Source organism: Balearica regulorum, chromosome 5 (genome assembly GCF_011004875.1).
Source record: "Balearica regulorum gibbericeps isolate bBalReg1 chromosome 5, bBalReg1.pri, whole genome shotgun sequence".
NCBI classification, from domain to species: Eukaryota; Metazoa; Chordata; class Aves; order Gruiformes; family Gruidae; genus Balearica; species Balearica regulorum.
In genome coordinates this window covers 10,428,129-10,499,756 of record NC_046188.1, presented here as the reverse complement: position 1 = coordinate 10,499,756, position 71,628 = coordinate 10,428,129, and the positions used below count along the sequence as shown (strand labels likewise).

The 71,628-nt window shown below is 43.4% G+C and overlaps 2 protein-coding genes and 1 long non-coding RNA gene across 4 annotated transcripts; 2 read left to right on the top strand and 1 right to left on the bottom strand.

Moving 5' to 3' along the window:
* Window positions 1-28,339: 28,339 nt before the first annotated feature.
* LOC142601980 (uncharacterized) lies at window positions 28,340-37,618 on the top strand. The gene is made up of 3 exons (XR_012835555.1): window positions 28,340-28,518; window positions 36,596-36,696; window positions 37,511-37,618. It is a non-coding gene; the product is annotated as an uncharacterized LOC142601980 (long non-coding RNA).
* A 1,152-nt stretch (window positions 37,619-38,770) lies between these two features.
* C5H14orf180 (chromosome 5 C14orf180 homolog) lies at window positions 38,771-48,675 on the top strand. Of its 2 annotated transcripts, none has more exons than XM_010312764.2 (4): window positions 38,771-39,024; window positions 41,386-41,512; window positions 43,384-43,410; window positions 46,171-48,675. In XM_010312764.2, exons 1-4 carry the CDS (start codon window positions 38,938-38,940, stop codon window positions 46,371-46,373), a joined length of 444 nt encoding a protein of 147 aa, XP_010311066.1. In that variant the 5' UTR covers window positions 38,771-38,937; the 3' UTR covers window positions 46,374-48,675. The 2 variants fall into 2 exon arrangements, with proteins under 2 accessions (XP_010311066.1, XP_075609551.1); XM_075753436.1 differs by having other exon boundaries at window positions 38,808-39,024; window positions 46,174-48,675.
* A 2,596-nt stretch (window positions 48,676-51,271) lies between these two features.
* Window positions 51,272-70,497, bottom strand: TMEM179 (transmembrane protein 179). Its single transcript, XM_010312763.2, has 4 exons — window positions 70,084-70,497; window positions 65,738-65,875; window positions 64,131-64,209; window positions 51,272-61,270 (listed from the first exon to the last, which is right to left on the bottom strand). The coding sequence occupies exons 1-4, from the start codon at window positions 70,383-70,385 to the stop codon at window positions 61,091-61,093; spliced, it is 699 nt and encodes a 232-aa protein (XP_010311065.1). The 5' UTR covers window positions 70,386-70,497; the 3' UTR covers window positions 51,272-61,090.
* Window positions 70,498-71,628: the final 1,131 nt, after the last annotated feature.

Here is a 71,628-nt window from a genome sequence, read left to right as displayed (position 1 = left end):
ATGTCTTCAGTCAGGTGGCTAAAAAGCCACCTGAGGGATCTGGCCACTGAGCAGCCAAGAATGGGAGAGTTCTTGGCAGCTGGGTCCAGTAAGATGCAGCCTGTGTCCTTGTGTTGCAAACCCAATACAGTCTTGTTGGAAGTTTATCCAAATTGAAGCGCTGCTGATGAGCTTTAACAAATGTGTGAACACCAGCAAATAAAGTTTATTCCAGCTCTTTCTGACAATGTATATACAGTACAGCTCTGTGTTCCCGGTATTTCATTGGGGTATACTGGGAGGACAGAGAGAATATTGCTATTACCTGATGCAGTTGCACAAAATCTTTGCTAAAATATTCACACAACCAGAAGAAGGTCCTTGAATTCAGTGTGTTTCAACCTTCGCCATTATTTTGACCTGAGTTTTGAAGTTTCTGTGTTTCACCTCTTTTTGTATCCCCACCTATACACCTACGCAGAGAAGCTAAGCACCTTTTCGCTCTCTCACACAACACAGCAATGCCAACCAACTGGTACATCCCTGCAAAATGAGCAGTTGCTGTAGGCATGATACCTGCATGTAACTATTGTCCAGGAACAGTCTTTATACATCTCTTCTTATGCGACCTTGATAAATGTGGCCTGCTTAATATGGCTAAGATGAATGAGCCAATAATTTCTGGACAAGACACCAGACAGGCAGACTGTTTTGATTTACAAGGCTATGTTAATAAATACCAGTGGTATGTTTTGTTCTTCAGGTTGCTGTATGTGTCTCTTGCTTCTGGGCTGTTGTCAATGCAAGGCTGTGAATCCACCTGCTGTTGCTGAGTTATGAGCGGGGAGGTACTGTAGGGCTGGAAGGAAAACATGGCGAGAGAGCAGTTACTGAGCCATGCTACAGATGTTATTTTTGTCATAGGATGCAGGCGCTACATAACCCCGCAACTGGTAGTGCTCACGTATCAGAAAGTGACGGGGACCTCCCTGTGTAAAACATAAAAATACTGTGTCTCAGCAGTGCAACATCTCTCCACTTCTGCTTGCTGTTTTTTTCTCTTTTCTAAGGGGGAGTTCATGTTGGTGTGGGCATTGCTGGATTTTGGAAGAGTTGCGTTCATCAGAGGTCGAGTTCCCCATGAATTCTACCCACCAGTGGTAAGTACCGGGCGCAGTGACTCCCCAAGGGCTTGTGACTCCTCAAAGGGTGCTGTGTCTGGCACAGCCACCGGAACCAAATGAGGAGCTGGTCTTAGGTCAATAAGGGACACCCTCGAACAGGAGAAAAACTCTGCACCTAAATTAGCTAACTATGTTAGGTGCCAAAAGTAGAGTGACATTAGCATCTATCCTCTTCCACGAATGAGAATTTGGTTCCCAAGTCCCCAAGGAGGTGTTTTTGTAACCCAAATCCTAACAGTTACTCAAGTTTTCTTCTTCCTTCAGCCAGCTTTTAGTGCTCGAAGGCCTCCAGTAGGGCTTATCACTCAATGCTACTGTAAGTGCATAAAACATAAACAAATTAATATTGGGCCAGACAAGACATAGTGGAAATGTTGTATGTAAGGAGGAATACAACCAGATACCAATCTTGGCAAATTTTGGAGAAAGATCCCAGCTAGCAGAATTTAAAAAGAAAAAAGAAATAAAATAGAAGCATAATTATCTCATTGAGTCGTCACTATTTTTATTCCCTGAACTTTTACGTCATAAGCCAGTCATAAACTTTCAACTTTGAAGCTGTGTGATAAAACTGCATTTTGGGGGTGCTGGGAGGGAATAACATGAGAAAACAGGCAGTGACAGTGACTCTTCCCCTACCCTTTTCTCCCTGTGCATGGTGTCAGCAAAATATTGCTATACAAGTGCTGATAAGAGCTTACAGAGACAAAATGACAGGAAGAGGAAAAACCACCTGAAAGGCGGAGGCACATCAGAGTTCTTGCAGCATCATTGTACCAGTTCATAATTCATAGAGAAAAATACAGGCTGAGTTTTATTTCTGTGCTCTCTCTCTAGCTGCGCTTTGCCCTTTTTGTTTTTTAAGCTACAGTCTTATTTCCTTTCATCCCTCCAAAATTTCTTCATGGCCTCCACCTCTGTATCACTGATATGCCATGGGTATTAGGGCCATTTGTTGGCAACATCGACCTTTTGCTTCTTCTTCAGTAAAGCTAACGGGGAACAGGAGACTATGAATCTTCTTTTGGTCATAAAAAGAAGTTAAAGAGGGTGCTGACCAATAAGGGAGACTCTGGTAGCCTGGCATTTGCAGTTTTCGGCTCACCTTGCTTCTCTCCCATGGCTGGAAATAGAGGATATTGTTTACAGTGCTGCCTTTGACATGCCAGGTGTGGATTTCTCTTGAAACAAAAACGTTAATAGTTCATCCAAGTGGCTCCTCCTAGCAGGGAATTACACACCTCTACCACTCTGCCTGTGGATGGCAGCTTGTCCCAGATATTTACCTTGCCTCTGGCTTTAGCTGAGTCTCAGAGGAAGATGATAATATTCCCATCACTCTGCTCTTGGACCTGACGTATGGAGCATTTCAACTTTTGCATTTCTAAAGGCATTGGATGTAAACTGAGTTTGTAGAGCTTAAGGCTGGAAGGTTGTCAAAACCTGTCACACTGTCCCCTGCCTCATCCCATCTTATTTTCACCAGATGTTAGACACACAGACACAGGGATTTACCCACAGCTCTTCAGCAATGGGTCACTGCAATAGCATTTTGTCTACCTATGGCATTGACCTCTGGGTTTGCTTCAGGTGGGTTCCTACCCATTGAACAGCGCTGATGTGGGTTGCTCTGGTTCTGTGACACTATTTTCCTTGTGTCCATGAAATTATATATGTTTTAAGAATTGTTGAGGCTATAAGCTTGCTTATACTTCTTCAGGGTCTCCAGAGACCCATCAGCACAGGAGAGACATCCCTTGGTCTTTGTTATGATCACTGCTTCCCCTCGTGTGAATGGACATTACCAGGTAGACATCCCAGCCTGGCGTTTTCTGACTCTCTGGCTTGCATGGCTCAGCAAAGCAAAGCAGTCATCCAGGTCAGACAGTAAGGAAATTCCTTCAGGAATTGTTACCCATTAATAGAAGCAATTGGAACAAGTGCCAGAGCAATCTGCCTGTTACCTGAAGTGACAGAGGAGATTTCCTGGACAGGAGCATTGGCTGAGAGAGGCAGAGCCGTCCTGCCCCAGCACCTCACTGCAGGCACAGGGGTATAGAGGAAGCAAAACATATTTACTGTTATGCTGGCCTCTACTCATCCTGATATGGAGAAGGTGATGTTCCTGTTACAGCAATCTTTAATTTGTTTGACTTCACTGGGAAGTTCTCCAATTTATTTAATTTTGTTCAGAAGCAGAGTAATCAGAAGTGTCTTGCTAGAATTATCTCCAAATAGCGAGACTTAGCTCTCCAACTTGCTTAGCTTCTAATACTAGCAGTGCTGGGAATTCAAGCCTTGTGCCTGGATTTGAAGACTGTTTATTTTGCTTTTTTCTTTTTCTTTTTTTTTTTTTTTTCTGAATACCCAGCTTCAGGCTAATGACTGCAGAATTTCCACCATCATTTTAGAATGAGTATGTTAATTCTCAACCTTTGCAACTGAATCGAATGTATGATATATACCAGGAATTTTAATTATTTTTGCATCCTGAAAAATAATTCGTAGTTTAAGTCCAGACAAAGTTTCTGTCACCACACAGTCAGACACTTGCTCACAGGCAGAACCTCAGCTGAACCCCACTGACATGGAACTTACTGGGAATTCTCTTCTGCTCCCACCCTGCAGGGCAGATATTGACCAAATTCTGGCAAAAGTACATGTTCCTAAGGTAATAGATGGGCCTTAAACTCCCACCAAAAGCAATTTAATTCCATTTAAGGGTTAAAATTCTCTGTGGTCTTTGGGAGTCAGAAGTGTTATGAGCATGTACGGGATCAATGTTGGCACACCTTCACGTCCGCAGGCAGGAGTGACAGTAACTCAGTGACAGCGAAGGACAGTCAGTCAGTGAGGCGGGGATGGTGGAACGGCTAACGCCATGGCAGGAGCAGTGTGGCAAAGGGGCCTGTTTACTTCAGCTTGCCAGGCACAATTTGTCAAGGCAATTGCTAGTCCCAACCCCAAAACTGAGCAAAGCAATCAAGACTCTGATACCCATGTTTCTCCATGAAAACATGCCAGAGGCCAAAAGCCTCTCTCCCCTCTCTCTCCTTTCCTCCTTCTTCCTCCCTCTTGTCTCCTTCTCTGCCCTTTGCACTCTGCTTACTCAGGTATGTAATGAAGTTAGGGCATCCTAACAAGCTCCTGTGCGCCAGCAGATCCGCAGCAACGCTCTGTATGCAAACCTCTAGCGACAGCAAGCGCAAAGTAATTCAGCTTAGCGTAGCCCACACTGTAAATCCCACCATCTGTATTTGCCCTGGGCTAACAGCGTGGACTAGCTCATGCATCATAATTTCTCAAAGCAAGGAAAACTGTGAGCCTGAGCCCTCCTCAAGGTGAGAGGACACATGGAGGGAGGGAGATGGAGTGCTGCAGATAGAGGTCTCTGGGCCCATTCCCAGTCAGGAGCTGGAGTGTCGAGGCTCGATGCAGTCCATCAGTGTTTACATGTATACGGTTGTACCGGTAAGGACTGGAGGCTGGCTGGTCTCAATCCCGTCTCTGACCTCTGATACCAGAATACAAGGGCAGAAGGTTTCTACAGCACACTCTCAGCAGCCAGCACTCAGGCACTTCTTAGCAAGGAATGGGATGGATAGACTATTCATCTGTGAATTCATGCAGTCAGAGTCTGTAGCCCTGTAAACTTTCAGCATCTACAGCATATTGCGAAAAGGAGTTTCTCAGCTTAAACACACACTGGCAATGAAGTTTTTCTTTTGTTTTTCTTTCAAACCTGTCAGCTGCACCGCTCCTCCCCAGCTCCTCAGCTGGAAGAAGCAGAGAGCAGTCACTCCCTGTTTGCCCTCTGCATACCATTCCTCGGTTTGTAATCTCTAATTATATCCTACCCAGACCAAATCTTTTCTGAACTGAAGCATCCTAGTCTGTGTAGCTATTCCTTCTGTGAGAGCCACCACATGTCTGGGTATCTGTGCTGGCTTTTTCCAGCCTTCCTCTCTCCTTTTAGAGATGAGCAGAGCCAAGCTGCACACAGTACTGAGCATGTGGCTGCATAACGTTTTGTTCTGTTTCCTTCCTAATAATTTCTAACTGGTAATTTGCTTATTTGACTCAGATGATTTGACCCCAGCATTTGCAGAAAGCTTAGCTGTTAGGGGAAAGGGTGCAGAGAAAGCAAATTGGCATCGTTATCAGGCATGGGAACCCTGGCACTGATGGGAGCAGGCATGAAATTATTCTGTTATACTAGGGGAGCTAAACTGATTTTCAGTCAGAATGTAGTTAGCAAAGAAGTCATCAGACAGGATAACGGAATGACCAGGGCTTAACTGGAATATGGGATCAAGCTGCAACAAGAAATTGGTAGGGAGTTGCAAACCTATCAGAAGAAAGGAAAGAATTCTTCAAAGCTAAGAACAAAGCAGCGTCTGTCAGGAGCACAGCGATGAGCTAATTGAAGCGTCTCTCTTCGTTCTTCTCCTCTTTGGCTACAGGAGCACCTGCTATCACTTAAAGGCAGCTCTCACTGTCACTTTCTCCTTTGGTTCACGTGCACTTGTTCATCCTTTGAGCTTTAATCTTTTGCTATTGATTTCCACCCTGTTAGCTGAAATATTGTCCTGCTCTTTGAGAAAGGCAATCGCCCAGACCACACTATTGCAAATAATATGTACTTTGGAAAACAATGATTGAATTCCCATATTATCTGCTGAAGCAAAAAAACTCTACCCTGCCAAAGAGAAAATGCTCTGCAGAGATAAGATCATAGAAATTCATCAAACTGGCTTCAGGGGTTTTGTGTGTGTGCATGTGTTGGGGTTTTTTTTGGGGGGGGGGTTGTTTGGTTTGTTGTTTGTTTTTTATTGTGTGGTTTGTTTGGTGTTTTTTTTTAATTTGCACCACCCCAGAGAGATGCAGAGATTAAAATGTATTATCCTTAGGTATGGGGGCTAACCAACCCAGTGAGTCCTGCTACTCAGAATTCAAACTATAATTCATACTCTGGAAATTGCAGATCCACCCTGAGATAAATTTCAGCTAAAGTGCAAAAGAGCCAGCTACAGTTTTACATGCATATTTAGTTTGTATCCGTGTATATACAAATCTGATAAACTGCCATAAATCTGCTACCATATGTTTCAATGATCCAAAGGAGAACTGTGTGAACATAAGGGGTTTTATTCCTCCCTCACAATGTCACATGAAAAATAAAATTTATCCATGCCTTATCTGGGTGATCTGTGGAACTTTTAAGACCATAGATTCATTTTATTATTATTATTTCACTAAAACATGGCACATTTGATAGCAGAAGCTACTGTTAAATATGAGTGCCTCTGATTAGGTATCTAAATCCACAGCTAAAGGTACCTCAGTAAACAGCTCCAGCTTTTCAGATGACTGCTCCCTTTTTTTGGTATGTCTGTACGGTCAGATTAGTGTTCTCCAGATGTTCGAGGTGGGACGCACGGGGCTCCCCTCCTCAGACTTATACCAACTGGTTTCCCCGGTGAGGATACCCCAGCATAACCTTGGATGCTACTGTTAAAGGTAATAGAAATTCAGCTTGAATGAGCAGATCAAGCTCCAGGGAGGAAGAAGAGCCACCCAAAGAGCTTCCAAGGAGGGCATATGCAACAGGAGATTAGTAGCAGTAGAAGTGAAATAAGTGAGCCCAGTCCCTTCCCCAAGCCCCCTTTTTGCCAGGCAAGAAGCAGTTTTTGCATTTACACATTGTGCTCTGAAGGCACAATCACCAGGAAATCAGAGTCTAGATGGGCATTTATTTTTAGGCAATCATTTCTCCATCTTACTCTTCTGAATTTCATTTGAAGAACTGAGAAGATAGAAGGATGTCCAGCCCAAGCTCTGGTGACATCTGTCTCTTGTGTTTCCTCTGTGAGATATTTCTCCTCAGTTGCAGGTTATCAGACTATTTGCTCTTGTCTTTATCACAAACAGTTCCTATTTTTTTAGCATTTCCTCTTCCTCATGTCATTTCCTGGCTTTTCTTTTGTAATTATGTAGTAGTAATGGGTCTTAAAACTTCCTACAAGGGTATTACATCCATTACAACAGCAATTCCATTTTAGTAGCAATTCACGTATAATGGCAAGAGATATTAAATTGGAGGTGATGTTACAATAAAAATCATACCATTATAAAAACAATATAGCATTTAAACCAGTATTATAACAGAAATATTTTAATAAAGGCACTAAATAAACACAACAAAAGAAAATCAGGGATGAAACAGGGACAATAAGAGTTTTTTACTGCCACACTGATTTTGCTTTGTTTTAGTGTACTGATGGAATATTTCATTGCAACAGCTCCATAATTTTATCATAAATGTAAGCCATAAAGCATGTTTCTTGCAGGCAGTGTAATTATTTCATTTCCTTTCCAACGATAGGAAAGGGCATGTGCAGTACATGGAAACAGCAGAGTGAATTACGGACTGGATGGAAATCCTTTCCTGTTTCGCAGGAGGCTGTTTTTCCTGCATTTCCTCTGCCAGAGGAGCCGGAGCAGGAGCAGGGAGAGCCGGTCCACGAGGACCCAGATGGGAGAGTGTGTGGCATGAAGGAAAGTGATGACAGCACTGAGAGGATTCCCCGCAGTACACAATCTACAGCATGTATTGCAAAAACCCCCAATAAATAGGTCTGAGTACAGAGATGCCTTCTAGACAGAGGCAAATGATTGGTAAAAACTCTGCTTGGTTCCGCAAAGACAGAGCAATAAAATCGGTATTGCATTAAACAGCTGCATCTTTAGCTTTTTCTTTGGGATTGAAGGTCCTCTCCCCTTGGCGCAGAAAAACGTGGAGAAAACTCTGATTTGAGATTCGCGTGTGTAGTTTCTACCCAGAATGAAGATGTGCTCAGTGTAAGAGAGGCGGGGGCTGGAGGGGAGAGGGAAGAGTTTTTTAATTGCTTTCAAAATCATCCCAACATTTTATTCTGAAATTCTGTAAATGCAATTGAGCCAGAGAGCTCAAGTGTTGGGATTTCTACTTCAGTTTTGTGTCCCTGTTCCTGGGAATCCCAGCTAAGGTGGGGCTCTGGGAATTTGAGCTTGAAGGAAGCGTTTGTGGCTCCCTGATTGCCTGTACAGTGCTGGGAGCCCAAACTCCCACATCCCTGCCTGGACTCTTATTGGCCTTATCAACTTCTTTACCCTTTTTCACATAACCTCCAGGGACTTCATTACCTCACTGCTAACTAAGTTGGGGTGAATGAAGACTTCAGGACATGTAAAATCATATAAGTAAGCTGTTCACATATAGTGTTTTTCAGCTCTTAGTAATGACTTCTTCTTTACTTATTTAATAAACAATGGAAATATAAGCAATCACCAATGAATTTAACTGTGGGGATGGCAGTCTTTGTGATAAGCTTTATTTTTAATGAACTTCATTCCACCTCCAGCCCCTAAATTATTTTCTTCAGAATATTTTATGGGAAATACTAGTCCTTTAAAAGCCTGGAAAGCCTAAGAAGCCACTGAAATCCGTAATTGAAATGCAAATGGAAAGCCCTTGGCACATCAAATCAATTTTGCTCTTAATAAGAAACGGAAATAGAATGCGACACGGAAAAGTCCTGATGCCCTACATAAAGGTAGGGCTTTTTAAGTGGTCTGGTGCAAAACAGAAATTCCTGTTTGCTGTACTCACACTTTTAAATCGCGCCATTATCAAGTGATAATATGATACAATTAACAGGGTGCTGTTCGGTTACAGAAGTCATTTTCTTCAAGGTGCAAATCTCCCTTAAGACCTTAAAACAAGCATTTCCAAGCTCATGTCTGCAGTCTCTGGCTTCACTGTATTTACAACCGCTCCAAACAAGTTCACTGCAGGGTAAGTGTCAGCTCGGTGTCTCCTTGCCCTGGTTTTACCCTGGTATTAGGATAGCTGGGCCGGAGAGAACCTCGCTGTGTCCGGATTCATTACCAATGCCTGACTCTTCATGATCATGTTTCGGTGTTTGATCCAAAGATCATGGAAGTTAATGGAAAGGTTCACCTTAACTTCCATCCATAATTAGGGTGGAGGAGAGCAGAGAGGATTGACTTTTTAGGAGCTGAATGATTCATGTAATCAACAAATAGATTACAAACAAAAATCCTAACAAATAGTTAGGATAGTCAAACAAGGTATTCTCCTGAAAAGTTTTAGAGGGAACTTAACCTTCTATCCTAAACTTCCCTGGATAGAATGGTTTGAACAAAACACAGTTTTTAATATGTTTTATTTGTTTTTCAAGAACCATTCTATCCAATTTTATTTGAACTAACCTGACTTAAACTGATCTACTATAATTTCATCCAGAGCACAAACACAAAGCTAGACAGTGACATAGATTTTCTGATACTTCCAATCAGAGTATAGATGATTCAATTCCTAAAAAATAAGAAAACAACCTTATAACAAACCAAGAAATATATTTTTATTACAAAAATGCCTTCTGCTGGATTGATGTGAGAACCAGGAGGTTGCGAGGGTGAGAGTCCTGGCAATAAGGACCACGTGTGGTCAGAGCAGGGTCAGTGGAGCCATCATGGTCTTTGGAAGCAGTCATGGGGTCAGCCCAGCAAAGTCTTCTCAATTTCTGTCCCCTGCCCCTAATTCTGCTCAGGTCAGAATTGATGCTCTTCCTCCGTGTGCCCTGATGGCCCCTCAGCCTGAGGTGCAGAGCATCTTCTCTCAGCTCTCGATCAAAAAACACCTTGAGTGGCAGGAGGGAGACCGTGATGTGATGTGCTTCACATGTATTTATGTCTGGAAAAGAATAAAATCTCCTTACAGTGCCATTTAAGATGCTGAGAGCTGGCTGGCATGTGTGACCTTGGTGCACAAAACGCCATCTTCACTTTTCCATTTTCTTCTCTTAGCAGAGAATAATCACATTAGTGGGAGATTTCTGTCCAAGAGCAACCTGCTCCACTGACGTGAACAGAAATATTCTGGTGATTTCAGTGGCTTTTGGATCACACTTGGGAGTCCTAATTCTGCATGATGCTGAGTACCCTCCACTGTGGTTAACTCAGATGACACTTCCCGTGAGGAGTCTGGGAAGCTCTACAGCTTCGAGGACGTTGGTCTCAGAAAGGGTTGCGAGGTGTTGCAGAGGAAGGTACGACTGCAATGCTGCTGGCCACATGCCTGACTGACTCAAGAAAACACACTGGCACAGATTTTCAGATTTCTGTACACACCACTGATGTGTACTCAGTTGATCAGTGTAAGCTGAAATCCTGGCTGTTAGCCTGGATCCAGCGAGATGGGGCAAAGCTAACACAGCTGCATTTATCCACGTGTGATTGTGACTTTCCTCACTGCACAGGCACTTTTTAACTCTGTCATTTGCTTCTGGGGCGTTCCCCAAACAGCACAGAAACAATCTTTAGTTACTTGTTGTCATGGTTTAACCCCAGCCAGCAACTAAGCCCCATGCAGCCACTCGCTCACTCCCTCCTTGTGGAATAGGGGAGAGAATCAGATGAGTAAAAGTGGGAAAATTCATGGATTGAGATAAAGACAGTTTAATAAGTAAAGCACAAGCCACGCACGCAAGCAAAGTAAAACCAGGAATTCATTCCCCACTTCCCATCAGCAGGCAGGTGTTCAACCACCTCCAGGAAAGCAGGGCTCCATCACGTGGAATGGTGACTTGGGAAGACAAACGCCGTCACTCCAAATGTCTTCCTCTTCCTCCTTCTTCCTCCCAGCTTTATATGCTGAGCATGATGCCATACGATATGGAATATCCCTTTAGTCAGTTGGGGTCAGCTGTCCCGGCTGTCTCCCCTCCCAACTCCTTGTGCACCCCCAGCCTACTCACTGGTGGGGTGGGGTGAGAGGCAGCAAAGGCCTTGGCTCTGTGTAAGCACTGCTCAGCAGTAACGAAAACATCCCTGTGTTATCAACACTGTTTCAGCACAAATCCAAAACAGAGCCCCATACCAGCTACTATGAAAAAAATTAACTCCATCCCAGCCAAAACCAGCACACTTGTCCTGATGAAGTGGTAATTCATCCTGATTTGTTAACTATAGTTTTTCTGGTATATCAGGTTTATTTGTATAAATTTCATAAAAGGATTATGCAGCAGAAAAGGAGAAAGAAAAGACTGAAAATGCCATTGTTTCAATCCTGCTGTATTTCCAATATGAGCAGTATTTTACCTGGTAAATGACTGTCTATTATGAACTGTGCTGCATACGTTTGTCCCCTCTTAATACCCATTCAACAAACTAAATATCTTGCTGTGGGTTAAATGCAATATGTCAGATCATGCTGTCTCTCAAGAGAAATGTACAAGTGGGTGGTTATTTCACTGGAAAAAATGATGCACATTCCTAGGCCATTAGGGAAATACCAGCAAAAGTTATATGGTATAAAAAATATAGGAGCTGGGTTTGCAAGCCAGTGTTCGATCACTTTAGCCTTGAATAGCAGGTTAAAGTCAGAAAGGGCAGTAAATCCAGCCATGGCTCTTTAACCAGTAGAGCCAGAAGCATGGATCTTGTGCCAAGAAATAATTTAAAGGTGAGGAAATTCATTTCCAAAGCTTATTCAAAGACAAATAGGGAAAAACCTACTACATGTGGAGGTTCCAACCCTCACATGTTGACAGCTCTGGATGTGGCTCTGAACAGGCTGTGGGATCTGTGTGAAAGGGGACCGGTGCTCTGTGCTGAGCATGCTGGCCATCATTCAGCACAGCATCCCAGCACGGCTTTGACTTCACACACCTTCATGATCCTGGGTAGACAGTCCATGAGAGAGAGATTTTTGGAAAGGGTAAATCTCTCCCATTCCCGAAACAACCCTTAGCTGAAGTATGTGGGAACAAGCAAGGTGAAGGCTTCTCCCCCTGTGAATAAAACCTCTAAACTGAGTAAAAGAGAATCACAGGGAAAAGAAGAATAAAGCAAAATTTAGGCCATCAGAACAGCTGACCCACACATATTCCTGAGTGTACTGTCCTTTGCTGGAGAGAAAGCTTTGAGTTGTATCTTCCTCTATGTTTTTGGGGGAGGACTTGCACCTTCCTGCCCTAGACAGCACAACACTGCTGAATTTTGTTTAAAAAGAGCATTAATCCTGGCTAATCCTTAGCTTCAGAACAAAAGTCCACCCTTGGTCCCACTCACATCTCACTTACTCCTGCAAGCTTGAGATGCAGGTGATGTATAGCTTGAGGATCAATACAGTAGGGCAATAAAAGTCTATTTGCCCATAAAGAACAAACTTAAAAACAAACACAGAAGTAAAGGACCTGGAGACCTGCTTCTCTGTCGCTGGGTTATGTATTTACCCCACAGAACCACAGAATGGTTCAGGCTGGCAGACACCTCTGAAGACCGTCTTGTCCAAGTGCCCTGCTCAAAGCACAGTCAGTGAGACCAGGTTGCTCAGGGCCATCTCTGGTCGGATTTTGAATATCTCCAAGGATGGAGACTCTACAATCTCTCTGTTCCAATGTTTGAGCACCCTCTTAGGAACACAGGCCTGAAAATTACCTACTGAGTCATCACATCTGGTTCCCACATCATGTAAGATCCTTCATCAGCTGGTACAAACCCATTTTGGCATTGTACAGATCTATTTTTTATTACCAAGCTGTTCCACTTTTTCTGATGGCAAGAAATCTTCTTGCTATTTCCAAGTTGAGCATATTCATAGAACACTTGCTCTTGCGCCAGCACTGCTGCTAGTTTAGGTAGCTCATCTTACTCTCTGGTGCTTAACTCCACGATGCTGCAGACAGCTGCCATGTCCTTCCTCCCTATCCTTACGTCTGACATGCCATGCTGCCGCCAGGCCCAGGAGACTGCTGGCCTTAGAGCAGTTTAGAGTGAGCTCCAGGTTGGTCCATACATCCTGGCACACAGCCTCGGACCTGGGGGCTCTTGTTCACAGGAACAGAAAATTGTCTCCTCGAGATCAGTGTGTGTGGCTTCAGACTTGATTCTCCCCTCACACTCCCTCCTGCCTCCCTGGTTAGGATCGTAACTTGTACAATCCTTGACTGCAAAGGCTAAGGCCTTTGTATGTAATTAAATCAGCATTTTTACAAGTCTACTTTGGTACAAGTGTTTTTTAAGATTTTCTTTCTTTTAATGAGATATATCCCTTTTGCTCCCAGCAACTATGGATATGCAGGAGCCACTTAGAACATCCCTTTGCTGTAACTCTGAATATTGGTGTTAGGTATGAAGGTGTTTCAGAAAAGAAAAAATCCATTTATTTAGCTAAACCTCATCAAAAGAATTAAGCTCAGTTCTATCTTCATAACCATGCACACAGAAAGCGCAATTATTTCACTGGCAATACTTAGCAATACTTGGAAATACTTGGCAATACTACAACTGAAATGCAGTGCAAAATCTGACCACAGAAAACAAAGACGAAGCTGCAATAACCACCAAACACCAGCAAGGGGAGATGAGGCTACTCCAAATCATTTTCATACCGCTTTCCAACCACTGACAAGGTCAGGTTTTGTTTGCTTGCTTTCCTCTGCAAAACCAAAACCTATGCATTGCAAAAAGACTCCCTCTTGCACAGGCATTTGACAGAAGTTTAATTGTAGCTAATAAGCAATGAGAGTAAGTTTTGTCTGCCGTATTTCTGGGATCCTGGTTCTCTCTCTGAGTGGAAAGAGAGCTTGTCAGGTCTCATGTTTGGAGGGTGACACTAGGGCAATGTCTCCCCATACATCCCCACCACCCCATGAATCTATGGATGAGAGCTGTTGTTCCTCCTGCATGCTGGAAACACTCCTAGTGTACACAGTGGGACAGTGGGTCCTATGTTTGCAACTCTCCAAACGATACAGGGTGTTGGTGCATGTGTACAGCCACATACAACAGTGCAGGGGTGTACCACCAAGACGCTGTCCCTCCATGGGGAGCAGCCCTGTTGGACACTCATAGACATGGCCTTGGTCCCTGACCCCACACCTCTGCAGCCTGGCCAGGAGCACAGAAGAGATTTGGCAGGTCCACAATCCCTTCCCTCATTAGTGCAAATCACAGTCCCTGCCTGAGCATCTGCATGAGATAAGCACAATAAGGCAAAGAACTACCCAACGAAACCTTTCTAACCTGTCGTGGGCTCCTCTGGGTCAAGCAACACCACAGTTGTGACTGGGTTGTGGGTCAGCCATCACTGCACACTGCTGGGTGAACCAGGTGTAAGAAGACATCACCTGCTAGTGACACATCTTCTCTTTAACTCTGAATGACACTGAGAACAACCACATAGGCCAAAACTTCATCTGAGTTCAGCCTAGTCACAACTCATACTGCTCTGTGTCATCCAGCTCTGATACCACAAAATAAGCATTAACAAAACAGCTATAGATAGGATTGTGACCCCTCCATAGAGTTTATTCTGCAATAGTTGACTAAGGCCTTCAGTATTTTCTCCCTCACTGATCACTTATGAGATCTTGCAGGCACAGAGAGGCCTGAATGACTTAATCACAGCCATGCAGGTCTTGAACATAACACCTCAACATTTATGTGCTAATCAAAGGATCCAGCTTTGGATCAATCCCTCATATCAGAATTGCACTGTAAAAACATCTAATTCTGTGGCAGATTCCACAATCTTCCTTATTTGATCGGCGCTGATTGTGTACATTATTGCAAGACAAAAAAGGCAATCAGTCAAAGCTATATCTTTGTTCTCTTGCTCACACTAGTATCACTTCATCTCTCTCTCTCAGTGCTTTCATGACCCTCATAACAATACCATGTGAGCATCTCATAATCTTTAATGTACATGTCTTACAACAGTCCAGCGAGGTGTGACAATATTATTATTCCCATTAGAAGACTAAGCACCAAGCAACGAAGCTTTATATTCACCAAAACTGTTTAAAGCCTTACCCCCAATAGCTAATTCCCAGGGATAACAAATAAAACACCATCAGCAAAGTGATATCAGTGGGACTTACTTTCTCAAGCAGAAGACAGGTGCCTGAATACACTTGCAGTTATAGGTGGACACGACTTCACCAGGCCTCAGCATGAGGTCTCTGTGGGACCCAACACTCAGCCCAGTGCCACATTCCAGGTCAATGTCTTCCCCACCAAACCATAGTTGGAGAGCAGGGTTAGCCAAGTGCTCCAGCGTGAGGGGGAGGAGAAGGGATGTGGGACTTGGTATGCTTCTGGTGACACTCAGGGCTGGAGTAGCATGAATATTGCCAGTGACTTTAGTTAAAGACTGATGATCTCTTTTTGCCCAGCTAGCCTTCCCACTTGTGTGAAATCTTTGGGGAACAGAGGAAATTTCAGTATTACCAGCAATTGTAACCATTATTTTAAAAAGCCTCCTCCTGCTCTTCCCAGAGTCATGCATCGCCCTGCTGCACTTGCAATGTTGCCACCTGGCTACCTCACTCTTCTGAGACCATTTGGTTTCAGATGTGAAGCAATTATCCAGACTCAGCATCAGGGGGAGGGAGGCACAGGGGACAGGGAGCAGGTTCAGCAAGTCAGACCTGAAACAGGAGTACAGCTCCTCATTCCTATAAATGAAAGGCAGCAGGGTATCCATCTAATGGGACACTAGAGCTACCTAAACCCCCAGCTCAGCACTGCTGTCATGGTTTGCATAAAGCATCACGGCAGAGTAGCCTGGTGTCTGTCTCAATTATTTGTATGTCATCCATGGTAATAGTAACTGAGAAGCCTCATGATCTTTCATGTATTTGTCCATATAGCAGCCAGGTAACGCGGTTTTATTATGCCCCTTTTTATGGGAAGGAATACTGAGGATAAAGGAGATTGAGAATAGGTCCCCAGGATTCAATACACAGGCAAGTTTGTATTTGCTAAATCAGACACTTATAACTATAATTTCAGGGGTGGGGGGCTTTACTTACTGAAAACCTACCCAGTGCTCCAAGTGGAAAATACATTAAGATTTATGCTTGGATGTAATGCCAGTAATGCGAGAAGCATGGAGATACCTTAATTGGATAGATATTGGAAGAGTCTCCTTTCAAGCAGGCATGCTATTAGTAGAGCCTGTACTGCTACAGCCACCCAAAACAGATTAAATCTATTTACACAACTCTAATCCACCTCTGACTGAATGGAGACCGTAGCTTGCCCAGGACAGAAGTAAAACTTTCAATAAATTCCCAAGACTTCCAAAATACCCAGACACCTACTGCATCTCACCAGAACCAGACAAATTCCCATTCATTTGCAGTTGGAGATAAAAAGTCCAAATGCGATGCATCAGGTGTTTTGAATTCTCCTTGCTGAATGAAGACAGATTTTTTGTTATTAAATATTTACTAGATATCTAGGCCAGATCACACATCTGGCCTGAACATTTCCCTTGAAGCTAACCTTGAATATCGTAAAAATACTTACGTGTCCTTGATTGAGCTATATTGTTTAAGGTGATAAAATGTGAGCAAAAGATGTAATTAATGGGCTGGTTGGTTACATGAATATTCCTCCCTGAAGTATTATGGTGACATTTCTTCTCTTAATGCCTGAGTGATTTTGTTGAAGTAGTTGACTATTGTCTTATGCATTAAATTGAGGCTTGAGGGGGGGGAAAGAAATGTTAAAAAATGAAATCGATTTTCCATTCAGACCCCCAAAGCTTTCTGCAGCAACCTTACCTAGTCTCTGAGGACTCTACAATATGCTGAGAAAAAAACATTTTGCGGGAGTCTCTGGTTCAAATACAGGCATCACTCCACTGAGTTTTTAAAAGATCTTATGAGGAACAAAATGGATTATAAATAAGGACAGCAAAATTCTGGATGAATGTTCCAGGACTGTAGCTAATCAATTCTGCACACATAAGATATAAGCAGCTCACCAAGATGGTGCATGTATAGAATCCAACCCTAATTAACTGTGTGTGTGAATTTTGGATTACTGAAAAAACATATTTTGTTAACTTAATAAATCTTCATTAATGTTGCAGGTAGCAGTGACCACCACAAGAACCATTACAAACTGACCCTTTTCAAATCCTCATAATCCTGCACTGGAGAGATATACCTAATTGGGCTCATTAAAAGTAAACATTGATTGACAGAACCACTGGGATACTTGAAAGGGTTGTGTGGTCAAAAAGAATCACTGCTTTCCTGATCTCCGGAGCAGCAGCTGGTTGTTTGTTGCTTCAGCCATGGTCCACAAAACCAGCAGGAAAACTGCTGACGGCAGATAATGCATAAGGTGGCAAGGAAGGGTCTGGGGTTACATTTGCAGGTAAAAGGCCTTAAGTATGGAATATTTCCACAGTCAGGTCACATTCACTTCCATGTGGCTGGTGGGGAATGTACACGGTAAATAAATATGGAGATAAGGGAATTAAGGACCTTTGAACTGTGATTTACTCTTGTGAAGACTTTGGGGCTGTTTCTCCAATGTTTTATGTTTTGTAAGTCATTAGCACCTGTGCAAAATGAGTGTAGGGAAACACGGGCAAATCAATAGTGTATTACATAGGCATCGGTAATTACTTAGCAGTGGGGAATCGGGCCTTGGGACTTTTCAATTATTTTCTGTTGCAAATGATGTTCAGACACCATCTGGGAAATCATGTTTCAGTCAAACACTACGTATTTTGATTAGTGTGGGTCAGTGTTATGGAGGTAATCAAATAATATAGATCTTTCTAGGCTTAAAAAAATCTATCACTCTCTAAATCTCCATTTCTGAGTCCAAGCCAAAAAAATTTTATTGGCTTATTACATAGCTTGAACGTCATCTGGCTGGAACACCCGTGTCACTGTGAATGCTCAGACATTGCCCTGGACGTATAATTCAATGCACACATTTCAGTGTGTAGTTCTCCTGCTTTTAAAGTCAGTCTCCAACATTTTCTTCCATAGAATGTGTAAACTTATTTAATCTTTCTGTGTTCCAGAACTACATTGATACATGAGCACTTCAATGATATCTAAAAACCCTACTGCACATCGAGGGAGTTTGGGTAACAGCCTACATAAGTGTTCCTAATGTGCAAAAAAATGGGTAATAAAGTGACCTAGTGTAGAACTCTCAGAGCAGCGTCAGATAAGCCGAATTATCTCTCAGCTGCCATGATCAGTGAGAGCACACATGAGTGGTTACTCTCGACCTGCCAATGTGCAGTCACTTGCTCAACTGCCAGAGTTCCATGGCTTGTCTGAGCCCCTTGCTTCACCTATTGCCTTTAGTTCTCCTGCACCAAAAAAAATCTCTGGGGCAACTAGGAGCCACAAGAGGTTGTCCCAGTTTGTCCCCCCTGCCACTGCTTGCTCTGGTTTCTCACGTATGTGTGAAGCCCAGATGCAGAGACATTCCCATGCAAGGATACAGCAGCTCTGCCTCCTCCAGGACAGGGGTCAAACACTTCTGAATGGGTTGCAGTGGAAGCCTGGGAGGCACTTCATGTTTCATTGCAGCTTGAATGTGGTAAAGAAGTGGAAGTGTCAAAAAAGATTAGTGTGTCAGTGGTTAAAATGATTGTGGCATGAAGGGACTGAGGGCTGCCTAAACCAAAATAACAAGAAAATGTCTCTGAAGGCACTCCTGACGCATCATTTTGACAGATGTGCAGCTCCTTGTTAACTGTAAGTAACGGGGGAGAGAGGGCTCCTCTGCAACAACCTGGCCTGGGACTGGGAGTAGATTTGGGATGGACTGAGCAGCAATTGTATTCAAACACAGCTGCCTTTGTCAGATCAGAGAAGTTTCTGGCAGTCTGCTGCTGCTTCAGGGCAAGCAAAAGGGATGAGGCTGAACATGCAAATAACATGTCTTTTGCAGCTTTAGACCTTAGCAGGACCCAGGGAGTTGGATATTGGTGACCCTGTGGCCCTCAGCATGGGAATCCTCCCCTCCAACCCACTGTCTGAGCCCTCACTGGAAAATACCTGGACATTCCCAGATTGCAAGTTTGGAGACTCTTGCCAGGAGCTCACAGAGACCCACTGCAGGCACCCGCTAGAGGCCAATATTCCTTGGCTCCCTGTGCTGATGATGGAGGAGGAGAGATTTATTCTGAAGACAGTTCAGTTCGCCCTCTGAATTCAACTCTTTCCTCCCATACTTGCATGAGGAGCACCAGGAGAAGAAATTTCCACCTTGAGCATGCAGAAATGCTCCTCCATTCTTGTTTTCTTCCATCCACAGCCCTCCCAAGGATTCCGTTTACAGCCAGCATCCCCTTTGGCCCAGACTTACCTCTCTTTACTGCTGAATCTAAGAGCTGTTGGACTGTGAGCTATGTTTGACAGGGGCACCTCTGTATTTCTGCTGCACCTCTGATGTGTGCTGTACGTCCTTCTCCTGTTTCCATACCTCTGTCTGCTTGGAGGGTGAGTTACAGACCATTCCCAAGAACACAATATCCTTGAATGGCAGCTGGGATAACTTACACTGCTCAGACAAGGGCTTTGTGGGAATCTGAAAAGGAAATAATGAAAAAAATCAAAACCAAAAAGGTAAACAGCTTGTTATTATTGTCACTTGTGTTTTTGCCTGATTTCTTTGGAGTTGGTTTCCTGACAAAATAGAATGAAACCGCTATGTTAGATGTGCAGCATAGCCTGTGCAGTGCCTGGACTGCTTGCTGCTTCATATTTATTAATTGAGAAATCCTTGGGCAAATTGCCACTCAAGCCACAACATTGTTGATAAATTCAGCAGTTGCTGGTACTCCAGCAGCATGCAAAGAAGCTGAACGAGACTGATTACACTGTGCAGCAATATCTGCAGAAGGTTGATTGTATGGTTTGCTTCCTAATTAAACATCTAAACATCCATTTACTGAGGAAAGTGAAATTGAGGAATCACATTTACAGCAGCCTTGTGTAGAATAAGAGAGCCAATGTGAAAATTCCTGGACCACAAAGACACTGCACTGGCCAAGCCCTCTCCAAAAATCTGGTTGGAGCTCATATGCAGTTTGACATAACAAACATATCCTAAACTTTGTCACTCTTTCATGAGCAAGGGTGAAATGAAATCAGATGTGGAAGAAGCAGTAAAATCGGCTTCTGTCTCAGTTGCTGGTATGGCCTGGGACAGAGCTGTGATCACGAGCAGGAGATGACACAGCATTGTGTTTGCTGGCATCGTCACAGGGACTGCTCGGAAAGCAGCAGAGTGACTTTCTGAAATGATGCCTCAGTTGGAATGAAAATCGCCATTCCAGTAATTACTCCAGTCACTCCTGAAGGACTGAGCTCAAGAAGCTCACCACTTAGAGGAGGAGAGGGAGAATTTCTTTTATAATGTCTTTTTTTCGTATTCCCTCACTACCTTGTCTCTCCCTGATGCTGAATCAGACATTTGCAAGTATACCCAAAGACAGAAATTACCATATGGGCTCAGCAGGATATCTCAGAATGATTTTCCCCATCACAGCTACACATTAGGTCTCATCCTGATCTTTAGCATTTAACAGCATTACTTCTGATGTGAATAATTAAAAATCAAAGTAAAATGGTACTGCAGTTTCCTCTGTGGAGGAGCTATGGAAGATAAAGGATGTTGCCATGAGAATAAATTACTAAAAACTAGCCATCAATAACTTTAAACATGATGTTTAGAAGAAGAGAAAGTCTGGAAAAGGTTTCTGATGGATGCTGAGGGCTGAGAGTTACTACACTGTTGTTTGTGTGAAGGCTGGTGCATTTATAAATGAAACTGTATGATGTGATTGCCTGTAACAGCGGACTGGATTTAATGCCTAGTGCATCCTTTTGCTTCTAGGTCACCATTCAGCAGATTTCCAAATTCATTTCTTCATCTTTGATTTTAAGGACTGTCATTCCAAGGCAACAAATCTCCATGAATGATGTTAATATCCTGTCTGATCAGAAGATGCTAGGGAAAAAAGTCACTAAAAAGTTCAAAACCAAGAGCCGAAACAACCATTTATTTAATTTTTATTTCACTTGGGTTGACTCCTACCTATCATTATTGTTGTTGTTGTTGTTGTTATTGTTATTATTATTATTATTCAGCTCAGCTAAGTCACTTGCACAAGCATGGTACAGTTGATGGAAATGGTTGAGTGAAGGGTTAATGGAAAGAAAGGCTGAGCAGGATCAACATCACTGATGGTGATCCCAGGAATGAAGGTAGACATATTAAGGAAGTTTGGGGTTCAAGGAAGGACTGGACGAAGGAGGCAGGTCCTGAAGGTGAAGGTGGCAGATACATTTACGGTGAAAAACTGCTTCTGCTGTGCTTCCATACCATTGGTTCCCGAATATATCATAAAAGTCCTGAACCACTTAAATATATAAATACAGAAAAGACCCAGAACACACCCCACAAAACCTCAAAGCACTTGATAACTTTCTTCTTGGGTAACAGCTGGTCTGTTTGTGCCCATGGCAAACAGAGAAAGGGTGCCTTAGCTGTCTGCTCCAGCAGACTGTCATCCTCCTCACCGGCCATCAGAGGTCAGCTACTCATGCTATTCATGTCCACAGTTTAGCTGCGTCTTTTAAAGCCAGTTTTCCACCTAGTCTTTCTGAGATCATATTTATTCCAGCCTGGACTAGAAATGGAAACTTTTCACGAGCCACTTTAAGAATAGGTTAGTATCCTCTAACAGACAATGCCTTCTTTAACTACAAAGAAGGAAAATTAACTTTCCTGTTACACTTTTTTGAGTTGTGTGATTATTCTGCTTTATGATCATACTCAAGTTCATGTTTGGGCAAGCTGGTCTAAATTAGCACCTTTCATTGCATTGAACAGAGCTACGTCCATTTGTAGCCGAGGCCAGATGAGGATCTACTCAATTGCTTCTCAAAAGTCCACCTCTTACTTAAAACATACAATCTAACCTCCATTTTCCATGTAGCTCTCTGTTAGAAAAAAGGCTACTGTATAAACAGCCCATCATTACAGTGTCTGTGGTACAACAGATGGTATTTGCAAAATTAAGAGGACGATATGAGCACCAAATGATTAGGACAAGGCACAATCAATTCATGGGAAATGTATACAGTTTAGCTCCGAATTTAGTGGTGAGAAGAATCTGTTGCGTATCACAGATGAAAAGAAATGACAAAAATAATGAAACAAATTGCATAGTACTGGATTGTTAAATATTATTACCCTACCAGGAGCTCAAAGTAAGTAATATTAAGAGCTGGATATATGTGGTTTTCTGTAAATGACAAGCATATGGTTTAAAGGAAACCATAGTCACTTAAAGTTATCAAGTTCATGTAAATAAAGAAAACAGATACAATAGAGTCTTAAGAGCAAGTTTCTCTAAGAGTAAAGCAGGCCACAAATGGCTCAGTAATTCCCAAGGAGCTGGTTGGGGCTGATTGTGCTATTTAAGCAATGTGGCTCATAGGTTACTAATGTGAGCAACAGTCTGTCTGCTGCATTTTAAATTACCAGCCACTGCCAGCCCATTGTTTTATGTGATTCCCCCTCTGAATAGATATATTTATTCATAAATAGCTGGCTGTTCAGTAAGTCTCCCTCCGCTTTGTGGAAATCACTAAAGAGCATTTTTCTTTAGCCAACTCACACCAAACGTGCCCTGTACAAGCTTCTGTGAGCTTCATTCAGACCTACCAACAGTGGGTCACTATTGACCTGTGAAGACTGAAAGATGGTCAAAAATCAGTCGCTGAATGTTGCAGCTGGTCACCAGACCTCTGTCAAGAGCAGAAGGGCTACAGGGGTGTTTGAAGAAGTGGGAGGGATAGCACTCCAGCTTGAGACAGGCTCCTCTCCAGGTTGAGGGCTCTGGTTAAAAGCTGCCCTTGGGGACATGGCTTGGTTTGTCACAGGCTAGTGTCACAGCAATGGCCCCAGCACAGTCCAAAACTGACAGCATGCTGTAAAATGCTGTTATCTGAGGTAATTTCCTGCACTACAGGTCTCCCTGACTTCATAAAAAAAAAAGGGAGATTTTCAGCAAATGAAGACCCCCAGTGAAGGAACAGATGCGCCACAGAGGTGATCTGGTAGCTCTCCAAAAATGCCACCAGAGCTGAGCACATTTAAGCCAGCAACAAGTGATCTGCATGGTATTAGTCTTGTAGGCAGCAGTGGAATCAGTGAAGAAGAGACATTGGGGAGGGGGATTTGACCACGGTGTCCCTCTGTGCAAGGACAATGAGCACCATGCTGAGCCCATGGACCGGGAGCAATGCCAGGGCGCCTGAGAGTGAGAGGCCACCTCCATTGCATAACCCACCAGACAAGGAGATAAAGGAGGATCCATCCCTCTTTCAATAATGAGCATTATAGTTATTCTTAGGATTGGAATGTGATGAAACAATCATAGCAGTGATGGGATGCTGTCAGCTGATGTTTGCAACGCAGTGACACTGCATCCAAATCTGAAAATTTCATCATGCAACACCACCATCAGCCATGGGATCACACCAGGAGAAAAAGTTCAGATGAAGAACCTCACAGCCTGCACTGAAAGAAAGGGATATCACAGGGCTGGTAAGACTAAGGATTAATGCCTTGTTTTTCTCTCTTTCACGTGTGTCCTGCATTTGAACAAGAGTTGAAGGCTGTGTAAGATGAAGATTTCAGCATACAGTGAATTTCTGAGCAGAGTTATTACCTCTGGTGCCTGGAGCAAAAGCACCCCTTGGGATGTTTGACAGGATAAAATGTCTGAGTTGATGATGGAAACAAAAGAAGTCCTCTCCATGGCAGATTTAGTCTTCTGAATTTACTGGTAATGCACTCTCCTCCAATAAATCAAGATTCCACTTCACCCACTCAGATGAGTGTACACTGTTCTGTACACTGCTGACATACATGGAAATCCAAACCTCCCATAAAAGTAAAAGAAAATGTAAATTATGTTCTGATAAACAGAGAGAGACTTCAGAAGAGCAGAAAGAGCCTTGGTTTACATTTAAAATGAACTCTCTGAAACACAGTTACAGAGAGTGAGAAAGACATAAGGAGGTGCTGATGCAGGGTAGTTCTGTGCCAGGACTTTGGTACGGGGGTTAGTTTGCACTCTGGTAAATCCTCCTTGTCTTTCCCCTTACAGCCCAACAAACTAACAGTAGAGAACTTGCACGCAGTGCAAGGCCGCCCTGAAGAGTTCTCCCCCTCCCATGCCTCCCAGCAATACGTATTAAAATGTCATTCTGGCCTTCAGGAAAAAAAAAGAAAAAAAATCTCTGCCAAAGCATAGGGTAGGTGTGATCCAGCTGGCTGGGTGGAGGCATCTGTGTCAGAGCTAGTCCTTCATGCTAAGAGGGGAGGACAGGCACCTACAGGACAGGACTCATCTGCTGCTGATGTAGATTTTAGATTAGGGTGGATGAATTGCCCCCAAAAGCATGTGTTTGTCTCCCTTGTCTATGGTGGGAGGCTGGGGTGATGTACTGAGGTGGGGGTATCTGCAGGGCAGCAAACGTCAGAGCAGCTGAATCCCAGCTTCACAGCTAGTGAGAGAAACTCTGCTCTTGGGGGAAAAATCCTGCACAGGGTGAAAGCACTCATGCTTTTACTCCATCCAGATGAGCGTGGATTTACTGCCAATACTTGCCAATGAAGAGGAGTTGAAATGAAGCTGGACCTTTTACAACATTTCCAGTTAGGTTGGTGAGCATGGGAAGGAGCAGGAGAAGGAGGGGATGTTGCATTTACAGCACGATAGCCTATGTGTGCTAAGGGTGGTGGGAAATTAAACAGAAGCCCTGGTCCCTGAGCAGTTCCCCGTGTGGCAGAGCACTTGAACCCCTGCAGCCTGGGGTTCCCAAGGCTGCCAAATCTGACGTGCACCCAGCAGTGACACCACCGACACTGGGTCTTTACACTAACCCAGTCCCACTCAGAGGGAGACCCAGTCCATATGCCTTCCCAGCTGCATAAAACTCAGATATCTGATCTACGGTAACCTCCATGGCTCGCTGGAGAAAGCCTGTCAGGGGACTATTAGCTCATCTGTTTTAGAGCTCTTAGGATGGGATAACTGCTCTCTGGGACTGCCCACACCCCTTCTGGCTGCTTATTCACCCCATTTACTGAGGAGGATAAATTCTTCTAAATGAAACTCAGCAAAATACTGAGAGCAGGTTGAATCCCCCTAACTCTTCAAAGCAGACTGAGGGCAAATTTAACCCATTGACCCAAAACATGGCAATCCTTGCTTGGCAGGGAAACCTTCTGTTCCTTCCTCTCATCCGAGAGTCGATTTAGATTAGATATTAGAAAGAAATTCTTTACTGTGAGGCTGGTGAGGCACTGGAACAGGTTGCCCAGAGGGGTTGTGGATGCCCCATCCCTGGAAGTGTTTAAGACCAGGTTGGATGGGGCTTTGGGCAACCTGGTCTAGAGGAAGGTGTCCCTGCCTGCAGCAGGGGGGTTGGAACTAGATGATCTTTGAGGTCCCTTCCAACCCTAAAAAAAAAAAAAAAAAAAAAAAAAAAAAAATCCCAGCCCTTGCAGGGAGCCCAGGAGGTGACAGTGAGGGGTTTCTGGAGCTGGAAACCCAAGCAAACAGCACAGATTGAAGGAAACCAGACTGCGTTAATTTATCCTGGGGTCTCGGCTCTCCCTAAATCAGCAGTCTGTACAGTCAGCCACAGCCTGCCTGCACGTTCGTATAAATCAAACCCAAATGAAATTTTGACAGAAGAGCCGAGTTTCATGCACTAATTCAAGAAGCAGACTGGGTGAAGGGATGTCAAATTAAAGTCCCTTCTTCCTCCACCTCCCCATTTCACCCAGCTCCCCCCCATTCTAGCAGCAAACTGGAGCACAGCCAGCCTCCCACAACACAGGGCAGGGTGCGCAGCCCCAGGCTGCAGGCCAGGCACGCACAGCCGAAATGCAAAACCCCTGTCCCCTCTGTGCGCTTGCTTTGCGTGGGTGAGGAGCTGTCATGCGTGACAGATGAGAGCAGCAAAGCAGGCAGGTCAGCGCTCTGACAAGGGTCAGTGCTATTTTGGTGGCTGCAAGATGCTCTAATTATAGTGTTGGGAAGGCTGGAAGCTGCCAGATTTGATACAGGAATAATGTGGCACATGAGCTGCAGAGTAAAGACACTTGTTGTTTTGTTCTTGGTTGCTTAACTCAGGGACAAAGGCTTTGAGGAAGGAAAAGCAACTTTAAGGTTATAATTGAGCCCCAGGAATTCTGAACATATATATAATTAGACACAGAAAAAAAATCAAAGCGGACTCGTGTTTATTGCACTGGCTCCTCTCCTGTGCTTTTGGCACTGTGATTTTTCAGCTGAGCTTCAGCCAGTTGACTGTGCTGTTAAATATCCTTCACCAGGATAAACAGCTGAGGAAGCTCTGCAGCTCACTCGAGCACACTGCTGGTGGTGAGTGTTGCTCTTCGAGACGGTTCAGGCAAGTACATGGCTTTATATATATTGCAATATTCCTCTCTGCTACCTGCTCCATACTCCGCTCTGCCTTGCTGCAAAACTTTTGCAGGGTTGCTCTTCAGTGTTACAGGATTTATAGCAGCATTTCCCACAGTTTTTATGCTCTGATTATTCTTGGCGTGCTCTCGCTGTATAGTTATAAGCTTCACAACCTGCAGAAGCCTTTGGTTGAAGCATGGCAGAGCAGTCAGCTGCCTCGGGTAGCAGGGGATTTTATGGAAAGTGGGATATTGAGCAATATCAGTTGACCCCAGCACTCCGCTCTGCTGCTGGCTTGCTGAATGGCCTTGGGTGAATGGCCAGTGAGTCACTTTGCAACCTGATGCCTTGGTTTCCCCTTCTGACAGATGGGAAAAGCAGCACAGAGCCAGTTGGGTGAAACACTCTTGGAGACAAAACACAGCAATCAGAAATGGCAAATGGATACCTCACTATTCCTAATGATCTGCCTCCTGGAACTGCTGCCCATTCCTTGCCCGCACCAGCTTTCCCCATTCCCTGCTGCTCCAAGGTCTCCCAAACTGCTTTGGAGATTCTCACACCCCCACGACATACCTCTCTCTCTCCTGTGCTTCAGCAACCTCTCCTCCAGCTATCTTTTTCTGAAGCTCAGTGGAGCATACTACCTTCATTTTCTTTCTTTTTTCCCCCCAGAGATTCCCCCCCTTAAATACCAGCTGCTGTTTTCAGTTTGGGCAGCCTGGCACGCTCCCCTCCCCTCGCCTGCACCCACCGCAGCGGTCCGGGCACTGCCCGCTCCTCCCAGGCAGCTCTAAGCCCAGCGGTACCGAAGAGCTGGCTGGACCGTGAGCACATCAAGTGTCAGATCAATCAATGATTTTCCCTAGCTATTCCTGCCTAGGAGAGAGGGTGTTTATTCCTCATTTTTTCTGTAGTTAGGCAAACCATGCACTGTGATGACATCTTTTCTTTTTTTTAACTTGAACAATAGGAAAGAACTGGGAACCAGTATCTGGTGTAATGCCAAAGCACTGGAGAAGTATTAAGGAGATATTTTGATCTATTTGCTGTACCACTATTCCCTCAAGCAGAGATCAATCACATAAAATCAGAGACACTGTAAACAGTATACTGTAAATACAGCTAAAACCAAATACACTGACACCCTTTAATTTTATCCAAGATTAGGTTTAGTCCAATCCAGGCCAAATTTATCCCAGATGTAACTCCAGTAACAGCAGTAAACATTGCACCAGAGAGGAACTCGGTCCTTTTTCTCTTCCTTACTGACAAACAATTTATGGAAACTGCAAAACTGCTGATGTAAGCACAGGTACAAGACAGGGTGCAAATGCACAGCCATCCCCTCTCCGTGGTCTCCATGGCTATAGTTCTTTGTTCCACTCTATTTACAAATTATTAAACATATTGACCACCACTTCATATTTTGAAATCAAGAAGACAAAGAATCCATTTTTATTACTTTATTAACCTTTTTTATTTAACCTGGTAATAAAACTACTCAACTGTGTGGCGAAATCTCAATTAAAATTTTCCTTAGCACCAGGAGCCACGCAGGCAAATGCTCCAGTAGTTATCTAAGTTGGTTTCCCGGTTAAAGCTTTGCTCTGCTATCAGATTCTGTTATGCAGTACATAGATCCCTGCTTCACAGCCAGCATCATTTCAGGAGGTAGTTTCAAAGCTTTCGGGCTCTCCCAATGATTGCTTTGCTTTTCTTTCACAGCAATTACAGTCCCTTCATTTAATTTCAATGGAAACTTTAGTGTTTTAGACCTTGCCCATGTAGCTGAATGCTCATCTCTGGATCTTATTTCCAGTCCTCAGGAGGACCGGTTTTGATGACCTAGTCTGATTACAGCATCTTTGACAGCTTTAAAGGAATTTGCTCGGGGGAAGGAGACAGCTGCTGCTCTGATGAAGGATTTTTCTGAGCAGGCCTCCCAAGCCAGACATGTCAGCATGAGATGCTGCCTACATTTTTCATCATGACCAACAGGTACGTCTAAAAAAGGGTTTGTGTTCTTGCCTGCATAGGCCAGTGTGGAGGGAGCCTCTATCATAAAACTGCTTAACTTGCTTCTGTCAAAACGCTGCGGCTTCTTGCCTTCTTTTCCCTTATGTTGTGTATTCAGCCTCTCTGGAAACTGTGGGCCAGATCTTTGGTCTGGTGCAAGCTGGCATTGCTCCGTCATTTTATACAGTCTCCAGGGCAGGAGCAGCCTCTTTACCAGTATCTGTAGCTCTTATACCGCCCTGGTCTTCAACAAGACTTATGAAAATGAGTATATTATTTATGATCAATAACAACCATTATTAGGAGCTGCAATAAAATCTATTAGCAAGCTTTTTAGAATTGAATCGGTATAAAAATAATATGGCAACTTGTTCCTCTAGAGCCTATTTTGCCATTACTGTTGAAAACAAGGTAGACATTTCAGATCCCAAACAACCCACTTTACCTCCAGAAAAGCAATCTGACCTGCTTAACATTGTGTGAGTCAGGAAAGCTTTATGTTCCCTTCCTAGTGCCATTCCCAAACCCAGGAATTAATTAACCTCCACTTTGCTCATATAAAGCAGCTAGAGTGAATGGGTCATTATTCAGACAGGAATGTTTCACAATAAAAAGTTTTGACAAGTGTCTGAATTTACAAAGTTTTATATATGCATCCTGGATCAGCTACTTTACTTTTTGGGGAGCAAATAAAGTGAAGATTTCAGATAGGAGGGGTTTGGTTGCACATGCCTAGGGTCAGAGCTACTACTGTATGGATGGTTGGGCAGAGCCAAGGTTTGGGGGAATTCATCCCCAAGAGATCTCCAGCCCTGGTTTCGTACAGAGGCTCCTGTGTAAGCAGGTGGCTCAAAGGACTGAGGACAGCTTGGTACACTGGAGTGCTCGCTGCTCCTCTCCAGGGCCAACCCATTTCCGCCATTACATGCTGCCCCCAAATCCAGCTCCGGACTGACAAGTAAGGGTGACAACTGCCAGTGCCACCTCCTCCAAATTCTCCAAATTCCTTTTCTTTTTGCTCCTTTATATTGCTTATTTGTGTTGCACATCCCCAGAAAAAAGGAAGTGGTGCCATTTTGCTGCCTTGCAGGTGTTTGACTTCTATTTGGTAAAGGCAAAGGACCTGAAGGTGTCCTTTCTGAAATAGCAGTGGGGAGCACAGAACAGATAGTGTGTCATGGCCGTGCAAACCCACCGGGCTTTATTAGCCTGGTTTCTTACTCAGTCTCCTTCTCCAGCACTGATGCTGGTTGACACCAGATCCTCTTGAGAAACATAAAGTGTCTTCCTATGGGTTAGTTTGAGGAAATCCTCTCCTCCACTCTCAGATATGCTTTTTATACGTGCTTTAGCCAAGGGACATGTTTTGCATGCAAGGAAAATTTACAGGCTTCAAGAAAGCATGTCTTTCTCGATATACCCACCTATCTGAAACAGGAGAGGCACCCAACACCCAGATCACCCATCACTCTCTGGTAGCGGACTACAGCCAGGTCTCCAGCATTTGCTGCCACCATGATAAATGCCAGGTAAAGTCACCTTGCACAGCCCAAAGGAACCCAGGCTGGAGGAGCAGGTGAGGAGTAGGCTGGTCACTGGGCTTAGAAACGGGAACCAGATGTCGTTGTGCAGGGATGGGTGGATGTGAGGAAAATTCATTTAAAGAGGAGTGTGAAGGAGACGTTCTTCACTCATGTACTGCAAGCAGAGTATATTATTCAGAAGATTATGCTGTGTGTCAGTGCATTGGGAGTGCTAAAATGCTGGAAATTCACCAGTTGTAATAAGCTTGTGATAGCAGACCAGGCAGTGGGAATGTGACAGATGAAATTACTTGGCCTTTTGGCAGAAGCCAGTAGAGCCATAGCTCAAGAGTGCAGAGTGCCAACCTTACAGTCAGCTTGTGCCCCTCACAGTAATGTTATTTAACCAGAACGAAATAGAATTTATTGCTCTAGTCAGACAAGAAACTTGATATCTGTGGTTTGGGATCAACAGTACCTTGCCCCAGTCTTTGTGTTTCATATTACTTCACTTACCCAAAGAGCAAATGCCATTACACATGCACTAATAAATTTCCATTTACTGCAATATTCTTTCAGGGGTGTAATTAGAAAGGCAGCTTGACCCAACATGTCCTAACAGAAATAAGTATTGCTCATTTAATGGAGATGTATCAGTTCCATAGATGTGAGTAGCACAGGTGAAATTCTGCCTGGGTTCCACATGCAGAACTCTTCAGTGGAGTGCCATTCCTGATTGTGGAGTGGGGAACCACCAGGTGTCCTTTTATTTTATTTTAGAAATGTTGCACAAAAAAAAAGACTTGTAAAGAAAATATGTCAGTCAAACAGAAGGCAACTTTTCTGTAAAGAAGTCTTATAGCATTCCTTGCTAATAACTTTTTGATTTGGACTGTCAAATATGTCCATCAAAGAAGCTGACACTATTTCCCAGCTCTGGCACTACCCATGCAGCAATGTCAAAGCTTGCCAAAACCAGGAGTGTCAGGAAAAAGTGTTTCAGTTCTACAGCCACAGGGGAGTCACAGAAGCAGGAGAGGTCTTCCTCTGGGAAGGAGGAGTGGTGGTGTCACCTTTCCATCATCTTCACTTTAGAGCTGGAAAGAGCATTTTCGCCCAGCATGCTCCTAAAGGGATCTAATTTTTTCCAGCTCTCCAATACACAGGGGGAAACACTAACACTAGGTAGAAAGCATAAGAGAGAATGCAAGACAGTGAACCAGCTCTCTGCACCCAGAAGTTTTGCCTCTGTCGGGGAACAGCCACGTAGCCAGAATCATATGATAGACCAAGAGCTCAGTTTAAATTCTCCTCCCTTCAGATGCTATTAATTCACCATCTCCACAGCTCTCCTGTGAAGTTTATTCCTTGCCTTTGCATTTGTCTAGCTTTAAAAGAAAAGGCAATGTAATTTCCATTGTTTCACTGAGGAGGCTGATTGAAAGGCTCATACATTTGAGATGATGAAAAATATGCTGATGAAAATGCTCCACATCAGAAAAAGCACATTTGTTGAGGCAGAGATGATTCCAACCAACATATTAATTTAAGCTGAGAGGTTTCCTGGTCCTGGACTAAATTTCTGATAAGAATGAAGGAGAAAGAAGGGGGGGGGGAGAAGAGAGAGGACTGTGACTGTTACAAGGCAGCTAGTAACAAACTGCCTCCTAGGGGCACTGCATTTTAAGGATCTGATCCAAACCTCGCAGGGACCCCAGTTCCACATTCTCCAGTAAAAGTCCATCCTGCTCTCAGCTACCCTGCTGTAAGACCTGAATTGCCCTGGCATGAACAGGTGCCTCTGTCACTCCTGCAGGCATGCCAAAGGATGCTCTGCTTTGGAACAAAAAACCAACTCAAATCTTCAGCTTGCTTGTGCAAAACATAACTGGCTTTGAATCTGACTTATCTGTATATCCTGATGCCCACAACCATTCTTTGATGTGCTGCCTAAGTTTTCCCTTGCTTTGTTTCATCTCCTCAACTTAAATTGAAGTGCAATTGAATATAGGCTCCAGAAGCACTTGGCCAATTGTGGAAATTGTACCAATTACTCTTTGTTAAACCTACTTGTTTTACTCTGAAAACACCAGTCTCCAGGGCTTGGAGAGGTGGAGGAGAGAGACTTACATACTAATTACAAGAAATTAAATCCAGAACAAATATTGGCATTAATAGACAGCATTAATGTAAAGTGGCTGCCAATGACCGCAGGATTTGCCATTTGCTTTTTATATTCTTCATCATCCAGTATCACTGCCCAAACTCTTTCCAATTCATGCGTATTTTACTCATTTGGGCTTTTCTCACACTTCACTCTGCTCTTTTCTCAATTTTTCTGTTCTTCTTTCATGTCATTAATCTAACCTAATCCCCTTCCAAGGTGACACTGCAAATGGAGCTCAAGAGCATTTACATTGGTGCCTTCAAATCATCTTATGCAGCGATGCCTGCATCTAGGTGCTTTACGATTCCTTTGGCTTCTTCCCTTCCCATTGCCATAAGTCCCACTTGCTGCCCTGCTCAGTACCAGTTTGGCATTAATTGCTACCAGGTTTCTAAAATCCATTAAGGACAGACAGTGGCTCACAGGAGTCAACAGGAGCCTTTTGATATCTGGGATTTAGACAAGACAGCTAATCCCCTTTATAGGCTATACCCTGCAGTCCTGCTAGCCTGAATTCTCCTCAGGCCGAAACTCACCTGGGGAGATGAGGAATCATTACAGAAAGCCCCAATCAACACAACAGAGAGCACAAAGTGATTACTGCTAAAATGTAAATCCTGAAGATAATTCTGGTTTAGCTGTTTCTGGGGGTATATCTTTTCATGCCTTTTTTTTTTTACCTCCCTTTCTGTTTTAAGCCAGCTCAGCCATTCTCTTGCTGGCAGTGGGTTCATCCTTCTCATTCATCTCAAGGCTGGTGGCAACCCTGCCATCAACAGTAGCCTGGATGCTTTAAACAGGGGTTCCAATTCCACTCCTTTTTGTTCCTAAAATACGATGAGCTTGTGATAAAAGCTGACTCAGAGTGACCTCACTCACTCCAGCCTGTCCATCTCCTATATCCTGCCTCAACAGGACTGGCTGATGTGGAAACAGTGAGCCAACAGCAGATATTAGCATTTGGTTACTTGGTAACTCTTATTCAATCAATACATGCTTTACATTTTAGATCCCAATGGCAGGATGAACAGAATGAATTAGAAAACCTCAGGTGGAATAAACCTAACGGCTTATGGGACATTTCCAAAATAAAAATGCATGTTGAATCACAAATAATAGCTTGGATGTAATCTCAGGAGTCTAATTATGAAATGGATGTGGAATCATTCTGTAATTATTCAGAAAGTTCATTTCAGCAGCCCAGAAATTCTCTCCATGTTTACTATATATAATCACAAGTACTCTGTGGTTATTTGTAACATGTACTTGGAAAAAGGCATGAATAAGAGAGGCAATTTTAAGAATTGGAGATGGATCCATGCCTTTTATAAGTCAATGGATTCATGCCAGGGGTGAATTAAGACCAGGTTCCTCAACAGAGTTAAACCATTTCTAGCCAGTCCCAATAGAGCAGAAATCACTCTGCCCTGCAGTGAGGATGTTCTTACCACAATGGAAAACCCTGCTACACATTCTGCTCAGTGTTTATGTCTTTGCCTTAGAGAATAACTCAGTTGAAAACCAGTCCAAACACCCGCACATTGTGGATTTGAAACTGGTGCCACGGCTCCAGGAAGATGAGCATCACTCAGTAGTACCTGCTATATCCACAAATAAAGCTAGGGCTCTGCCTTCAGAATTAAATTCTGTTGTGCTGGATCAGACGGCTGCATGTGATTTTTGCAAGCAGCAGCAATCCAGACCTGCAGTTCCTGGATGGATGGCCACAGGTCTCCCTACATCAAAGGGGAACTTACAGATCTATGTGATCCTGAAAACTTTCAGCACAGGGTAGTAATATGTACAGGGCGAAGAGAAGGTCTCACTGGAAGGATAACCTTGTGGGACTTTCATGGAGCACCACAGGGACTGTTGATGTTGTGTTTTGCGCTGAACACACTGCTCTTCCTTGGGGGCAAACACACCTGGGTATACAGGTCTCTGGGCATCACAGGAATTAACAAATATACAGCAAGGAAAAAATACACAGAAAGGAAAACTGCTTGATTTCACCTGGCTACCCACACCAAGTGTTATCAGACCATCTGCCCATTCATTGCTCTGTCTCCATTATGCTATGTTGCTGATTATTATTTTTTTTCTCCCAACTCTACAAAAGCACCTGTCCTGGTTTCAGCAGGGATAGAGTTAATTTTCTTACTAGCAGCTGGTATGGTGCTGTGTCTTGGACTTGGGATGACAATAATGTTGATCACATACTAATATTTTAGTTGTTGCCAAGCAGTCATGGATTTTCCAGCTTCTCATACTGGCCTGCCAACGAGAAGCGGGGGACAAGAAACTGGGAGGGGGCACAGCCAGGACAGATGGTCCAAACTGGCCAAAGGGATATTCCATACCATATGATGTCATGCTCCGTATATAACTGGGGAAGTTGGTCGGGATGTGGGCAGCTCAGGAATGAGCTGAGTATTGGTTCTGGGTGGTGAGCAACTGTGCTGTGCATCACTTGTTTTGTATTTTTTTTTTTTTCTGTCCTATTAAACTGTCTTTATCTCAACCCACGAGTTTTACCTTTTTCTTTTCAATTCTCTCCCCCATCCCACTGGGTGGGGTGAGTGAGCGAATGGCTGTGTGGTTGTTTTAGCTGCCTGTTGGGTTAAACCATGACAATACCCCATCTTGGAGAGACCATCAGAAGAGAGATTAACCATGACACCTCTGGTCATGGAATACACATGGAAACACACAATCCAAAGGGCTAATTTTTGTCATGAAGTTGGGATTTACACAGTGCTTTCCTCCCTGGAAGGTCTGAGGATCAGAAACAGTGCTGTACAACACCTCATAGGTGTCCCATAGGTTTCAGCAGTAAATCTGTTTCTCCAGAGGCAGAAAAAGGAAGAAGGCACACATCTAGTTATGCTCTGTGGGGCAATTTGCCTTTTTATTTCCTGATGTATTCCCTGACTGGTGGAAAATCACTCTTGGCAAACACAAAACTTACCTTGCTGCCAAAAGGTGCATCTCTAAATTATTAATCAAGAGCACACAGAACCACAAAAGGTGGAATATTGAACAAAGGCTCAATTGACACTCTGGAAGTTGAAGAAGATATGGAAGACTCCCTTCTAATTTATTTATTCCTTTTCTGTTCTGTTATCCTGATATGCTGCTTCCAGTTACCACTGCACCCTGCACTGTATGGTATTACGTGATTTTGTTTTCAGATTATTGGAGATAAAGTTACTTCATTATTAATATATATGCACTGTGCATATCCATAAATATTGAATATATACGTGTGTGTAAACCTACTGGAAGTGTTAATAGTTAAGATAAACTAAGTCCATTATCGCAATGAGTGACTATTTCTATGACCCTATTTGCAATAAAACCAGATTCAATGATATGAGAAAATTGCTAGGTTTCAAAATAATTGAACCAGGCCAGATGAATCCCCACAAAGGCATCATTTACAAAGTACTTTGCTTGTCTAAAATATTTATTCCCGCAGAAGGAAATGGAAAAAGAGTTCATATGGTTACATTGCTATCCTCTGAGCGTAAAATTGTTTTATCATGTTATGTTTATTTCCTAGACATCTTCCATTGGGGTATTGCAGGAAAATACTGGCTGTGCAGTTAGTTCCTTTGTGTGGACTGTTCATATTTATTCACTGGGAAGTCAATCATGTTTTGTTCGGGCTTGTTTTGTTTTTCTGCTGAGCAAACACTTAAGCAACCCTTTTCTTGTAAAAACTTATTTGCATATACAATGTGAGCCATTCAAAGTCGGCACTACACAGATAGTTGAGATGTCTTTGCTTTCCCTCCTATGTGCTATGGGAAGTAGTGGAGTTCTTCCCAAAAACACTGGCGTTGCTCATTAAGACTGCAGTATATTGTTCATGCTTAAGGACTCCATCAGTAGTTACAGATATTTTTAGTTTGTCTTGTATTGAAAGCCTGGATAGATTTTTACTATTAAATGTTCACAGTGAAATGCTTCCAAGCAATCTACAGACAAAGAATTACTCCCAGCAATTATCCACTGAATAAATCTGAATAATGAATACGTTCACAAAAGTCACTATCTATTTGTGAACAATTAGCTGAAAGAAATAGAGGTGACACTCATCAGCTAAATAATTCATTTATGAATTCTTTGTCCAGCTTTGCTTCTGACATATGTTGCATGAAATAAGATCAAAGCTTAGAAGAAAAATTACTTTAAAAAGAAGGGCAATGTTAAAGGAAATTCTTCAAGCTTCCTAAGCAGGAATTATCCTACTACTGTAACTATTATTTATTGCCAGCAATTTCAGAGGCTAGTGAAGTTATTTTCCTGGAATCCTTCACTTCATGCATTAAACTGTGTTTTATTCCTAATGTATATCCAATTTTAGGTTGTTAAACTGCAATCAAAAGCACTTAGTAGGAATGGATCTCTCCCTGTTATGAGATTTGAACTCCTGACATCTTTATCCTCTGGAACTTGAGTGCCCAGGTAACTACTAATTATTCAAGCATTTACAACCATTACTATCAATATAATTAACACATTGTGCAATAAAAGTGAGAATGGCACTATGAAATGATCATTCCTAGCATTTGGCTAGCAATCTTTCATGAAAACATTTATAAGCTGCCTAATTATTTTTCAATCAAATGCACAGAAAAAATGTTTACATTTAAGGGGAATCTAGAACTGAAAAGGAATGGTTTCTGGCATCAAAAATGATAAATGTTGTGTCCACATGTCCATTTTTTTTAAAACAACACCCCACCTCGACTTTTCTTCAAGATTTTAAAAGAAAATACCAAAAAGTTTCTGATCAATTGTTTAGAAAAAAATGTGAGACCTTTCTTTCAATAAAATCAGATTCAGTGAAAAAGACAGGAAGGGGGTTTTTCATTCAGGTCTAAAAGCTCACGAGCTCACTGCTGCTCTCTGCAGGAATAAGAGGCTGCAGAAGACCTTCTTATGTGCCTTGCTGGATGACACTAGTAAAAATAAACGAGGCAATTCACATAGATAAAGTGAAAGCTAGATTAAGGCTAGAGTTTGACTTCCCTCTTCCCACCTCCACCAGTTTTTCTGGTCAAAGTAGGCAAGTAAATTCCTTGTTATATTAGTTAGTACAAGTGATTATCACAATGGGAGCAAGGAGGAAATAGAGGAGAAGCTGGGGACCACAGCCTGGGAGGCTTTGCCACCTTTCTGTCTAGAATCTACTATGAGCAAAGTTTTGAAGAATGACTTTTCCCCACCAAAAGTTCAGCTTAGATGTCCCAAAATAACTGCTGTGAAACACTTGCAGGACACACCAGAGAAGGGATTTTGAGAGCGTTTCACAAGCCCTGCAGCTGTGAGCTGGTTGCAGCATGAGGAAAAACCCTCCATCACCCCAATGTACAAGAAAGAGAAGGTAAGGTGACTCTCTCCAGGTGGCTTTTAGATACAGTGCATTCAGTAAAGAGCCCTAGTCCAGAAAAATGTGTTCTTGACACTGCTTCCACGGCTGAAAAGGGAAGGGCTTGAGGAGAGCAGCCCTTGCAAGCCCTGCAGACCTGTGCAGAGGCTGAGCTGCAGGAGGGCAGCAAGGCTCGAGGGGCCTGCTGACCCCACATCAGCTGCCGATGCCTTCCCTGCTGTGCTGGCCCAGTTTTCTCTGGGGGAGGATCCCGACCCTTCCCATCTACTCACCCACTCCCCAAATCCCTGAAGGGAAGATTAAAATAGTGAAACCCATGGAGCTGCTGTGCCCTCTGGTTCCTAGTGCCAACGTAAGCATCTTGCAACCCTCGCTCCACAGGGCAGGTGCAAAACGGGGGTCCCAGTCTGAGCACTCCATGGGAGAATCCATCCAACCACCTGGAAAATAACACAAAACTGGAGTACTTTAGACATGTCACAGCAAATAAATAGCTCCGGGGAAAGAACAACAGAAAAAGCTCAAGCTTGTGCTTGTAGAGACAGTAAACCACCATATTTCAGCAGTCATGGCAGGTATTTCTGACGGGAAATTATATATTTGATGATGACCAGCCTTCAGCATTTGACAAGGAGCTGTTAAAGCCTCTTGAACAGTAAATCACCTTTCTTTCTATCAATAATCTTATTACAATATCTGTGGAAATGTCTAATGTTAAAATTCCACTTTATTACTATAATAATGGATCTAATTTGTAAAACGTATAAAGTGAAGCCATAACTGTACTGGAGGGAGATATATGTGATCCCACTACATCTATATAATTTCCTGATGGCTTTACCCACATATTTTGAATGGGAGAAGGACTAAAAGCAATCCCACTTATAAGATTTTTGAAATTGGGAATGGCTTCTAGAAAGTAGATCAACATGATCATGGAAATGCAGCAATCATTATAAAAAGACCAGCCTCAACTTCACATTTACGTATATAAATATGTAGGTGTTTATCTGTGATTTGCTCCATTCAGCCCCTTTCCAGTTGCCAGGAAAGCCCTGCTTTCCAGCTGCACAATCAGTATTATCACCATGTGCTATTTTTGGCTACCAAGTACATTTCAACTAACGTCATCCTTCCCAAGCCAACGCTGGTATGAAGGGCGGAAACTCTTCTTTCCACTCCTCTGTCATTCGCCGCTGCTCCCATCTGCTCGGTGGCACTGCCTGCTCGGTCCTTGCTGCAGAGGGATCTCCAGACGCTGTCCCCTGGTCCTTCTCACTTTCTTGAGGAAGTGACTTTCCAACCGAAGCTTCATGTGGGAGGCTTCATGTTGGCATCCTGAGTACATGTCCCAAATATGTCCAGCCCCACCTTCTGATCCTAGTGCGGAGGAGCTGCCGGTAAGTAATCTCTCGATGGGCGACAGAGTCCTTGTGTCCAATGCCCAGAGCTTTTCACAAATGGGTTGTTTTTAAGGGCATATAATCTCCTGACTAGCACTTTGGTAGCTTTCCAGCTCTTGGAACGTTAACACTGGGTTTCTATCTGAGGGGAAAATGCATAGTTTTTTCTGACACTGTAGCTTTGATTTCCATAGGTTGTTAAAGCCTAGTAAATATTGTAAATGCCACTTCCTTTTTAAGGTCTTCCCTGGCTAGGTGCTACCCAGCCAGCTAATTGTTTAATGTTTTTCTTTTCTGATGTAACTGTTAGGTGTTTGGAAAAGCTCATATGGACAAGAGCCACACTTGGAGCTATAAATCTCTTCAAATACAAGGTTCAGTTTCCTTGGCTGTGCCACAGTAAGAGCCCTTCCAGATAAGGCTATAACCACTGCTAGTCTGAGCTGGCCATCTTCTGCTGTGTCTCCCTGAACCTGTTTCATTTTACACAGAGTAATTAAATATTTATTATGCCAGAAAATGTGTGTGTGTGTGTCTATAGCAGAGTGATTAGGGTACTCACCTAGTAGATGAGAGACCCTGTTCCCAGTGACTGCTCCAATGAATATTTAAGTATTTCATATTAAGTATTAATTGGAGCAAGGATAGGAGCAGACTTCTCCCACCCCCAAGGGAGTACCCAAACACCAGGCTGTAAAGTCATTCTTTCGTTCTTTCTTTCTTTAGCTCAATGAATATTTAATTATGCCAGGCCACACAAGACAGCTTCAGTGGCAGAGACTGAGATTCCCTGCTCCCACGTGAGCACCATAGCTTTGGTGATGAGGGCGTGCTTATAAAAGATGTGGCTTCATATTCCTTTGGACCTAGAAAGAAGTTGAATCCAGGTTTCCAATACCATGGTTGGGTCTTCCAGCTTCTGAGCTGCTGAATAAAAACCACAGAGCTCCAACATGCACTGTCCCTGGTTATGAGACAGAGGTGGTATGGATGCTTGTATAACCCCAAGCTCAGAGAAATCATCCTTATCAGTGATATGCTAAGACAAAATCTGGTTTATAAATCCCTCAGGAGAAGGTATCAAAGCTGAAGACATTCCTCCCTCCATGGCAGTTCCTGCTGGCTATGTTATGTGCCTTTCTGAGATTATCCAGTGTGCTACATAGGGAAACCTACTTATCCTCTGTACTCTGGGGTCTGACACCCCTAGACTGCAGTTAATGGGACTTAATCCTGCTTCTGCACCCCAAGTGGGTGTGTGAAATGGTGAGTGTGCGGAAAGCATCCAAAGAGAAAAGGTATACGGCAAGGGTATTTGAGTCTAGAAATGGGAAAAAGTAGCAGGCATTGAGGAGTAGAAAGATTAAAGCAGGGAGAAAAACATGGAGAAAGGAGTGTGCAATCACTGAGTGGGGAAATGACACACAAGCGGGAAAAAAAGGAGCAGGGACAGTGACTGGTGACAAACCATCTAAGAAATAATAAGTGGGTGACAGGGGAACAGAAGGAAGGGGAAGAAAGGGATAGAGAAGATGAATTCGATCTTAAAATAAAATTACAATGTGGAGAATCTCTGCCACCCACTTAGGTCTTTGAAAAGTAGAAAATTTGCCATCTGGTCTCCACTTCCAGAGGACAGTGGGTGTCTCTGAACTGAGGTGCTTTGGATTCTCTTTGGGGAGTTGACTGTGGAAGCATTCCTATGCAGAAGAGGGACTTCTTATTACTATCATTGCAGCTTTGTTTCTTGTCATTTGGCAGAATCCACAGCAATCTGATTCCATTATCAAAGACTGAGCGTGGCTTCCAAACCAAAACCAGAGCAATGACATAATTGTGATATCAAAGTGCAAACAAATTACTGTCTCGTACCCGTCAGGATAGTGTCCAAACCCAAGATTGCTGCATAGTCTCAGTTGTTGAAATGGTAATACTGCATTCAGAACAGAGCTGTTTAGCTCAGAAGAACATTTCAAAGGTGTTCCCAATGATATGGTTCATATATTTCATATCACATTTATGTCCGTCTACCCCAGGGCTGTTGAACAGCCACATTCAGCAACTGTTCACTCCAATTTAGAGAAATCCTTTCTGAATACTTTGCTGTCCGTTACTTTAACCAACCTTTTTCCTGAGAAGACAGCTTTAGAGTACTGAAGATCTATGACAATGAAGGAATATCCATATTGTCTTGCTATAAATATTACAGTGGTCTGACTATAAATGTCAAAATAGATGTGTTTCATATCATGTCCTTCGAGGGACATGGTAACATAGCCACAAAAGTTCAAAGCTTCACCCAGATGCATTACTCCAATTTGACTGGCCATGTGTTTTGTGTTTCGATCAACTCTTTAGACAGATGACAGTAGCTATCCTCCTTCAATACTGAGGAAAAGGCCACCAGTGGACCAAGCTGTGGGGGAAAAGCGGAAAGCAGAGAGAAGGGTTCGATTTCGTGAGCCAGAAGAAGTCATTGAACACGGTATGCTAAAGCTAGTAAGCCTTTTGGCATGACCTTTCTAGCTTTTTAACATTTACCCTGTCTGTCCACATCAGCTTCCCCTTCCGATAATGTCATTTCTGATTTTGAACTCAGCACAGAGCAGACAACAGAGATTTTTTATCCTGTTCTCTGCAGAATTGCATGTGGTCGCTTTGCCTGCCTGCCCTGGGAGGAGACAGGCTCCTGGGTCAAGTTAGAGCAGCCTCAGGGCTGTTCTCTGATGAACTCCTGAGTCAGACCCCACAGGGACTATTGTACACCACAGATTTGACTGAGCCCCAGGTCTACCACAGAATAATGCTTCCATTCATAGAAAACAATCTCAAATAGATCAAATTTAACATGCTTATGTCATTCTGGGTAGCTAGGATGTAACGGCTGGGAGGGAGCCAGTCCTTTCATGTTTCTGAGCAGCATGCATGCCATGGGATACAACAGTAAAGACCTGAGCCTAGCTGGCCCACTGGGGTTAAAAGCAGCCAGGATGTAACCATTTCGGCCAGCGAGGGCACCCAAGGAATGATACAGCTAACGTAACCTCTGGTCTTTCATTCATGACCCAAAATAACAGTTTGCAGGTCAGTCAACTGGGAGTGACCTTAAGCATAGGTCTAACATAAGGATCCAGTGTGCACTGCTGCACGTGCTATATACAGTTCAGAACCAAATAAGAACTGTTTTTTCATTCTGACTGCCACAAACTGACCCAATTAGCAAAAATTTTATTTATTGGTAAGGAACTAAAATTGTATGGTTTTGATACATCAGTCAGCAAAAAATTAGGTGACAGAATGGTAAAATTTCTATGTCAGCCACCTGTTTGGACTGCTACTCAGCTTCTGAAAACAAGGGTTGGCATCTGCTGATGTGTCTGTAAACAGACCTGTCATTGGTTTTACAATGTGTTGTTTGTGTTGCCTCCTAATGCAGGAGGGAAAACCTGTTTCTTGATAAGGTTGTTGACATGGCCTGGGCATACCCAGGGAAGACTCAGTGAGTCAGCCCTAAATTCTTCAAAGCTCATCTGACTACTCAAGAGCAGGATTTTGATGAGAGCTAATACCTCCTTCATCTCCCTGACAGAGTCTGTGCCCCCACATCAGCACTGGTAATCCTGCAGTCAGTCCAGCTCAGGGGGACCAGGTCCATCTCCTACTGGCTCTGAACTCAGCACAGCCATGCTTGAGCTCCAGGGAGCCGCAAGGACAGAGAGGACTGATTTTTTTTTCCACGAAGACATGAGAAACGTCCCAAACCATATTCTTTGTTGCAAACAGCCTATGATTTAGATTATTTGCTGTTTGTCCACACATTATTAACACAGAAGCTGGGAAAATGAAGGTTGCTGGCACCACTGAAATTTCTCTGTTCTCTGGACTTTTCATCCTGGATTGTGTCTCAGCCCCAGCTGCCAAGTAGAGGCAGTTCCAGGATGTTGTTGCATGAAAGTTGCATCTGACAGTGGGCTTTGCTTTCTTAACTTTCATTCTTCTCTCAGCCTGCTGGTCTATCTCCTTTCCTTTCTAGAAATGATGTGGAATAGGGAGGGGTTTTTTGCAAGAGCTGACTCCTGACCTCCCTGCAAGAGCAGCAATCTCTGTCTCTCAACCCCTCCACACAATAATTTTTTTCTCACTTTCCTGAAGTGCACCTACATCTGCATGTTGCATGGAGTGTGTAGATCCTCATCTGACATAAATCTGTACATCCAAAAGCGGTGTAAGAGGTGGCCCAGAATCTATAAGGTGACAGGCATTTTTCAGAGACACCACTTGGTGCTTGCTTTCTTATTCATTTGCTGCAAAGAGGCCTTTCCAGGCGTGTAACAACATTTTCATTCTGTTTTCTAGCCATTTCCTGCTGTGACTACGTAGTGGGTAAGTTGAAGTTTCACATTATAACTGTGAGCCATCCACGGCACTAACCTGAGTTTGCTTTGTGGCTGCTGGGATGCACTGTGCAAATATATGCTCCACATACAAAGCATTTCGTACTGTTAATGGTTGTTGCTTTTTCTTCTCAGCATACGAAGCACAAGGTGTTGATGAGGTCTGGTGCAGTATTTTAAACAAGACATCTAGTAAGACAAATAGCGGAAACAAAAATGAAATCCCTGAAGCCATTTTTAATTTAAATATAATTAATATATTTTATGGCACTGGAATAGGTACAGGTTTTTCACTAAGATATGCAGGGAAAGCACCCCAAGCGAAACAATAGTTCTCCCCGCTGACTTTCATGTGTGGGGAAGAGACAATTCATTTATATGCTGGCAGCAGGGTAGAAATAACAAAAATAATGTTTTTTTCTTTTTTGTTTGCAAGGATGTCCAAGGCCAGCCAGCCTCACAGATCCTCAAGCAAATGTGTATACCTGGATGTTCTTATGATGGTGATCATTTCTAGAGGCCCTGGCCAACATCCAGCCCCTGCTGCGTGCAATGCAGTAAGGGGAGAGGGGTACATGTATATGTGTATGTATACACATGCGCACAGAGCCAAAAGGCCTCCCAACCAAATGTCCCCACATCCCCTGGCTGTTGCTGTTGCCCAGGAAGAGGGGTTGGTTGTATGCTCATGCCAACGGCAGCATCAGCTAAGGCAGTTATTGGGCTAGGAACAAGGGAGTATAGGCAGGAAAGAGCCAGGTGGAAAAGCAAAAACCAAGTATCACTCAGGTGACAGTCGAAATGTGTGTCCAAGGCAGGAACTGAACCAAAGTCTCCTGTATCCCAGTCCAGTGCTTTTCTCACACAAGCTGCCTTTTTCTTAGTCTGGGCACATGGCTAGGGCTGAGTGTGCTGTTCCAACAAGCAACTTAACTAACCAATTTAAGCATTAACTTTCTATTTGTAAGCTAGAAGAGAGCAAACTTACATTTAAGCACATAATTGTAGTGATATACTGAAGCTGTTGTGAGCATAGCTCATCGCTGTTTTCTGGGTGGGATTATTCTTCCACATTATTTTTTTTCTGTTCCTGGATTGAACATACTTCCTAATTAAGAGGATATAAGGAAAACCCAAGTTTGCATTTGAAATCACCCAGAAATTTCACATGGAAAGTAACTTTTGCTAAAGGTTATAAGCACTTCATAGAAAAGGGCTGATGTAAAAAGCTGCTTAGCTTTTGCAGAAGTTTCACTGTCACCAGGTATGCTCATCAGCCAGGCCCCATGCTTCACCCACGCAGGTGGTCACCCAGTTGAGAACTGTATCACGTGGTGTGAGAGATCACACAAGGGAAATACCAACTTCCAAATCACAAATCTCTGCAAAAGCAGAAAGTGGTGAGTAATTCCCTGGCTAAATACCTTCATATAAACCATTCATAGAATAATGTCAAATAAACAAATTTATAAAAATTGAAGTCTGCTCATGGATAATTTGCAAACAGAATGAAGGGCTAAATTCAAATGAATAAATTATTTTCTGCAAATAATTCACTCAGATCTATTATGGGACATTGATTTCGTTTCTGGTTAGCTATAAAATGACTGCCTATTAACATTTTACCTTTTCCCCATACACTTTTTGATACATTATTATGTGTTTCTTGCTTGGTTTTACGACTTTTACCTTCCTCTCTGTACATCTGTATGACAGTTTAATTGACTGGTGTGTATTCCAGGGCTTGTAGTAGAAGCTAATTTAAATATGTTACAGCTAATGTTGGCCCTTTACCCATAATAATACACACCACATTTTTATCTCCTTATTGATTATGTGCATATGGCAGGAAAATAGCTGCACACTACAGGCTTTTATTCAGGCATGAATTTGGCTTTATACTGCATGTTTAATACTCGAAGTGCTTTATAAAATAATACCAATTGTGCAATGGCCATGCAGTCAAACAGAGCAGCCAGATCTGAATCAAACTGGATCCCCGAGGCCCACGGATGGATACACACATGCAAGGGCTGGGGCACGGACGTCGCCAAGCTAAATGTAGACCATTGATTTCCATGGGTACTGTGTCTGACCTATGGCACTTTAAACATACTTGAACTATATTTTAAAGGCAAGAAAAATGTTTACAGTGTCCTCCTGCTTAAGAGCAAGTGTAGAGGATGTTCCACTGTAATTAGCACACCTAGCACTTAGAGAGAGGTTAAACATGCCAGAGCTTTCTAAATATGCCTCTCGGTTAATGGAGCCACGTTTCGGTTCTCACTGTAATTAGCAGGAGCCCAAACAATCTGAGTTACCAGGGAAAAGGACTGAAATCTAGATCTTCTATTTTATGGAACGTTTGTGAGCATTAAATAATTAGACGAGGTAGCTTAATATTCTCCTAGTTTTTAACTTAACATTTAGCGTAAAGGTATAAAAAATAATTGCTGGAGGGAAACTTGAGATCATGTATTAGCTATGGTAATCCTGTTCATATTGTATATAATTAAAGTCTTTAAATGCTCCATTAGATGAGATCTTTTATACTCACCACCCTCCATCAGGAGGTGTGACTCACTATCACTTAACTGATGCCTACGGAAGTACTCACAACCAGAGCCCTGTATACCCTGCTGTTCCCAGAAAAGTGGGACAAAGGCATCAGCAGGGGGTCAAATTTGGGAAGTGTTTAAGATGACACTAAAATAATGCTGCTTTCTTTTTTCTCCTCATCACCATTCAGTAGATGACAGGTCATCATCTGGATTGCCTGTGCTCCTGTGGGTCTCATTTTGTGCAGTGCTGATACTTGCTGTGAGTGTCTACTACACCAGCATGAAGCAAGATGTCAAAGTCCTGGAGGAATTTCGATCCCGACTTGTTATCTTCTTTCTTCAGATAAGACACATTGCTCAGAAATGCTGGACTTGGTTTATGAGGCAGTAGCAATGTCCTCTGGCCTGACAGACATCTCAGAGCACTGATAACCAGCACATGGCAGGGAAGCTCCCAGTCTACTCCAGCCACATGCAGGGAACATGTGAACATCCACCTCGAAGAGCAAGAAAAACACCCCTGTTGTGCACTGTCCAGCACCCACTTGTTCTCCTTTCTTCTTTGGTTTTTTTCACATTAGTGGGCAGTCATACTAGCACCTTGAGTTCTGTCATGGTTTAACCCCAGCCGGCAGCTAAGCCCCACGCAGCCACTCGCTCACTGCCCCCCCAGCAGGATGGGGAAGAGAATCAGAAGAGTAAAAGTGAGAAAACTCGTGAGTTGAGATAAAGACAAGTTAATAGGTAAAACAAAAGCTGTGCATGCAAGCAAAGCAAAACCAGGAATTCATTCCCCATTTCCCATCGGCAGGCAGGTGTTCAGCCATCTCCAGGAAAGCAGGGCTCCATCACGTGGAACAGTGACTTGGGAAGACAAACACCATCACTCCCAACATCCCCCCTTCCTCCTTCTTCCCCCAGCTCTATATGCTGAGCAGACGCCATACGATATGGAATATCCCTTTGGTCATTGGGGTCAGATGTCCAGGCTGTGTCCCTTCCCAACTCCTTGTGCACCCCCAGCCTACTCGCTGCTGGGGTGGGGTGAGGAGCAGAAAAGGCCTTGGCTCTGTGTAAGTACTGCTCAGCAGTAACTAAAACATCCCTGTGTCTGTTATCAACACTGTTTTCAGCACAAATTCAAACCACAGCCCCATAGCAGCTACTATGAAAAAAATTAACTCCATCCCAGCCAAAACCAGCACAAGGTCCCACCAAACTCATGCTCCATCATCCTGAACAGCAAACAAGTTTCTGAATGTTTTCCCCTAAAGAGCTTATAAACTGCTGATGTGGGGAGCAGAAGTAGAAAGAGAAATACATTGATCTGTGCAGGCAGCAGCAAGCTCTGAATAAAGTCTCCTGAGTCTCCAGTCAAGGCTTTAAATACCAAACCATCTTTCTCCTCAAGTCTCCTAAGAGCTGTTCTGCAAAAGTTAAAATAAAGCTGAGCTATTGCACAAACACTGCTCTGGTGGACAAAGGCTTGGCGAGCTGCTATATTTATACACCCGAAATGATTATTAGTAAAATGCAGCAAATGGCTTTCTTGTTTCCCTTCATGCATTTTTTACCTCCATGGGCAAGAGCTGTTTCTTAATGTTTTACTTGACTCCCAGGTATGAAAAAGAACATGAAAACTCATTTAAACAGTGAATAGTTTATTTGCCTAACATAATAAATAGCATCATTGAATCCCAGGCTAATTATCAAATCAGTAGTTTAATCCTCTGGGTTTGATTCAGTCCATAAACCCCAGGAGCTGAGCTTACAAGATTTATGATAGTGCTTGTATTCAGCCAGAGGTTATGCTTTTATGCCTGGGTGTTCAAGACCTTCTATAATGGTAATATGGACTGTTTATGAATGTATGGGAGGCAAAGCCCCTTTATCCTTCTGTTGTCCCACCATAGTATGCACCTCTGAAGGGAATCCTTCTAATGGAGATCATACAATGAACGTGGAATGGTGCTCTGGGTGTCTGAGAGGAGAACAAGTGGATGCAAGTTCATGAGCTTCAGCTATGTTTTCTTCCTAGGCAAAACCAGCACACCCAACTTTTTAGGCCTTAGATTCTTGTCAAGTAGCACCTGATGTGTGCTTGGGTTTATTTGGTGTGATAAGATTGACATCAGAAATTCTAAGAGCTGAAGAATGAGAAAAAAAAAAAAGAGAGAGAAAGAAAACACTGCAGAGAAGGTGAAAGAGATGCCTGCAAGACCTTGGCTCAAATTCTCCTGCCATTGCAACCCACCAAAAAGAAAAAAAATGGTGCTTTCTTTTTAATTTTTTTTTTTTAAAAGAGGACCATACCTCTCTGCCCCAACCACCTTCTTCCAAACAGCCCAAGGACTTTAACCAGGCAGAGGATAAACAGAAACACATTATGCAGCCTTCTCTCAAGAGGAGAGTGGGCAGCAACTTGATTGAGAATGAGTCAAAAAATTGCAGTCGAAGACAGAAAGAAGTGATTTCAGTGGCTATTCTCATGCTCCTAAGATGTCAAAGGCCAATTGCATTGGACACACTGCCGGTCTGGGAAGCGGAGGTGGCTGCAGGAGTGTTTAGCTCAGGGGCTCTTTGTGCAAACCGCTCGGGTAGCCCAGCTCAGAGGGTAAGTTTCACCGCTGCTTCCCTTCCCTCTCCCCCATCTCAGCCCTGCTGTTTAGGTAATAAAAAAGAAAGGTTTTAAAGTTTTGTGCAGGTGAATCTTTGGTGGAAAGGTTTGCATTGGTATCTGCACGGGGCAAGGGGGTTATTGAAACTGCTGTTCGCATGTTTTGATGTTTATGATCTTTTTAGTGTTCATGTTGAAGCTCTTTGGCAAAGCAGTGGCATTCCTTTTTTTGGCTGTAGACTGACACGTCCTCCCAGCATGTACCAACTTGCTCCTTCAAAACAGGAGCCTTTTTTAAAGGGACGGTTCTGTCACTGCAAGTCATGGTGTATCGCAACAAGAAAGCAAAGCCTGAGCTGAAAAGAGCTGAGCAATCTCAAGAGCAAGAGCAGGACGGTGAACCCTTCCAGGATGATAGCAACCTGGTTTCAGTAACTTCAAAACAAGTCAAAGGGTTAAGGTAAAACTGGAACTCCTCTTAGGACTGTGAGGGAAGATGGGGAGGTGGCATGAAATCCATATGTGTGCTCCCCAGGAGACGGGCATGGGACCATCTTTCCTCCATCTGCTTTAAAAGGAAAATAGCCATGTTCTCCTTGCTGGGGCCCAACTTGGTGCAAGTGAGAACGGCTATCGCGTCTGGGCTGTCAGGGAAATTAAGCAGAGGAATGGCTATTCTTGGCCTCTGTCTAAGCACTGGTTGGGACAATTTTGGGCACGGGCAAAAGCAGCACTTGAGTTGTCTGTTGAGGTCTCCCCGTGGCCTTGCAAGGCCTCCCAGGTCAGGGTTGTTCACTGCGTTCAGTCAGAAACGTGGCAGGCTGCAGAAAGCCATAACAAATTCGCTACAAAGCCAGAACATTTGAAATAAATAAAAGCTAAACCCCATCCCTGGGAAAGTGGTGGCATTTTGCAGTTGAAGAAACCGAAGCTGAGAAAGCTAATGCGTTTGTGCAAGGCAATGAAGTAGGTCAATAACAATGCTGGGAATAGGAGCAAAAATCCCAACTCCTGGGCCTGCATTTAATTAATACCGCACAGCTTCACTTTGGACTTACCTGTTTCATCTCCTTCTCACACTGAAGCTCTTTTCCCATCCATCTATCCTGCTTACACACACACACACACATAGACACACGCCCTTTTCCCACTCTGCCCCTTCTCTCTGTTCTTTATCCATCACTGATCTAACATCACTGTGAGCTGGATGGGATTTCTCCTTGTTCTTTTTCAGTGCTGGTTTTCTAGGTGTGAAACCTTTGTGAGTTTGGAAGAGACGATAGGAGGTCTACAGTTACACAAAATCAGCTGTGTTGGGTAGTAATTCCCTTGCTGGCCATGCTGGGTAATATTTCCCTTCAGTACAACTCCTGAGAATTGCCCATAAAGACGTAAAAAGGAGAGAGAGTACATAATTTATTACAAAAGATCGAGATGCTCACCTGAATTCACATGGTAAATCACTTTAGAAGTCAAGAGTCCTGAAGCCAACCAGTTCTGAGCAATTATTTAATCCAGCTTGGAAGTAGTCATGTTTTTGCTTTAAAGGGCTGAAAGAGGAGTGATGGAGGACAGGAGTCTTGTGGAAATTTTTGAAGCAGACAGTGAGTAGGTGGGCTTCCCAGGGGCGGTGTCTGGGGTGGCAGGAGTCCAAGGGCCAGAAGAAAGTAGAAATGAGGCCTGTGCATGAAAATGGACTAGTAACAGGGCCTAACGGTAGAAGTACTGCCTAATATCCCTTATGCAATGGGTAATGAATCAATGCACAACAGAAATCAGCAGACCACAACAGTACTGGGTAAGCGTTGTTTTGACAGCGTTCAGTACATTCCTGCAGCAGGAACGGAGGGCAGCTGCCAACACTCTCTTCAGGCAGGCTCACCACATCAACAGCACCTGATTGCACTAGCAGGCGTATCCATACCCGTATGATTAGAGGAGATAGAAAAGGACACAGTGAGATGACGCTAGATTTTTTTTACATTAACCTTTTAATGCACTCAGCATTAGCTCTGGTAAAAGGCAATGCTGAAGACTGCTTCTAGTCCTGCTCCCTCCTTTCATCTCTCTAACCCTGCTAGTCTGGAAACAAGCTAATGAAGCAGGAGAAGTTCATAGCAGCAATTTTAATTGTCATTTCTACCTTTTTGCCACTTAGAAGCAAGGAGAAGGGCTGGCAGTATGTGACTAGAAAAAGGGTTTTACCAGCTGGCCTCAAGGAATAACTCAGGAACCTCTAAAATAATAGCATGGACTTGTGTCTTATTAATTCCTTGGTCCAAGGTAGCTGTAGGGAACCTTTAGTTCTATCCTTGAAGACAAAGGCTGATGTTACAAGAAGAAAATTAACCAGTTGGTATTTAGAAAATAAACCTGCCCATGTAGCCCGTGGTCCCACTCTACATTTGATAACAAGCTGCCTTTCAGCTGCATGCTGGCATGGGAGCATCTTCTCCTTGCCTGCTATGGTATTAGGGTTCACTGCTGGAATATGGTACCGAAAAGGCTCAGGAAGCTTAGGATGGTTGGCCATATCCTTGACCATGCAAGCTGTGGCACGGAGATGCTGGGGAATGAGTACATGAACTAAGATGCTACCACTAACTGAGAACTATTTTTTCTCTTACATTGCAACAATTTAAATACGCCTTCAAAAAACAAGCATAGAAATATTGACTTTTCAAATAATTTATTTGTATATATCACCAAATCATAAAAAGCCAATGCACTGTCCAGCAAAAAGCATTAATATATAAAACACGTTAACTCATTATCAGTAACACTAGAGTGTATCATTTATACTGAACCCAGTCCAGCTCCTACTAAAGCCAAAGGAAACTTTATCAGCGAATCCATTAGCAGAAGGATTGGACTCAGAGTTTTTATTTCCTAGGTGTTTACAAAGGGCTATATTAAAATGCTAGTAAAAAGCTTCCCTTTTGAGACTGTATCAAAACAATAATAAACCTCACTCCAGTTCTGTTTCTGTCAAATGCATGCAATTAAAGCTCCAAATCAGCAGTCATTACACTGCAAAAGACCATACAAATCAAGAGAGATAATATTCAAAACCGATCAGGCTCTACCTTCAGCTTGTGTGGAGTGATGTGGCTCCAGCGTGGCTCACAAGCTAAGCTATATACACCAGCAAAGGATCTGCCTCTCTACTGCTTTCAACAGTTAAACAAATAATGAAAAAGTGTTCAGTTTTGCCCCCAAATACCCATGATGCAGGGACCTCTTTAGCAGCATAACACAATGGTTAGTCCAGACTCATATAAAGCTTTTCCCACATGGCTATAAGAAGAGATAGTAGCTCATGAATGTCTAAGTCACAGGACATACATTTCAGAGAGTCTTTCAAGCTCTGCACTGACTTATAAATGAGAAAGATCAGCTTCAGATCTTTGCAGGTGGTACCACACAAAACCCCCAAACCTTTTAAAACTATGGGTGGTGATGAGCTTTTTTAAACAATGGCAAGTCTACGGAGATTTGGGAAGAGTCTTTCCTTCCCCACACAAGCCACGAGCTGCACAGGGCCAAGGGTCAGCTGTAGGGTATCCAGATCTACCAACACAGAGAGAAGAGGTTTCCAAAGCAGCCTCTCCAAACCTGGTGGCAATGCCAGCACCTTTACACTAGATGTCTGCACAGCTGACACAGGTGGCTCTCTCAAGAAGCCAAGTGTAGGCAAACCCATTGCTTCAAGGAGATGCTCTGCAGTTTGTGAAGCCACACGAGCGGGCTGGGGCTGAGCGGGCCAAGTAAACGCTGAAATTGGTGTCAGCGCTACCAGCGAAGGCACTGTCATGTGGGATCCCTCACATGGCAGCCTGAAAGCTGAAATCCCTCATGGGAAACGCACTAACGGTTCTCCTCGCTACCTATCTCTGTTCTGATTTATGGCACATTGCTGTCTCCCTCAGCAGTCCTTGTCCCCAGTAGGAAGAGATATGAGAAATAAGGCCTGATCAGCTTGATGGCAATAAAACCCTCCGTAAAGGTTGGAACAATGTTTTTGGAGATGAAAGGATCTGGGAGGAGATATCAGTGGAACTGGTTTTTCGTTTGTTTTGGTTTGTTTGGTTTGGTTATAAATGTTCAAAAACCTCTTAGCCTTGTACTTCAGATCACTATATATTGATTTCTTAATTGTGTAGCTTGGGCTGAAAAATAGCAATAGTTTTATTCAGAGAGTATTTGACCAGATTTGCTCTGTTGCCATCAGTCTGCACTAGCTGTGGACCCCACTGCCACGTTCCTCCCCCGGAAGGATGCTGCTCATCACAGAGCTTCTCAGCATCATTTCGCAAAAGGACTGCTTGCAACTCCTGAAAACTGTGGTTTAATAAGGAGACTGTTAGCACCTTTCGAAGTCAAATGTTGAACACTGTTTTAACAATGATGGTTAAAACTGTTGCAGCAGCCTAGAAAGTGGAAAGGGTTAACTGATTAAATCAAAATCCAGTGTGTTGCAGGAAGATGTGCTCTATTTCAGACACAAACTGTTGGAATTCACAGTGTTAATGGGGAACAATAATTCCCTCTGCTGCAGGAGTGAGTGGGGGAAGAGCTCTGGACTGTGTTGTGTGGGACACCATGACAGATGATTTTCAAACATCCCCCTGCCTTAATATCTACAGTTTAACATAGCACTCATCTAACTCCAACAGGTTCCTTGAGGGACTGCTGGCACCAGCCTTGAGAACCTCCTAGAGCAACATGTCACCCAAATCAGGCCTGGCTTATGTAAAGGGAAGGGTTTGATGTCATACCCCAGAGAGCCCAAGTGAGAACAGGGAAAAGTCTGTGATACTTTTTCTTATTTTTTTGACAAAAGGTAAAGTTTGCCATAGGAGCAGCAATTTTTCTTACATTCATAAATACTCTTCAGAACCTGTATACACACTGGAGTCAAATTTGCCCAAATCTGGGGCCCGGGGGCGGGGGAGGGGCAGGGAAGTGAGGGGAAAGTAAGGAGGAGATAAAGAGCAGTTTTGTCACAGGACTGTTTACTCACTCATGTGAGAAATGGCCCAGGATGTCAACAGCAATAAGTCTTCATTCCCACCTCCTGGCAGGTTGTCTCAACCCTCACTTTACAACATATACCAGCAGAAAGGGGGAACAAAAACTTCTCAAACTGCGTTTCCACCATATACAAATAATTCAAGCTATTTCAGTGAGCAGGTCTTGCTGCCAAGTACTTTATCTCTTTGATAAACACCAGAATCAGCAGGCTAAAACATGGTTATTTAGGAATTTCAAGCCAAGTAGAAAAGCTCTAACAGGAAAGTTTGAGTGGGATCCAGGATAACACCATGGTGGAAGCATTTGCCATGGAGATGGAGGTTTGTGTCCCCCAGGGCAGAGGGGGCCATTAAACCTATGCCTCGCATGGTTACCGGCCAATGGGGAGGGCTGGGGAAGGATCATTAAAGGCATTTTAACAAGTATCTCATTGGTTTCTGCCACCCCTGTGAAATGCAGCTTTTCAGGTAACATACAACCCTCTATGTCTAACAAATCACAGTTGCTGGCTTTTTGTTTTGGTGAGAAAAAAAATTGAGGGGAAAAAAAAAACAAACAAAAAAAATATCATTGACTACTCAAAAGAGCTACTCACACAGCCCTTCTTGGGTGCCTATGCCCATTTTTTAGGAATAAGGATCTGACAGGAAGCTAATAAGAGTTAAATCCTAAATCCTTTAGCCATCTATGAAAATAGGAGTTAGACTCTCACATGGATTCAGTTCTTTTGACTATTGTGTGCAATAACAGTTCAAGCAGTTATAGCAGCTATGAGAGGTAGAAAAGTTTAAGCACTCAGGTGAATACATTCATGTTAATCTATGTTTGCAATATCAGTTCAATTACACTCTTTGGTATGGACAAAAGAAACTAAAGAGAAAGCATTGCTATGTAAATACTCTTCCCAACAACAGAATGGAAAGATGCTATCAATTACATGCCTGCACTGAAATAAGCAGTATTTGCTATATTTTAAGTAAATTGCTGTCTAACCTCTCAGAAACAAATGTTAAGCTTCCTGAGAGGCATCAGTTGTGTTTTTCGCTATATATCAAGAGTACATCAAAGTGCTGTCTTCTCTACAGTTGTTAGATTCATAAATTATTGAGTGGAATTTTGTCACTTCAAAAAAAACCTAAGAAAACTCTTAGGTGTGTATCTGTGAATACTAAAATACAGCTCAGATTAGGTTTCCTCTTTCTTATGGAGAACAAAAATAGAAACATGCACTTCAAGGCATTAGGACCATGAACAAAAACAATTCTAAAACAATTTCAGTGTTCATGAAGCTATATGAGCACTTTCTCACTGCATGCAGGTGTGGAAACCAGCCAGGCAGAACCTGCCTCTCTTCCCTGATTACCTAAGCATAAGGAAAGGACATTTGTGGTCTCCAAAGCAAACATTCAATGAGATAAAAATGGGCTATTTCCAACAGCAAAGGAAATGGTCTGAGGCACAAATCTAGGTTCTGGATACAGACAGGATTCCCATTAGCTCAAGGATGTTTACGCCCAGGCCCTTGATTTAGAAGAAAAGACAAAAGTTTTGTCAAAATTCAGACTGGTTTGTCACAAAATACTGTAAGTCTTGCTAGTTTGAATGACTCTCTGGATTTTTGTTAAATTTATCATTTAAATAGTAAAAGTGATTTTACATGCAATATGTTTGAGGTGGGGGCTTTAGAGAAGGGAGATGATAAAATCCACATTCACCCAAACACCCCATTTGTATGTACTTTCTCGCACCGAATATTTTGCAGGTGGCATCCATTCTCAATCTGCACATTTGATATTGCATTTCCTGAGACCCATCACACAGATCAATGTGTGATTTGAGGTTGTGCAAAAACCCTGTTTCCAGCATAAAGCCTATGTAATGGCCTGTGGCTCACACTCCCCCAGCAAGGAGACCCCACATTCTGCACCCAGATCAGCCTGGAAAGACTCCTACGCAGATCCCCCATTTCTCAGGAGACAGTGTCCAACCATCAACCTACGGGCTAAGCTGCATGAGGTGTGAACAATTGAGATTGGACCAATATGGAGCAAAGACTAAAAGCTTCTGGAGGACAAACGGAGGTGAAGCATGGCTTTGTATCTCGCTGATGAGAGCCTTCAGGTGGCCAGGGGAATCCTGAGTGTCCTCTCTCATTTCACATGCAACAGCCATTGCACCAAGAACCCCCAAAGCCCTCAAACCAGGAATCACTTTGTCCAGTCTAGCCTTCCATTTCAGGGAGTAACACAGCCTAGGGCATTCTAACCTGCTGTTTACATTGGGGATTTCAAAGATACGGGGCAAGTGCATGTTTTCTTAAAGTGAGTTTTCAGCTTGCTTTAAATACAGAGGGTTATATTCTCAGCCACTGTAAATCAGCTTAGCCCTTCTTTCCCTCAGGACCTACACACTAACTTGCTACAGCAAAGATTTCCTTGAGTTTCTTCAATGATTAAAACAATAAATAAGCTTTCAAATGAATTCTCCCATCTAAACACCTGCTACTAAATAACTGTATGATAAATACATCCTTTTTGCCCTTTGTCACCTTTTTTTTTCTAGCAGCAAATAAATGACTGTTTATAAAAAGACATGCTGTCTTTTTGAGCCAGAATATTGTACTGTGTTGTAGAAGAGTATGGTTTGGCAACCAAAGGATTGACACCACTAGCAAAATATGTTCTGTTTTTCACCTGCAAGTCTGTATTCTAAATGAATTAATAACAGGACCATGTTCATGCCAGGGTCACTGGTCATTTAAGTGCAGAATTCCTGAATCAGGGGAAAACTACTCCTTGCTCATGCAATATAACTGTAAAGTGTGTGCTCCTGTTCCTTGCAGCTCTGCTTCCATCCTGAACATTACAAAGGTTAAATCAACAGTGTTTTGTGTCAGTGAGAGAAGGCCTTGAAGGTAAATGTGACCCTCTGTTCCTAACAGAACTAATACTGGCTAACATCAGGACATTACACAGACATAGAGGAGGAGTTAAAACACCTGCAAACCCCCATTAGAAACCCATCTCAGCCCTTTGGAGGTTGTGCACTGGCCAGCACTTTCCAACTCGCATCACAGCCACATCCACCTCTGGGTATCCGAACCTATGTATCATTGCACAGATCCCAATACTAAGTAAAAAAAAAAGGCAGTGTAGAAAGTTAAGGCAACCTTACAACTATTCCAACCTAAGCTGCCTGTTAAGAGAAGAACTTATATCTGTCTCACAGAAGAGCAGTGGAATATGTCTGTGTACATTGTACATACACACATACACCACCTCCCTGATGCTGAATGCTTTCATGACAGTTTATCTGCTCAAGCATCCATCACTAGTTATTATAACAACCAGTTTTCTAAGGGACCGTAGAAACATTGCCATAGCGCACACATGTGCTTCAGGTTTAAAAGTAAATCATCATGCTCTTATTTTTGCGATTCTTATTGAAAGTTCACAGCTGAAATATGCCTCATGAATTAGTGGAATAAGAACTTAGGAGCATTTGTGCCCTTATGAGGAAATTCTATTCCAAAAAATGGCTTCAATTGTTTCTTCATTATGAAAATAATAAACAGCATTGATCTAAAAGCTCAGACGACACTTGTTAGCTCAGATTTTTCTAATCCAATGTAGACTGCTGGCAGGGAATTCGCAGGGAAATTAACCACAGATGGTAGCCAGGACGTGGGGAATATATTCGATATAACAGAATAATTGTGTAGCAACACCCCCGTGCCTCGGAAAGCAGCATCTAGTTGCGTTTGACCAAGTAAGGCTCTCCTGACATTACTAGCAATTTTCACAGACCAAAACAAAGACTTTTTGACCAGGATTTTAGCATCACAGGGAACACAGTGACTAAGCAACTGCATCCCACATTCCCTAGAATGGCTCACAGCTTTGCGATGGGCAGCAACAGCAGGGGCTGCATGGGCAAAGGCAGCAAAGCTTTTCCTCTTCCACCATGTGACAATAAATAAATGCAAGTATAAATACCACACAGGATTCTAGTTCTTTGAATATACCTCTTGCTAGAGTGTTCCCAGCAGCCTACTTTTGGAGATAGCAGATTAAAGAAGGCATTGGAGTATCACAGAAATGCAACATTTGACTCGGAGAAACTCCTACTGCAGCCACACTCTGTGCTGGTTGGCAATGGATGACTAAAAGCAGAGGTCAGAAATGTACAAAAGAGAGACGTGTGAAAGAGAGAGCATAGGTATGCATGCATGCATGTATGTATGTGTGTATAAATAATACTCCTAACACATTTTCAGCCTGGCATCACCAGGTTGGCCTGAGTGTCCAGGCTTTGGAAGAGGTTGCAGAAAGCTAAACGCAAATAAAAAAGCCCAAGCAGGTCCAATAACTGGGTGTTGCACAATACCCTGTCTCCCTGCAAGTCAGCCAGGAGCTTCTCACTACATGCTCTGCCTTCTCACCTGCCTAAGGGCTCCCTTCAAAACTAGCTTTGCTTTTCAGCATCACTGATGCTTGCAAGCATGTGCCAGCCTCACCTCACCTGGTCAAGTGAGGGAAGCTGAGGAAAAGAGATTGGGATGCATGTGGCAGTCAAAGAAGAGCCTCAGCCTCTTTTCAGTTTACGTGCCAACTCCAACAGCCCACATGCTTCATTCATGGGCACTGAAATGCAACTAGGGTGAGAAGAATTCACCCAGGTAAATGAATGAGAGAGGCCAAGCCTTGATGCCAAGTTAACAGGTGAGTCTGTGCATGTACTTGTGTTGAGCTGGACTTTCCAAAGGCTGAAGTAAGGTGTTTCATTCCTACTAACTTTTACTTTGAGGTGGGATCCTGGCTGCCCCAGGTGCTTTAAAGATCCCACTTTTTGTCTATTGAGCTGCAGAACATTGAAGATAGTGTCAGGGAGACAGTGTCAATGTGACAAATGCTACTGAAGATGCTAGCCACAAAAGTCAACAAGAGTAAAAACCCCAGCACCAGTGTTTGTTGCTTCTCGTGGAAGTGGAAAGGAGGAAAAGACCCCGAGACAGCCAAAAAGAGGTAGAAGAGAGCATGCGCTCCAGACAACCTCACTGATGAGAAACATCATCTTCCTTCTCAGAAACAGAGACGAGACTTGAGCCCTGGATCTCAGAGCAAGGATGAGAAGGAAACACTTGCTATCTTATGCCTCTTGGTTCTTCAAACCCCCAGGCAAGACCAGGAACGATGGTCCCAACCCACATGTTAGTTCAGCTTAAACCTGATTTGGCACATACATAAAATACAAAAAACAGTAGCATGGGTCCATGTGAGGAGTAAGGCATGCACTGAAGTAATTTGTGGGAAGAGATATCACTGCTGAATCTTAAATTCAAAGTGAGATTGGAAGGACAAGTAGTGTCTTTTGCAGTTGGAGAAGCAACTGAGGAAACACGGGAAGCAGGCTAACTTTCAGGACCCAGGCTCTTCTTCAGGGTATGAATGGAAAGTCATGCCCTGGCAAAGGGCTTAGATATCTACAAGTGTGTCTCTCTTATTGGATCAACAGAATAAAAAAAGGCACTCCAGCCATCCTGATATCTGAATATTAAATTGATACTAATTAACTTGATCTCTGATTCCCTCTTCAGGAATTCCTCCTCTGATGTCAATTCACAACTACAAAAAAGCCACCGCTGTAGAGCTTTCAAAGGAATTGCATTCCCTTGTGGGCAGAAATCATGCTGACAAACAGACAGCTGTGGCCAGCTGGGGCTATAAGCGATGTTCACAGGGCCAGCTCACTGTTTACAGCCCATGGAGGGTTTTTTCTCCTAAACCTATGAGAAAAATTTGGCTATTGAACGTAATGTTAGGTTTTATGCCCTAAAATACTTACTAATTCAAGGATTTTTTTAATGACTTCAAATTCTGTTTCAACCAAAACACTTAAGCCAGTACTTAACTTTAAGCATTACATAGTCCCCAGAAGACAACAGTAAATCTGCATGGTTGTGCTAGCCCCAGGCTTGAGCTCTGACGGGGTAGAAGCCTTCTGTCTTCTCTCCCCTCCTTCCTATTTACCAGGCAATATAGTTGTGCATGGTTTGCACTCATGTTGCAATAAATTCAGTCTCAGCTCAAACACAGCTGCCACAGACAGTGTCGGTGTACTCCAAAAAAATCTTCTTCAGCCTAAACTCAACTGCTTGCTTAAGTTTTCTGCTGAATCAGGGTCTTCTGTGTAATGTGTACCCAGGGATAACTGCCTAATTCTAGTACAACTTTACTTCTCTGTCGTGCAAATCCCACGCTCAGATGAGTGACTCTTCTTAATTATCAGATCTACTTCTTGTCTCAATCATGCATCTTATTTGTTGAAGCACTGGCAAAGCAAAACTGAAAGCAACAACGAAGCCACTAGTGAGCTTTGTGTAAATAACAGTTGTTCTCTTTTCACAGCCCTGGAACTCCTGCCTGTGAACGGGGAGCATGGACCCATTCAACACTGAACTACCTATAAAATAATTCAGCTGTTCGAGCTCCTTGCTATTTTTATAGATAAATAGAGATACCTACAATGCAAATGTTTACAGTAATTTTGCATACCCTATATGAAAAAAATATCACAAGTAAATTCTTATACTCAAAACTGAATAATATACAATGTTAGGGACCAAGTTACATTTATAAATGCACAAGCATTAATACTATCTATTCAGCCTAATTTCTTAGTATGCAAGCTTCAGCAATGGCTAGCTACGCTACAGGAGTCTTAATAAATGTTGGTCATGCCAAAATCTAAGAAACAAAGCCACAAAATTTCTCCACCATCCTTCCAAGTGATACACAGCTTTTTACAGATAATGTGATACTATAGCAGTTTCATGAAATTCATACACTGTCCAATATTAAATATCAAGTCTGGAACACAGGTCTCTCTTCTAAATAAACTCTAAATCAGAGCAGGAGCAACAGGTTTGTCAGCATTGCGTCCACACATAGCAAAAGCAGAGACAGCAAGAGTCTGTACCTGGACCAGAGCTGCAATTACCCAGAATAAAGTGATAATAGGGGCAACTTTACTAACAGAAGGGAGGAGACGGAGAGAAGAGGGACTGGACACAGCCCCAGTTACAACTGTTGTTGCAGAATAGTTTGAAGAAATAGCCTAGACTCTGTAGCCTGGTCTTGCCAGCACAGTCCTCAAAAATGGCCCCTTCCCCAAAAGCCAATGATAGCATGTAGGAGCTCTGCTAGAAGGAACAGGTTACAGATTGTGCCTGAACAGGACAGAAAGTTTACTGTGTCAATGGCACATGGGGCTGTTTATTCTCTGTATACTAATATAAGGATTTCTGCCAACAATTTCTCATGGAAGAAGTAGGTGATTCACAAGTACATGTCCTTTCAGGAAAGAAAAGATCTCACACACTCAATACCCTGACTCAACTTCAGCTCACACTACTGATTAATAAAGTCTAGATCCTGCCCTGGAAATTTGCTTACACTTTAGATCATGCCACTTTTCTCATCTTGCAAAGAGGTTCGTGAAGAGGATCTTCCTAGCAACAGCTCCTTCTCATGGATCAGGCTATCTAGCAGGTCCTCCTGTCTGTAGTTGTGATAAACCTTCAGGAAAGCCAGAATGGTAATTCCCAGCCAGGTCAGCCAGGCAGCCCAGAGACCAAACTAGAAAAGAAAAGAAATGATAAAGAGGTCAGTACTGTATCGTAATAACAAAGTCAACTATCCAGGTGAATACCAAAATCTCAGCTGGACCAAAACCCATGGAGTCACACCAAGTCATATCCAGTGAGGTCCTGGCCCCACTGTTCCTCAACTCTGTTAAGTTATTCCTAGCTTAAAAGGGAAAACTCTTCATGTACTAGAAAAACTGAAGCAAAAATGTACTAAGTACAATAGTGAAATAAAGAAATTTGTATAATCCAGGTTGAACTGCACCCATTGAACTTCCCATATCTGACATTCGGGTCAACTCAAAATTCTTGGATTATTTCACTTTTCTTACTTTAGAACTGCAACATGTTTTAAGTTATTTTCCAAAACTTTCTTCCCAAGTCTTTTGGGCCTCCCACTACCCCTAGAGAAGTGTAAATGTTAAGGTATTTCTATTCAAAATATTGTTGAGAAAATCTCACCAATTGAACTGTGGTAACTGGTTCACATTAGCATGAACTCAGAGAGCAAGAAAAACCCACTCCAATCCACCCAAGTTCCTAGTGGCTCATTTATACCTGACATGAGATACCTGACCTTAAAGCCTCAGATCTGCAACAGGTTCCATCACTAACTCGTCAGTCTCTCTTGCTTAACTTCGCAGAAATAATTACACTTTGATTGGTATAGTACTTGAACGTTGGCCTCCCTGCCTCAGAGGAGGCTCATTTGTAGTAAGGCATTCTGGCAGAAATTCCATTTTAATTCTATGATGCCTTTAGCAAAGAAACATTAATTGAATCTCTGTATTTCAGTTTTGACATAGTGCATTTTTAATTAAAAAAATACAACAATTTAAACACTTCCGGACAGTAATACAGCTGTTTACTCTAATAGCCAATTTAGATAAGCAAGGACCACTATTTTTTAAAGGGAGTTTATGCTCCTATATATCTTACCCACTTTGGAAATTCTCTTAAGTATTTCTACCTATACTTACAATTATCTCAGTTCACCAGTAAAGAATACTTTCGAGTTATTCTACAAACCTTGGAAATAAGGAGATATTAATTTGGCTTTATATGACTAGATTTAGAGAACTGGAAGCTTTGCATTCATTTCTTAAGCACCACTTCATTAATGAAATGTCTTAAAGGCATTCAGATATCTGCTACTGCTGTGGTCTTCTCAGCATATTTGATATTAAAGAATCTACATAGATTTAGCCAAATTCAGTGAAACTCCCAGAGCCATTCTGATGAGTTGGAAACATCTGAATGGAGGAAAGCAGACAGAGATGGGGTCTGGGTACGTGTATTTGTACACGTGTTTGTACACACGCATACACATGTGCCAAATATCCAAAGCTTTAATTAAGTTGCCTGTTCTTCCCTTCCAGATTTAACCCAAAGCCTGTATTTGTAATTCTTAAATTGTCAGCAATCTTGATATTTCCATTCCGACCACTGCTTATAAATAAAGCCTACACCAGTAAATTATTGCACTTATAAGGAAACTTTTGCTTTAGACGGTAAGTCTAGTCTACTCTTGCGTTTTTCTTCTACTGTTTCAAAGAAACTTATTTACCCTCCATAGACAGACCCATTCTCATGCCTCCATCCAACTCTTCTTACCACATCTCAGATATCAAAAGACAATGATGAAGGATTTTGTTCCCTGCTCGGTCCTTTCTTCAAACAGTTGCAATCAGGATTCACTTTGGCACTACTGGATTCAGCTTTTGAAGCCAAACGGTGTTTTCCTGGAGCTGTTACGCTCCCAGGCTCCTCATACTTGGGTGTTTGCAGAGCTTGGAGGCTGCACCTTGCAGGCTAGCTCTACCCAGGAACATCTGGAGGGATGTGGATCGGTGTGGGGAGCCGCATCCAACAGCTTGGGCTGATCCTTCTATACCGTGATATGTTAACTCTCCTCCAACTGAAGTGCTATGTGCACGGACCTTGACTTTTTAGGCATGGCTCTGTGTCAGAGAAATGCCTTCTCTTGCATATAGATTACCAACTCTACACCCTGAGATCACAAGGTGGACATGGACATTTCATCTCCGTGAACTCAAAGCTGCAGATTGATAACAGGTTTACTGCTGCTACCGCCCCACTAGCTGGCAGATTAGGAGCTAATGGCAAAATCTGCTGCAAAATACATCTTGGCCTTGGGCTAGCATCATACAAAAAGGTCACTTTTATGGCATATTTCTGCGCCTCTTCCTGTGCAGGACAACATAAGAAGTGTGTGTATGGGTGCAGCCCTGCATGGATGGGGCTATCCTCCTTGCAGAACTAGTATGTGCTCACATGCACAAGTGCTCATATCCCTGAATTTGATTGTTGACTTAGAGCTAACATATTCAATAGAAAGGTCTGACAGCCTTAGAAGTCTAATCCTCAAAGATTCATCAGAAAGCAGCCCTATCTAAATGACAGTAATTATTTTCAATGGTCTGATATTTATTTGACTCAGACAATCTCAAACAAACTCATGGAAGACAAAGCTAATAGCCCCATGATCTGGTGCAGGTCAGACACTATTCTGAACAGCAATGAAGAGCTCTGGGACACCAGGTCGTTGCAACGTTTGCAGAGCTCATCCTTTGGAGGAACAATAAATTTTCCATCATGAGTAACAAGATCAGTTGCAGAGTCAGGTTTTGGCATGTCCACATTCAAAACTATCTGTTTTGGATTTAAAATGCAAATGTGCCCATCACTATCATCCTGATTCAGCACTCAAGTGAAGTCAGTGGAAATGTTCCCGCTGATTTCAGAGGAATGGTAGTTCAGCTCCAGCAATTCCGGATCAATGAGCAAATGGCAAATGAACTGGAATAGAACCATGACCTAGTCTGACTCACCTGTGCAATAGCAAACTGGTCGTAGAAAGCAGAGTTTTCTAAGTTCAGTTCAAGATCTATATCCTGTAATTCTTCACAGCTACCCAAGGAAGGCATTTGGAGGGGGAAAAAAAAAATTTATTTCAGAGATTCCAAACAGACGAACCAAACATAAAATGAAGCAACATCTTAAATGTGTTTCAAACAGTCAAACCAGAATGTTCTATCAAAAGATATTTAAGTTATTGCAGTAACCAGGTTGCTTGCCAATCTTCTCTAAAACTAGTCTAAAAGAGGCATGTAATTACTTTCTTTAAAAAAAAATATGTATAATTATGTAAGTCATACCACCAATCTTCCATAAGTGGAACTCTAATAGTTATTATGAAAACAGTATACTTAAAAGCCTCTTGTCCCACTACCCCCAAGCCTCCCACACATATACATCTGGCATCACCCCAGCTTGGTTGCTTCACCCCTCAATGAAACAAAGTGTATGAGCCTCCGTTACCTTTTGACTTCATCAGGAAAAGCCTCAGAAGAAGGTATTGTGTGGGTGTTTTTGTTTCAGATGCTCCAGCAAGGAGACGATACTCTGATGGTAAGATAGAGGCTGCCTACAGATTTTACAAATAACTTGGACTTTTATTGGTGTGAAAAAAATCCCAGGATTTTGAGGTTGTCTTTCTATCTCTTGGTTGATTTCTGCAGCCTCTTCTCTCTCCTTTTCAGTGCTGTCGGTCATCTTGGGTTCTTATCCGAATATTCGATTAGATGTTTTTTTGTAATTGAATTTTTAACCGAATATTCGAATAATTCGATTAATCGTTGCAGCCCTAAACAGAACATTTACTATGGCATTTTACAACATATGACAATGTGCAACATAAATGTACGGTTTAAGTAGTACGTTTATTCAATATCATATGACATAAAATGTCACCTTTTCCTGTCTCATCGTTGTTATTTGTTTGATAGGAAAAATCTGCCTCAACTTATCATGTGTCCTCTAAGGAGCATAAGCATCGTAGACCATTTTAGGACCTGCACATTTCGTGCACTGTAAGAAAGTATCAGCCATCTGTACTTTGCACTTTCCATTCTTTGGCTCTCAGGGCCTCCACAGCACCACTATGAAGCCAGCATCTTTATAGCAATTTCTGGATGCTGGTGCGCTGTGGAACAGGCAGGATGAGTGACTTGCCTGCTGTCACACAGCGGGTCGGTGGCAGAGCCAGGACAGCAAGCCAGGAGCCCTGACTCCCAGTTCCCTGCCCTGCTCACAAGACCATACTCCCCCCATTCTTACAGCATTTCCAAATCTAGCTCTCCTTTAGAAATGAAAATTTTTAAACTAATGGATTTCTTTTGCATACGGTCGTGACTCTTAACGAGACCATGAAATGCCGTGTAAACCGTACTTTTCTTTGTGGGGAATTAAATGCAAAAAAAAAAAGTATTATTTGCTTTTTTTTTTGTTCCAGATGAAAAAAATCTGGATTTCCACATTACAGATGCCTTCTCCCCCTTGCTCACCTTGCATGTAATAACTACATTTTATAACATCACTGTTCATTTGTGCATATATGAAAAAAAAAAAGGAAGAAAATGTATTCTTCAATACTAACCTATTTGGCATGCTTCCTTTTTCAGTAATTGCATCACACCACATGTTAAATCCTACACTCACTATAGTGCTAGCAATAAATGTGATAAACACCACAAAGGCGCTGATCAGCAGATTCAGGAAGGCATAAAAGAAAGAGCTGCAATAAAAAGGAAGAAAAATGTAACTCATAAACAGCTGAAACACATCATCAGCAGTCTCTCTAAGCAGCATACGCTGGGCACAAAGATATCAGTTTCCATTTGAAACATGTATGCTTTAATTAAGAACACCTAATACATTGAAAAACTATGGGTTGTGATTTTGAGTCACATTATCTTCGTTTGTAAATGCTTTTGATTTTGATTTTTTTTTTTCACCATAAGAGGATGGGGCTTTAAATCATAAATACTAAGTGGCGATTGTTCATACATAGCATGGCTTTCATTAGCTGTAATGATGAAAATCACCATTGTTAAAATAAATGTCATTAGCTCAAATTATATAGTAACTGGAGCTAAAATTACTTCATGACTAAAGTGATAATTGGGACAAAAATTGCCTAGGAGAGGGAATCTAAAAATATAACAACACAGTACTGATAGCTATAATCATTTTAAGCAATGTAACTGTCCCGGTTTCGGCCGGGTTAGAGTTAATTTTCTTCCTAGTAGCAAGTATAGTGCTATGTTTTGAATTTAGGATGAGTTGATAATACACTGATATTTCGGTTTTTGCTAGGCAATGTTTACACTAAGTCAAGGACTTTTCATCTTCTCCTGCGAGAAGGCTGGCAGTGCAGAAGCAGCTGGGAGGGGACACGGCCAGGACAGCTGACCCAAACTGGCCAAAGGGATATTCCATACCATATGGTGTCATGCTCAGTATATAACGTGGGGGAAGCTGGCTGGGACTTTAGACCATGGCTTGGGAACTAGCTGGGCATCAGTGGTCTACGGGTGGTGAGCAATTATGCTTATGTTTTGAATATTCTATTATTATTATTACTATTATTATTCTCTTCCTTTTCTGTCCTATTAAACTGCCTTTGTCTCAAGCCACAAGTTTTAGCTTTTTTTTTCTGATTCTCTTCCCCATCCCACTGAGAGGAGAGTGAGGTAACAGCTGTGTGGTTGTTTTAGCTGCTTGCCAGGTTAAATCACAACAGCAACACAAAGTACTGCCATCATAGGACACAGTTTCGTGGGCAATAGGCAGAACAGGTCAGCTTCTCCTGGGACTTCTCTGGGTTTGGTGTCAGTATGATATTTCTGCAGCTGAATGTCAGTTTACTTCAGCCCCATTAAGTCTTCCTAACCAGGGCCAGCCCTAGGCATGTGCTGTGTTTGGAGTGGTAGGGGGTGGGATGCTTACAGTAGTCCCATAAGGCCAGGGATTTCTCTACTAATCTTCCAACCTCACTGCTTAACTGTACCCCTTAATTCTAGTTAATGAAAACTTTCCAATCCTTTTCTCATTCATCTGACCAAATTTTTCACTACTTGAAACTGCTTGAGGTGGTATTTGGAAAGTCTCAGTATCTCAAAACTGGGCATCTACTCTAGGTTGGAGAAAGACTGACGACGCCAGGAGGCAAGTCATCCTATTCAGGTTAGGTGGTAAGGATGAATATGATGAATTTCCCACCAGTGTCACACTCATTATGTTGAAGATAGAAGGAGTCTACTACCACAGAGTACAAAAAAAAACCCAGTAATTTTTTTTCCCTGGTGGATCATTAAATGAAAAGCTGAGAGGCTTTTTGAGTCGGTATTTGAATCCTGGGAAAGTTCTGGGTTAGTCAATCCTAATTTGTACAGGTTATACATGGTGAGACATATGTGACCTCAGAATGAGTTATTTAAAATGAGATGAGGAAACAATTACCAGTGGGGTTAGGATGTTTGTTTCTGGGCTGACATGGCTTTAGAAGGGCTGTCTAGGCTCTCTCCAAAGTGACAGTCATCCCATCCCAATACTGATAGAAAAGAAGTGAAATAAACCACCTTCCAGAAGTGCCTTTACAGACTGTAGCAGGAGCTGGATGCCAAGACACCTGAATTCTAGATGAACGTTGAGGTGAATCCTACTCTTATCCTTTGGCTTTACTAGACTTAGTGGACTAGATCAGCTCATCTCTGCAGAGTGCCACAGTCACCCACATAGCAGATGGAGTTGGTACAAGCAAATCACAGTTCTCTATGTTCACTGTCCCTGCCCTGATCTCACACCTAGCCTAGATTTCATTCCAAGTGTCACTAAAGCCATAGCTACTGGGTGCACCTTAGCATGGTATGCTGGCCTGAGAGGCAGAAAAGATTTGAGCTGTCACTGAATAAAAACAGAGTTGACATCAGAATTCGTAACAGCTCTAGAAAAGGAACAGTTCCCAGGAGTGTTCAGTGGATCATTGCCATCCTGGGACCTCTAGTCCTCCCTCTACTTCCTACACTGCAGCACAGAAGAGGTGCCAAGGTCCAGGATCAGACCTTCCACTGACAAAGCAGGGATGGGTGTTGCACTTGATTTGCACTGGGCAAGCAGTGACCATCACCATGTGCTAGAGGTTCCTCAGGCCAGGGCATACTAGTAGAGAACTGTGCTAATTTGTCTCTCTACCTCACCTATTTTCTTGCTTAGATCAGAATTTCAAGTTACACATGCCAGATTGAGTGGATGCCCTCTAATGATAAATGCTTACACTCAAGGAGAAGTAGCTTTGCAATCCGAGTAGTGAAGTATCTGAGTTGTACCTCTACCTGTCGGCTGAGCTGAGAAGTCACAAGCCCAGATCATGGCTAGCAGCCAGCACTTGCTTTTCCTACTCATGCAGGCAACTCGAACTTGTCCCTGAGGCAAGGGGTGTGGAGACCCTGCTAAGAAGGATTTTTACCAGTCCTAATCATCTGACAGCAATCATACAAAGCCATTGCACATGAAGACTGGCCACCTTGCTAACGCGCGTAGGGTGCCAACCCCGACTTCCTCAGGCCGACTTATTCCAGAGCTGACCCAGCAGCAGCGATCCGAAAGGGACAATTTTCAGAGGCCTGCCCAACGGTGTTAAACTAAATAGCCACATTTGGAAGCAGGCCAGACATCTGATCAAAATGTCATTATTACAAAGGTTTTGCCACTGGTTTCTTCCAAAAATTGACTAGTTCTGAACTCCAAAACTGCAAAAAAGCATCTGGATTCAATTAATCCTCTATATCTATCTGATCACCTGAGGAGGCTGAATTTAAACATATCAAGAAGTCCATGGTTATATTTAGATCTTCCAAGGTAAGTTTTAATATGGAAATAAGTTTCTGATCTATACTTGCTATAGCATACTTTAGTATTGAGCAGCTTGAGAGTGGTCGGAAAGAGCCAGAGAGACAACACTGCAACCCAGTCCCCAATATTACCCACATCAGGGTGTTGTACAAGCCCAGATGTGCGTAACAGCCACTGACCCAAGAAGCCTCCAATCCAAATAGACCTGGACACCAGTGATTTACCCTTGGCATGGTCCCTAAACCAGGGGAAAATGGCTTTCCTAGTCTAGCCAGCCACCAGTACGTGCTCCTGCCACCCACCCGCAGGCTGGGTTACCTGTGCCAGGGGCTCTACCCCGGGTAGCAGGACAGGCCACTGGAGAGCCAAGCACAGAGCACAGCACTCCCGAGCTGCTGCCCAGACCACCAAGCCTCTCACTGTTTCTGCTGGGGTCTGATATCCCTTGGTTTGTCTGAGCACAGTAACCGGCTGCCAGAGCAGCCCTGTGGCTGCTGCAGGGAGCACTCGGCATTGCTCTCATGTTGTAACCAAGCAATAGTTGTTCTCTGCGATAGTTACCATGTCCACCACAAAAGCTGGATAAAAATAGAGGGGAACCACCAAACTGCTCCCTTCTGCCCCCCTCACGCACAACCATGTTGTTTCAAGGTTTTTCAGGCACCCGGTTTACATCTGGGAAAGGCCCCTCTTTGCAGGGACGTGCAGTGGGACCATGGTCAGGAGGCACCTGCAAGCCCCAGCCTCCAGCATCACCCCACAGCTCCCAGCACCCTCCCTGCCCACCGCAGCTGAGCTGGCCAGATGTTGCTCCCAGACTGCAAAAGGACAGCGGGTGCACCGTGGTGAATCAGCCCCCCCCCCACCTCTGCAGGGGAGCATCCTCCAGAGAGGGCCCTGGACGCAAGTGGGGGTGTACATGGTGCGTGTGCAGACGGACACAGGCAATACACCGCCTCACCCCAAACCCCTCTAGGGAACAGGATGATCTGGATTGTGCAAAGCCCAGTGCTTCACCCCTAGGCTGCTCCCACTTGCCCCAGCCTGCAGGAGAGATGGGCACCCCCTGCCCTCCCCAGGGGTACTTACTCCTCATGCCCTTTGCAGAGGAAGAAGAGGGTCCTCCAGGCCTGCACTGTGGCCAGCAGCAGGGAGAGGAGCCCAGTGAAGATGCTGAAGCGGCAAGCGGCCTCGGGCCCCCACTCTTGCACGGTGAAGCGCTGCCTCTCCACCGTCAGGTTGGCGTTGAGCCACATGCCCTCGGTGAAGAGCAGGCACCGGCCGTGGAAGTCGTTGCCATTCTCGGAGAGCGGCACCACGACGATGAAGCTGAAGAGGAAGGCCAGGAAGTAGCAGATGCACTGAGCAAAGAGGAAATTGCTGAGCGCCATGTCCGCGGCTCTGCGCAGGCAGAGGGAGGGAAGGAGGGAGGGAGGCAGGAGGGAGGGATGCAGGAGGGAAGGATGCAGGAGGGAGGGATGCAGGAAGGAGGGATGCGGGGCGGAAGGGAGGGGGACGATGGAGGGATGAAGGGAGGAAGCCTGCAGCAGTAGGGGGTGGGGAGGGAGGATGCGCAGTGCAATGCAATGCAATGCAATGTAATGCAATGCCTCCTCCGGACACGGCTGCTGCCTCTCCCGGCCGGAGCTGCCCCTGCTGATGGCTTCGGGGCTTGCGGGGGGAGCAGAGAGGAAGAGCTGTTGGAGGGGGATCTTTCTTCTTCGGGAAAATCTGACTGCTGATACACCCTGGCGCCCAGGCCGTTAAATCAGTCCGTGCCTCCCCTGCAGGGCTGGGTACCACTGTACCACCGGCTCTCAGTGGGGTATCCCCCTAATGACATAGGACACTGATGTCACCCATGTTGATAGCCATGACACACACCCCTCCACTGAAAACAAACAAACAAACAAACAAAAAAACCCACCAAAACCAAACAACAGAAAACCAACACAAAAAAGAGCTTCATCTTGGCTGCTGGATCTCAACAACTTTTGGCCCCAGTTTCTAAAAATCTGGCCACCAACTTTAGATTGTGGCAATAAGGGACAGGGTGCACAGCCACCCCGGGACCTGCAGACCCAGTGGTTTTGTTCCTAGCCCAGCTGGTCACCCTCCCAACAAGATATTCCAAGTGACAGCAAGAGGCACCATAAATGGAGTAACTTTTGTTGAACCTTGGTGTCAGTTCTGGCTGCCCAGGGTTAGGATCACCTGCATTGTCTCCTGGCTGGCAGATGGAGTAGGGGTGAAAGAAAATAACCCTAAGCTCCAGCTGGACATCGAGCTGAGAATGGACCAGCACAGCAGTGGTACATGTGTGGCAGGGTCAGTTGCCACTGACTTGATTCCCAGGGGTGAGCATTCATCCTGCTCTGCACTGCCAGGGACCAGCCCCCTGCGCCCAACTGCTCTTGGAAAGACATCAGAGCATCCCCTCAGCTGCAGGGCCCAAAACTGCATGGCCAGGATGCAAGAGAGAAAAAGGCATCAGACAGAGGAATGTGATTTGTGCTGAGTTCCACCCCCTCAGCACAAAAATCCAAATTAAACTGACCCCAAGTTAGAGTTTCCCCTCAATCCCAATTTCACTTTTCCATCTAAACGTGAATCCTCTTTCCAACACAAGACACC

Excerpts from the sequence above, each read along its gene's own strand:
- C5H14orf180 (XM_010312764.2), top strand. The coding sequence starts at position 38,938 with ATGTGGGAGGCTTCATGTTGGCATCCTGAGTACATGTCCCAAATATGT. Across the intron at positions 39,025-41,385 it reads CTAGTGCGGAGGAGCTGCCG|ACAGATGACAGTAGCTATCC; the intron begins GTAAGTAATCTC and ends TCAACTCTTTAG. Across the intron at positions 43,411-46,170 it reads CTGCTGTGACTACGTAGTGG|TAGATGACAGGTCATCATCT; the intron begins GTAAGTTGAAGT and ends ATCACCATTCAG.
- TMEM179 (XM_010312763.2), bottom strand. The coding sequence starts at position 70,385 with ATGGCGCTCAGCAATTTCCTCTTTGCTCAGTGCATCTGCTACTTCCTG. Across the intron at positions 64,210-65,737 it reads AAAGGAAGCATGCCAAATAG|CTGTGAAGAATTACAGGATA; the intron begins GTTAGTATTGAA and ends TTCCTTGGGTAG. Across the intron at positions 61,271-64,130 it reads ACCAGTTTGCTATTGCACAG|TTTGGTCTCTGGGCTGCCTG; the intron begins GTGAGTCAGACT and ends TTTCTTTTCTAG.